General features: G+C 38.8%; 2 protein-coding genes across 6 annotated transcripts in view; both read left to right on the forward strand.

The window, feature by feature from the left end:
- The window catches only part of LOC117715309 (C-type lectin domain family 6 member A-like), a 21327-nt gene extending 19930 nt beyond the window's left edge, over positions 1-1397 (forward strand). For 4 of the 5 annotated variants that reach the window (XM_034512065.2, XM_034512063.2, XM_076940536.1 and 1 more), the window contains one exon: positions 869-1397. In XM_034512065.2, coding sequence (XP_034367956.1) covers positions 869-1013 — 145 coding nt within the window. In that variant the 3' untranslated portion in view covers positions 1014-1397. The other variant, XM_076940534.1, reaches the window with a different exon arrangement.
- A 32575-nt stretch (positions 1398-33972) lies between these two features.
- LOC117715345 (C-type lectin domain family 6 member A) lies at positions 33973-52605 on the forward strand. The gene is made up of 6 exons (XM_034512117.2): positions 33973-34160; positions 34648-34737; positions 36218-36319; positions 45340-45491; positions 49406-49521; positions 52044-52605. Exons 1-6 carry the CDS (start codon positions 34136-34138, stop codon positions 52186-52188), a joined length of 630 nt encoding a protein of 209 aa, XP_034368008.1. The 5' UTR covers positions 33973-34135; the 3' UTR covers positions 52189-52605.
- The last annotated feature ends 6050 nt before the right edge of the window (positions 52606-58655 follow it).

The following is a 58655-nucleotide window of genomic DNA, read 5'->3' on the forward strand; positions in this document are numbered from 1 at the left end:
ATTGTTCACAATCTACTTATTCAATGCAATCTCCATCAAAATTCCAATGAAATTCTTCACAGAGACAGAAAGAGCAATTCTCAAATTTATCTGGGATAGCAAAAATCCAAAAACAAAAACAAAACAAAAAAACAGGATAGCAAAAACCATTCTTAACAATAAAAGAACTTCTGGGGAAATCACCATCCTTGATCTCAAGTTATACTACAGAATAATAGTCATTAAATTAAAACCTCATGGTATTGGAACAAAGACAGGCAGGTAAATCAATGAAATAGAACTGAAGACTCAGAAATCAACCCGCACACCTGTGGCCACTTGATCTTTGAAAAAGAAACCTAAGCCACCCAGTTTTCAGAGAAGAAAACTGGGACTCTAAAATTTTAAATTATTTGTCTTTTTTTTTTATTAGATATTTTATTTACACTTCAGATGCCATCCCCTTTCCCCATTCCCCTAAATTATTTGTCTTGATGATAGAAATAAGCAGATTATCTAGAAATTTCAACTGGTTCTCTAGTTTCTAAAATAATTCTGTTGTATTATGGAAAAACTTTATTAAAACAAGAGACTTTTCAACATCTACATAAATGCAATAGGTTGACTGTCCCCTGATACCAAACCTAAGAATGAGGAAATAGTATCCTTTGGGATGTGTACTGGGAGTAAAGAGCTCAGAAAACACTGAGTGCTATGGGCGCTGTTTTCCAGGGAAATGTGAGACATGAGTGATAGAGAATACTTGATTTGTACATACTTGAATCTGATCTCCACAAATTTCAACCTCATCCTCAGGATTGCTTCCTCTTGCTTCCTTTTGTCAAGCACCATTGTAGGAAACACCCTGATGCTCTTTCTTCTCTTTCAGATTCTGGCATAAAGGTGAGCCCAGCAATGACTATGAAAAATGTGTTATAATAAATCATCGTAAGAGTATTGGATGGGGCTGGAATGATATTGATTGCAGTGATAAAGAAAACTCAGTTTGTCAGATGAAGAAAATATACTTATGAATCACATATCCTCCATGGCCTTGGAATTGCATTGTTATCCACCATTACACAGATATCTGGAAAGTTCTGCATGTAGAAGAGATGTCCAGAGAATCTAAATAGGAGCAAATGGTTATACTTATGAAAACTCTGGCCCACATATATACTTGTGTATTCATCTACTTACTCTATCATAACATGACCTATTTTTGACAACTTTTTATTTCTCAGAGACTATACTGATACCTTTTCAGGCATACATAGAGTATTTCTGCCAAGTCCCCAACATTCATTTACTCATGCCATTATATGATATGTTCTCTCAATCTATCTTTTTTCTGTTTTAATCCACCTTTGGCATTCTTGATATGAAATTGAGAAGTAAAATTATATATATTTAATTTACAGTGTCTACATTGATATATATTTACTGTGAAATAATTATTCAAAGCAGGTTAATAACACCTTCCACTACTTAACATCATTGCCTTTGTGTGTGTGAGTGTGTGTGTGTGTGTGTGTGTGTGTGTGTTTGTGTGTGTGTCTGTGTGTATGTTAAGAACAATTATGGTCTTTTAAAAATTTAGATACACTTGATAGTGCTATTGTCATTCTATTGTACCATGGATCTCAGTATTCACTTCTATTTTATCTGACAGTTTGTGCCCTTCATCAACAAGTCAGAGATCCCAGCACTCAGCATTTACAACCATATATTCCTTGCTCCAATTCCTGAGATAATTTGATAAGTTATTAAGTATGTAATTAGTGTAATATCTTAGAGATTATCTTTCCATTTAATCTCTCTAATGAGTTGCAGAAAGCACCGACCCCACTCACTAACATGCAGTGATTCATGTTTTGTGTGTTGTTTAATTGATGTTTAAGAACAATCCTGGATTACAGTTTAGACTTAGATAAATAAAGAAGGAAAAAATAAGGCCCAACTTGTTAATGTAGCTACAGTGATGATTAAAGAAAATGTGATTAATTAAAATGTGTTTCCAAGGGAATTAGAAACATTAATTTAAAAATTTTCAAAATGTTAAAAGTAGTGTTCCTTCCTTCAACTCTAGGAAAGTTCAAATGTAAATCATATATTCTAGAAAATAGTAAGGCATACTCAACATAAATGTCTTAGATTGAAGTTATTTTCCCAAGAGAGAATATGACACAAATATCAAAGTGACTCAACAATATATTATAAGAAGACATACTTCAAATTCAGGCTAGTGTCCTTGCTGGATATAGGTGCAATAATTTAAATAAATAAATAAATACCAGCAGTATGATTTTAGCAGACATTAAAAGGATTATACACTATGATCAGATGGGACTTATTAATAACAGGCACAATGAGTTGCACAGGAAAACCAGGCAATGCAATTAACCACATTAACAGGATGAAAAGAAGAAATATCTTGATAAATTATTAAATGTATCTAAGAAACTTAGCACACATTTATAAATGGAAATACTCTCAACAAAATAGGTTCCATCACAATGTACACCAACATTCAATGGACTATAGAGATAGCCTGGCTTCCAACTGGTAATATTCATGTTGTTAGTGACAGAAGAGCACATTACAAATGGATTTAGCCAAGCATGGTGGTGCACACCTTTAATCCTAACACATGGGAGGCAGAGGTAGGCAGATCTCTGTGAGTTTGAGGACAGCCTGGTTTATTTAGTGAGTCTGAGGCTTGCCAGGGCTATATACATAGTAAGACAGTATTTCAAAAAAACCAAACAACAATAACAATAATAGAAATAGTAATATATAAGTCTTTTACTAAGAAAGACTAGATTTTTTTTTAGAAGTGTGTTGTCTTAGTTAGGTTTTTACTGCTGTGAACAGACATCATGATCAAGGCAAGTCTTATAAAGACAACATTTAATCGGGATGGCTTACAGGTTCCGAGGTTCAGTCTATTATCAACAAGGTGGGTCCATGGCAGGGTACAGGCAGGCATGGTGCAGGAGAAGCTGAGAGTTCTATATCTTCTTCTGAAGGCTGCTAGGAGAAGACTGGCCTCTAGGCAGCTAGGATGAGGGTCTTAAAGCCCACACCCACAGTGAGACACTTCTACCAATGAGGCTACACCTACTCCAACAAGGCCACACAGTAGATGGAAAGAAATGATCAAAATTCGGGCCAATATTTATTAAATAAAAATGAAAAAAATACAAGTAAGCAATGATAGAAGTATTGACTCTTTCTAAAGATTAACACGATTGACAAATCTTTATCCAGATGAAATCAAGATTTAAGGCTTCCATTTTTAATAGTTACTTTTTAACTGATTCAAACTCCTTACTCATTGACTTGTTCTGAGTTTCCACTTATTTATAATCAAGTCTTTGAAATTATAATTTTTCCTCTCTTCCTTTCTTTCTTTCTTTCTTTCTTTCTTTCTTTCTTCCTTTCTTCTTCTGACTTGGCATTTCCATGTAATCCAGGCCAGGCTTGAAGATATTAAATAGCTAAGTATGACTTATAACTCTTGATTCACCTACCCTAATCTGCCACATGCTGGAATTGCAGGTATGTCCCATAGCACCCAGCGTTATGTTACATATATACAAATAACTAATTATTTATGGATTATTCAATTTAATATATATAGATAATATTTTCTACTATCCATTTACATATATAAATATACTGTATTTCATAAGTATAATAGCATTTCATTATGACTTTTGTATTTTATTTTATCTATTGTAACTTTTGTTCATAACTTTGACCATTGGCTCCTCTCTTTTCTCAATTTATTTAATTAAAAATATTTTCAAATTGTCTCCATTCTACCATGTAGGCTTGTTGCTTTCTAGCCTATAGGCCTGCCTGGCTCCTCCATCTTCCTTCCTCTGGATTTTCCTGGGAAACAGTAGATGGAAAGAGATGATCAAAATTAGGGCCAAAATTTATTAAATAAAAATGAAAAAAATACAAACAAGCAATGATAGAAGTATTGATTCTTTCTAAAGATTAACACGATTGAAAATCTTTATCCAAATTTGGGGTAGGGCGCATCCAAATTTGCAAAATTAAAGATGAGACATTACAATAGCCAATGAAGCCTTTCAGAGAGTCAATAAACTGTTAAATCCAAGAGGAACAGACAAATTTCTAGATGATTCTGACCTACCAAAGTTAAACCAAGATCAAGTAGACAACTTACAGGTTATCACAATCGATAAAACTGAAGTGGTAATTAAAAATTACTTACAGAGATTCTACAACCACCACTCTGTTAAACCAGCACAGTCTCTAAGTACATCCTAAATATTTGTCCTTCCATCCATACATAAGTGAAGTCCTCAACACTTATCAAGCACACGTCTCTTTGCATTCAATGACAATGTAAATTTGTGGAATCCAGTCCCCAAAGATATATCTTCAGCTCCTTCACCCAAGGCCCAGGAATCATTGTGGAAGAGGGGTTTTGTATAGATTGTAAGAGTGAGAGAAACGGAGAGTTTTCTGTGAGACTGTGTCTACTAGGAATTTCAGAAGCTACACTTAATAGTATTATCATCATGGATGCCTAAACATGAGCTGAGCAAGAACAGCAATAGAAATGCTCACACAAAAACTTACAAGCAACTGAGGAATACTGAGATCAATAGAAATAGTCTTCCCTAAGAAAGATCTATTGGTTATCCAACATCAAATTATCAACCCTCCAAAACATACATATAAATAACATTGTACAAACTGAGTAGGTTGTACTTAGTATTTAAATGTGTGTGTGTCATACACACATGTCATACAGATCCTAAGAGAACAACAACAACAAAATGCCAGTACAGGCTACTACACCCAGCAAAACTCACAATTACCATAGATGGAGAACCAAGGTATTCAAAGAAAAAACCAAATTTAAACAACAACTTTCCACTAATCCAGCACTATATATATAAAAGAAAAAAAGTCCAACACAAGGAGGGAAACTACACCCAAGAAAAAGCAAGAAATTAATCTTTTTACAACAAACTCAAAAGAAGAGAAACACACAAATATAATTCCACCTCTAACAACAAAAATAACAGGAACCAACAATCATTGGTCCCTAATATCTCTCAACATCAATGGACTCAATTCCCCAATAAAAAGACATAGGCTAAGAGACTGGATATGTAAACAGGATCCAGCATTTTACTGCATACAGGAAACACACCTCAGTGACCAAGACAGACATTATCTAAAATTAAAACGCTGGGAAAAAATGTACAAGCAAATAGTCCCAACAAACAAGCAGAAGTACCCATTCTAATATCCAATAAAATAAGCTTTCAATCAAATGTTATCAAAAAGATGGGGAAGGACACTACATACTCATCAAAAGAGAAATCCACCAAGATGAACTCTCAATTCTGAACATCTATGCCCCAAATGCAAGGGCAGCCACATTTGTAAAAGAAACATTACTGAAGCTCAAAGCACACATTTAACCTCACACAATACTAATAAGAGATATCAACACCCTAATCTCACCAATGCACAGGTCATGGAAACAGAAACTAAACAGAGTTACAGTAAAACTAATAGAAGTTATAAATCAATGAGTTTAACAGATATCTACCGAACATTTTACCCTAAAACAAAAGAATATAACTTCTCAGCACCTCGTGGTACATTATCAAAAACTGATCATATACTTGGACACAAAACAAACTCCAACAGATACAAGAACATTGAACTGATCCCATGTATTCTGTCCAACCATCACAGAATAAGGCTCGTTGTCAATAGTAACAAAAACCACAGAAAGACCACTTACAAGTGGAAGCTGAACAAGTATCTACTCAATGATAACTTAGTTACAGAAGAAATAAAGAAAAAAAATAAAGACATTTTAGAATTCAATGAAAATGAGGACACATCATATCCAAACTGATGGTACACAATGAAAGCATTTCTAAAAGGAAAACTCGTAGCTCTGAGTGCCTCCACTAAGAAAATGGAGAGAGCATACACCAGCAGCTTACCAGAACATCTGAAAGCTCTAGAACAAAAAGAAGCAAATACACCCAAGAGGAGTAGACAGCAGGAAATATTTAAACTCAAGGCTGAAATCAACCAACTAGAAACAAAAAGAACTATTCAAAGAATCAACAAAACTAGGAGTTGGTTCTTTGAGAAAATCAACAAGATAGATAAACCCTTAGCCAGACTAACCAGAGGGCGCAGAGTGATTATCTAAATTGACAAAATCAGGGATGAAAAGGGAGACATAACAACAGAAACTGAGGAAATTAAAAAAAAATCATCAAATTCTTTTACAAAAGTTTATACTCAGTAAAACTGGAAAATCTGGATGAAATGGATGATTTCCTAGACAGATACCAGGTACTGTAGTTAAATCAGGATTAGATAAACTATATAAACAGCCTCATAACCCCCAAGGAAATAGTAGTCTTTAGGAGTCTTCCAATCTTATAAAGCTCAGGGCCAGATGGGTCTACTGCAGAATTCTATCAGACCTTCAAAGAAGACCTAATACCAATACTTTTCAAACTATTCCATAAAATGGAAACAGAAGGAACACTACTCAATTTATTCTATGAAGCCACAATTACACTGATCTCATACCACAAAATGACCCAACAAAAAAGCACTACAGACCAATATCCCTTATGAATGGTGCAAAAATACTCAATAAGATTCTCTCAAACTGAATTCAAGAACACATCAAAATAATCATCCACCATGATAAAGTAGGCTTCATCCCAGGAATGCAAGGATGGTTCAATGTATGGAAATCCATCAATATAATCCACTACAAAATAAGCACAAAGAAAAAAAAAAAAACCCACATGATCATCTCATTAGATGCTGACAAAAACTTTGACAAAATATAATACCCATTCATGTTAAAAGTATTGGAAAGATAAGAAATTCAAGGCTCATATCTAAACATAGTGAAAGCAATGTACAACAAACCAGTAGCAAACATTAAACTAAATGGCGAGAAACTCAAAGCAATCCCATTTAAATCAGGGACAAGACAGGGATGCCCACTCTCTCCCTACCTATTCAATATAGCACTCAAAATTCTAGTTAGAGCAATAAGACAAAAAAGAGAACAAAGGATACAAATGGGGAATGAGGAAGTCAAGATATCACTATTTGCAGATGATATGATAATATATAAAAGCAATCCCTAAAATTCTATCAGAGAGCACCTACTGCTGAGAAACTTCAGCAAAGTGGCTGAATATAAAATTAATAAATCAGTAGACTTCCTCTACTCAAAGAATAAAATGGCTGAGAAAGAAATTAGGAAAATTACATCCTCCACATTAGTCACAAATAATACAAAATATCTTGGTATGACTCTAACCAAGCAAGTGAAAGATCTGTACAATAAGAACTTCAAATCCCTGAAGAATGAAATCAAAGAAGACCTCAGAAGATGGAAAGATTTCCCATACTCATGGATTGGCAGGATTAATATAGCAAAAATTGCCAACTTACTAAAAGCAATCTACAGATTCAATGCAATCCCCATCAAAATTCCAATTTAATTCTTCCCAGAGTTAGAAAGAGCAATTCTCAAATTCATTGAAGAGCAATAGAAATCTCTTTCTTCTTTTGGCTTCCTCCCATCTGCAAGGTGAGATTTTTAGGTTCATAGAGACAAACCTGGAGAACAATTACCAAGGGGGTGCAGTAGCCTTGAAAGGGGGGGGGTTAACACAGGAACCCTTAAGTGCCTTTGCACCAGAGGAGAGGAGGGGGGTTAACACATATTGATTTGGTTATGGTGATATCACAGGCACATGTACGATTGGGTTTCAAGGAAGGTCCTACAAGGCAAAAAGGTGAGGGGGTGGGTAGGGCACAGAGAAGAATGTATTGTGTTTTCCATATGGGGTAAGGATCCGTGGAGCTCATGAAGGGAAGTGTTAATGGGAACAACTGGCTAATAGTGGTAGGGAGAAAGAAGCAGAGGAAAAGCATTAGGGGGAGTTGGGTGGGTGGATGAGGGAAGGAGGTCAGCTGCACATTGGATATATTATAGCCAGGAGAGGATAGCTTAGAGTTCCTTCTAAGATAGATTTTTCCTGTTGACAAATATTAGCATGGGTAAAGACTGATTTGGAGGCAGGGACAAGCTCATGGGAGACATGCAGGTTGGCTATGGGATATTTGGCATAGCCATTAGGCTAGAGTTTGCCCATGACTCCTGTTCACCAACTTTCATCCCATGGATTGCTGATGGAAAGCCAAAAACGAGTTTTAAGGTTTGGGAGCATGGTACTGCTGTGGCTGGTGGATTTAATTCTGCAGCTCTGATATCTGCACCCTCCATATGTGGAGATGTCCTGGAGACATTCACCTGTGTTTCTGTATGGAGAGCAAAGGAAATGGCTGGGTGTAGTGGAGATGGGATCTGGGTGTTGGAGGATCTCAAACCTGGTCTGACATTCTTCAAGTGGGCAGTTCTGGGTTCCTATGATTTTGTTGCATCTGTTGTTGGCCTCCCTAGTGAAGAATCTCCAGTGATGTTTTGGAAAGGTTAGAGAGAGATTGGGCAGTAGCAGCATTAGTATGAAGAATGACAAAAACAGTCATGAGAATAGAGGAGAGGGAAACTTGTGGAGGGCACATGGCCTGGGTGGCAGTCACCAGGTCATGGATGTCCTTCTAAGAGAGTTTGTTGTTCCTTTGGGTGTGGTGCTTCCTCTGCCTCCTCCTCCTCCTCCTCCTCCTCCTCCTCCTCCTCCTCCTCCTCCTCCTCCTCCTCCTTCTTCTCCTCCTCTTGATCTGCCAGCAAGAGGCAGTCCACTTTCTTGGTTGGTGGGTCAGGTGTCATTCATTTCTGGCCAGAACTCAGATAGGCTTAGGTTGGTCCTGCGGGAAAATACAACCAAAACCCCTCCCAGTTATAAAGAGAAAGTCTGTTCCCATCTAGATACCATCCAAAGGATCATACCATTGTACTAGTGGGGGGGGGGGATATAATTTTGGTGTGCCAGTAGAGGTAGTAGGAGGTGTTTGGAGTTTTTGCAGACATTAAATATGTTTAGTGTAGTCAGAGCTATTAACTGTACATTAGGGGAATAGGTAGCTGTCTTTTGTTTTAGAAGTTGGGCTTTTAGGGGTTGATGTGTTTTTTCTACTTACTACTTCTTGGCTTTGGGGATTGTGGGAGATTTCCCTATGGTGGGCAATTTCCCACTATGTGCAGAAGGTTTTGAATTGAGAGCTATTAAAGGCAAGGTTATGATCAGTTTTTAATATGTTGAGGAATGCCCATGATGACAAATGTGGAAAGCATAATATGGTGAATTACCCTTTTTGAGTTTTCACTCATTTGGCCTGTAACCCATATAAAATGCAAGTACATATCTATGGTAACAAAGAAATATTTTTTGTCTACTAAATTGGGAAATATGGGTGACATCAATTTGCCATAAGGCATTGGATTTGAGGCCTCGGGGATTGGTGCCCATCATTTGTAAAGCTGGGGTAGTAATGAGGGATGCACAAGAGGAGCATGTTTTTATTATCCTTTGGAGTTGAGCGAGTGGAATGTGGAGGGAGCAGGCATGAAGCCCCTTTTCATTTTTGAGTGTGCATGAATGGAATTAGTCTGCCTGCTCAGTGGAGGCTATGAATGCTCATGTTGAGGCAGTTTGGTCAGAAAGAGCCTGGCAGGAGACTGTGAAATCTGACATGCTGGATGGAGATGGGGAAGCTCTTTCCTGTAAGAGGGTGGAAAGCTATATGTGTAGAGGGGAAATGGGTTGGCATCTAGTTTGGCAAAACACCTTAACAGTCAGGGGAGCAAAATGACAGCATATACATTGTCTGAAAAGAGGACAAAGGGATTTGACTTCTTTTGGGGCTAGATAGAAAACATACAATTCTTTTTATTGGAGGAAGTGATGGGATAGCTCTCTGAATCAGAAAATAGGTGGTTTATTCTCAGGAGAGTAGAATATTATTGCTGCATCTCCCCTCTTTCCTTCATAAGTAAATACTGAGGGCTTCTAACTATGGGCTTTTTTTGAAGATAGTTTAGGGGATAGTCATCGCAACAGAGGGAGGGCAGAGACCCATTTTTCTTCAGGGTAATGGTTGTTAGTGTGTCCTGGGAGTTCTATTAAGCTACTAGAAAAGTGGGAGTGATTATTTTTATTAGCTATTGAATATTGGAGAGGGAGAAGGGGGTGACAAGAATGTCAGTTTTTTTCCCTAAGGTTTGTAGGGCTTTGTTCCTGGCATTTTAAATCATATTAGCAAGTGCACCCTCCTCATTTAGAATTCAAGGTATGCCACCCATCAGGGTATCAAACCACTCCAGCACCTTGGTGTAGGGCTCCCAGAAGTGTAAGGGAGAAATTAAAGATAAGAAGCTGTATGCGCATTGTTGGGTAATACATAGCAAGGTCCATGTCTTTTAGGGCTGCATTGATGGAATTTAGAGCTTGGATTACTTCAGGGCACAGTGTTCTTGGGAGGAGGTGTTTTTTTCTCCTTTTAGGAGGTTAAAGAGAGGTTGAAGGCTGTTTGTGGGAAGAGGGAGCCAGGGTCAAAGCCAGTTAAGGTTACCCAAAAAGCTCTGGAGGGAAGTGAGAGTTCATTTTTGATCAAAGGAAAGGGTGAATTTGAGGGGGCATGTTGAGGTGAGGGAGATTTATGTTCCTAAAAACACAGGGCAAAATAAGTTGAATTTTATGAGAAGCTATTCTGAATGATAGGGCTGAGAGGGAAGGTAATTAGCTGGTCTTTAAGTTGAGAAGGGGTAGGTGGAAGAATTTCCATATATTAAAATGTCATCCATATAGTGATATATATATATATATATATATATATATATATATATATATATATATATATATATATATTCCTTTGTCTAAATCAGGTTTTAATGCAGTAGCCAGAGACTCCTGACAAATGATTGGACTATTAGCCATTCCTTGAAGTAGAACAGTCCACTCATATCTTGAGGCTGGACCAGAGTTGTTAATGGGGTGGGGGATGCTGGGGGTACTAAGAATGCAAAGCATTTGAAGTCTCAGGGGTGGGTAGGAATGGAAAAAAGCAGTCTTTTATGTCCATTTCTAATAGGGGGACATTGGCAAGGATGATTGAGATGTGGAGAGCTCCAGATACATATGGTTTTGTTAATTGTCCTCAAATCTTCTAGTAGTCTCCATCTCCTGAGGTCTTTTATATTATGAACACAGGGATGTTTCATGAACTGCAGGAGAGGTGGGTGTGTTATAGTAAAAGTTGTTCTTCCACCAGTTGTGTGAGAGCTTTAAACTTCTTTCTTGATAGAGGTCACCATGGAACCCAAGTAGCTTCGTTGTAGAGCCAGTCTGGCAGGAAGTATCAAATCTAACAGTGGTTCTTAGAACTGGGGGATGATTTAGAGAAAAGTTTTTCAGTGTTTAGGGTCTCCTTGGGTATAACTTTGTTTATAGGTATTGTCATCCATTTTGACGTGATCTCTTTCTGATTTGGTGGTAAGCCTCTAGGACTAGTAAGATATTTCTCCCTGGAAGATTGGTGACTACTTGTGCTGTCAGGGGACACATGAGACCAGTAGCTCCATCAGAGTCCTCCCACATGTGGGCCTGTTTGGTGATAAATGCATGAGAGGTACCCCCCTATGCATAGGAGCTGGAGCCCAGGGGTCAGTGGCCAGTTGTGTGGGATCTCTTGTCGTAAAATTGTCTTGCCTGCTCCAGTATCAATAAGGCACCTGTTATCTATTTTAATGGTTAATTTGGGATGGTAGCTTTTTGAAATGCTGGACACCATAAGGCTTCTGTGGGAGTAGCTATCTCTCTTACTGTCAGGACTGAGCACTGCCCCATCTTAAGTTTAAAGGCTCCAGTGACTTACTGGCCTTGTCATATATGGAGGTACATTTTCTCCAGTGGAAACCCTTTTGGCATAGGGGACAAATTGTCATAGGGGGCAGTAGGATCTTTTATGGGAAGAAAGCTTTGTGGGTATTCATTTTTCCAATGTCTCATCTATCCATATTTAAAGTAGAATTCTTCTGCTTTTATTGCTGCCACTAATATCTGAGCCATAGAGATGTAATCTGGTGTAATGTATACATATAGATGTAATCCTATATCCGGGGTTGCCACAATCCACTTCTGTTAGTACTCCTTCCAGAGACCCTGGCAGGTTAGTCTGGATTCAGAAGACATACCTTCCCAGAAGATGTTTTAAAGAAGATATCTGGGTGTGGGATTCTTTCTAGACTCATTCTAGTTCTGAGAATAAAATCAGATAGGGTTTTCTCCTGGCTTTTGATAGAGCATGGAGGAGGTAAATAGGTCATAAGCTCTAGGAGGAGAACCTACTACCAATAGTTTGTTAAGTTAAACTGATTCTTAATTACTTATTGATATACAAATAGATTATTGCAACTCTTAAGCAGCATCTGAGAAGCTGATATTTGCAGGAGATGATGATTAATGGACATCTACTGCTGGCCAAAGTACAGAAAACAAGAGATTGTGAAGTGCTTGTTCCAAAATAGTAGGTTTAATTCTTGGAGATGTTCTATGCCTCTGTTTTTCCCAAATAAATGACACACAGATTTTATATTTTTTAGCAAGCTGCAAGCACTATAGATGGGCAAATATTCATCTATTCTCACCTGGGTATCCTGATCTGGACTACTTCTAATGAACACATGTCCCATTGTTTCCCATCTGAGTCTTCCTTGGCTCAGTCTACTCTATGTGTTTCCTCAGGAATGCTCCATTCTGGACCTGCTCATGGCAAATCTCTCTGGTCTCTCTCTCTCTCTCTCTCTCTCTCTCTCTCTCTCTCTCTCTCTGCTTTGGACACCCTCTAGGATCAGAAGTTCTGCTTCCACTTTTCTTCTTCCCAGCTATTTGTTGGTCAGTCCTTTATTAACCAGTCAGAGGTGATAGAAAACTATTTTTCCACATTATGATAGGAGATGCTCCAATAATCATGGAAATGCCAGTGTCTGAACTGCAACCAGATCTCTGGGCAGAGAAATCAGCACCTGAATACACCGTGCAGAAAACCATCCCCAACACTAAGAGGGACATATGTATCACATCCCAACTTCCCAAATCTCATTGGGAAAGTGGATGTTAAGAATGTAAGAACAAGAGTCTTGGCTCCAAGATGACCAAAAAAGAAGAAACAACTGTCATGCTAAAAAGGGCCGCAGCCATGTGCAGCCAATTTGCTGCACGAACTGAGCCCGGTGCGTGCCCAAGAGTAAGGCCATTAAGAAGTTTGTCATTTGGAACATTGTAGAAGCCGCTGCTGTCAGGGACATATCTGAAGCAAGCATCTTCAAACGCTTACGTGCTTCCCAAGCTCTATGTCAAGTTGCATTACTGAGAGAGCTGTGCCATTCATAGCAAAGTCATTAGGAATCGATCTCGTGAGGCCCTGAAGGACAGAACACCCCCACCATGATTAGACCTGCTTGCGCTGCACCACGACCTCTACCAAAGCCCGTGTAAAGAGGTGCTTTCTTTAATAAGGGCAAAAGGAAAGATGCTTTGGGAAGAATAAAATAGAAATTTTATTTTAAAACAAAACAAAACAAAACAAAAGAATGTAAGAGTAAGAAGAAATGAGTCACTACAAGGAAGTACTGTATTCTGGACATGGAAAGGCAGCTGGACATAGAAGCTCAGTGCTTACCACACTGGAATGTAGCTCTTGGTAATTTGACCATCAACTGGCCCTACATCGAAGAATATTTAAGCAGTACAAATCAAATTTGATGGCTTTAAAACAATAAAAAAAGAGGATACAAAACTGGATGGATAGGGAAGTGAGAGTAGGTATGGGATGAGTTGGAGGAAGAAAGGAGTACATTGAAATATAAAATTATCAAAGAATAATTTAAAAAATTCTCAAAAATTCTTTCAAACTGAATTCAACAACACATCAAAAGGATTATCTACCATTAAGTCAGTTTTATTGCAGACATGCAAAGATGGTTCATCATATATAACAATAAATCATAGAAACAGGAAAAGGATGAAAGAAGCCACATGATCATCTTAGTGAGACCCTGTTTCAAAATGAAAAGAAAAGGAGGGTGTCACTTTAATATTTTTCAGATCCTATTTTAAATGTTAGCTTTTAAATGCTTTAATCTCCCTTGCTTTTCACCACCCACCAGAGGTTGTGGAAAAGAAAGGATATGGAGAAAGTGGACTTGTTTAGAAAGGTTCTTTGGAGCAACTCCCATCTGTGTTGTCTGCAAATTGGCAGTTCAGTTCACAGGTTAGTGGTGGCAGCTCAGTCCACTCGCAGACACTTCACAGATACACCAGCAGTCCAGTTCCATAGAGTCAGGATAGCAAACACGAGTCAGCAGTGGTGGCACTACCTAGCAGAGACAGCCAGGCCTCAGCCTCAGCAGTCGTCAACAGGAGGGACCCAGAATGGTGTCAGGAGAAGTTCTTGGCTGTGCTTCTTTCAAAGAAAAGATGAAGCAAAGATTAGCGAAGACACGCGACCCACAAGCATTGCAGAGCTAGCTCTATAAGCAGCGTTAGCTCAGTCCCCATCACTGCTCATCAAGTCCTTTTTATACCTGTATACATCACATGTCCTCCACAGGTCTTGCCCCAGCAAGTGTCCTGCTTCAGCATCTGTGTCTGTCTCAGCTGACATCACTCTGCCAATCAGCCTGAGTCTGCAGAAGTGAGAAGAAACTGTAGCACACCACTGAAGTTTTTTGGTGTATTTCTTCCTGTAGAGCCCCCAACAAATGCAGTTCAACTACACAATGCTAGGCAGGCCAATACATGCATATCCTCAGCAAAGGATACTTCATCACGTGTCCTTTCACGTGCTTACTTTAGCAGAACATCCTTTCTCCTGCGTCTGCTTCAGTAAAATGTCCCTTCACAAGTCTGCCTTAGTCTTTCACCTGTATCCATTTTTTAAACTTTTTAATCTTTTTATACAGTCCATTCTTTATCATTCTCCTGATACACCCACTGACTGTTCCACATTTCATACCCCCTCTTCCCCCATCCCTGTTTCCAAGAGGATGTCCCCAGCCCCTACCTCCACCCTACCATACCTCCCCACTCCCTGGGGCCTCAAGTCTCTTGAGGGTTAGGTGCATCTTCTCTCACTGAGTCAAGATCTGGCAGTCCTCTGCTGTATATGTGTTGGAGGCCTCATATCAGTTGGTGTATGCTGCCTGGTTGGTGACTCAATGTCTGAGCAATCTCAGGAGTCAAGGTTAGTTGAGACTGCTAGTCTTCCTATAAGGTCACCCTCCTCCTCAGCTTCTTCCAGCTCTTCCCAGGGGTCATCAGCTTCTGTTCATTAATTGGGTGTAAATATTTGCATCTGACTATTCAGCTGCTTGATAGGCCTTTAGGAGGGCTGTCATGCTAGGCTCCTGTTTGTAAGCACACCATAGGATCAATAATAGTGTCATGCCTTGGGGCATCCCCTTGAGATGTATTCAAATTTGGGCCTGTCACTGGACCTCCTTTTCCCTCAGGCTCTTCTCCATTTTTATCCCTGCAATTCTTTCAGACAGAAACAAGTCTGGGCCAGAGTTTTGACTGTGAGATGGCAACCTCATCCCTTAACTTGATGCCCTGTCTTTCTTTCTTTCTTTTTCTTTTTTTGTTAGATATTTTATTTACATTTCAGATGCCATCCCCTTTCCCCATTTCCCCTCCCTAGAAAACCCCTATCCCATGCCCCCTTTTCTTTTTTGCTTTTATACAATTTTTTAAAAAATGTTAATCAAAGGCTTTATAAGTTTGGTAATGCTCAATCAGAAGTGTAACCCAATACCCAGCACAGATATATCAACTATCTTTGACTGGTGGAGACACATAAACATCTGCCTCCATGACCTCCCTTTCTCTCTCTTTCTCTCTTTCATCACTTAGCTTCTCCTCTCCTTCATCGTCTCCTCTCCCTACTCCATCTCTTCCTCTTGGTACTCCTTCCCCCTTAGCTCCTCCTACATATCACCCTTCCTGTTAAAATAAAACCTTTCTCACAAAATACAATTAGAGCATAATTATTCCTATTTGTACCAGTAAGGTACAAGATAGTCCTAATACCCAGTCCATCATTTTGTTTACTAACCAAAACCTCTGTCATCTCTCCTAACTAAAACACTTAGTTTTGAACCTGGCTTTTTTCTTGACTTTAGAATGAATGTCAGCTGAAAACCATCCACTCAGATCTTTTCTCTCAAAGTAAATAGCTGGGATTGGCTATGAGACTATAGTTCTTCAACCCTGTCAGAAATCCAGAATGACTGAGTTAACTGAAATTATGGGAAGCACTAGGCATAGCTTCTAAAACTTAGCCAATTTATAGAGACCACTGAACACTTGGACAGCCCCTATACTACCGAATATTGGAGCATCAAATCTTCAGCCTTCTGGCCCAAAATCATCTGACAGACCTTAGTGATGCAGAATTATTGAGGGCTGATTACTCTGTCTAGGCAGATACAATAAGTCGACTATTCTGCAAGTGTGTCCTTTTCTGGACAGTAATTTGTCTGTAGATGGGACGAGGCAATTCTTGCCTGGTGGCTGTCTCACCACAACTGGATTTTTAATGACTGCTTCTATTTCTTTAAGGGTTATGTGACTGTTTAGATGGTTTATCAGCTCCTTGTTTAACTTTGGTGCCTGGTATCTATCTAGAAAATTGCCCATTTTATCCAGATTTTCCAATTTTGCCTTCGTTTTAGGATCTAACGATTTTTTAAAATTTCCTTTGTTTCTGTTGTTATGTCTCTTTTTTTTCATTCTGATTTTATTAATTTGAGTGCTGTCTCTGCGCCCTTTGGTTAGTCTGGCTAAGGGTTTGTCTATCTTGTTGATTTTCTCAAAGAATCAGCTCCTGGTTTTGTTGATAGTTTGTATAGTTCTTTCTGTTTCAACTTGGTTGATTTCAGCCCTGAGTTTGACTATTTCCTGCCGTCTACTCCTCTTGGGTATACTAGCTTCTTTTTGTTCTAATGCTTTCAGGTTTGCTGTCAAGTTGTTAATGTATGCTCTTTCCATTTTCTTTTTGTGGGCACTTAGAGCTATGATTTTTCCTCTTAGTATTGCTTTCATGGAGTCCCACAAGTTTTGATATGATGTGTCCTCATTTTCATTTAAATCTAAAAAGTCTTTAATTTCTTTCTTTAGTTCTTCCTTGACCAAGTTATCATTGAGTAGAGCACTGTTCAGTTTCCACGTGTATGTGGGCTTTTCTTTGTTTTTGTCCATGTCAAAGACGAGTCTTAGTCCATGGTGGTCTGATAGGGTACAAGGGATTATTTCAATCTTTTTATATCTGTTGAGGCCTGTTTTGTGATCACTTATATGGTCTATTTTGGAGAAGGTACCATGAGGTGCTGAGAAGAAGGTATACTTTTTGTTTTAGGATGAAATGTTCTATAGATGTCAGTTAAGTCCAATTGGTTCATAACTTCTGTTAGTTTCATTGTGTCTTGGTTTAGTTTCTGTTTCCACGATCTGTCCATAGCTGAGAGTGGGGTGTTGAAATCTCCCACTATTATTGTGTGAGGTGTGATGAATGCTTTAAGCTTTAGTAAAGTTTCTTTTATGTATGTGGGTGCCCTTGCATTTGGGGCATAGAATTCAGAATTGTGAGTTCCTCTTGGTACATTTTTCCTTTGATGAATATGAAGTGTCCTTCTTTATCTTTTTTGATTACTTTTGGTTGAAAAACAATTTTATTTGATATTAGAATCACTACTCCAGCTTGTTTCTTGGGACCATTTGCTTGGAATATTGTTTTCCAACTTTTTACTCTGAGGTAGTGTCTGTCTTTATCACAAAGGTGTGTTTCCTGTATGCAGAAAAATGTTGAGTCCTATTTATGTATCCAATCTGATAGTCTATGTCTTTTTATTGGAGAATTGAGTCCATTGATATTAAGAGATATTAAGGAAAAATGAATGTTGTTTCCTGTTATTTTTGTTATTGGCAGTGGAGATATGTTTGTATAGCTACCTTCATTTAGGGTTGTTGGAAGATTACTTTCTTGCTTTTTCTAGGTTGTAGTTTCCCTCCTTGTGTTGGGGTTTTCCACCAATTATCCTTTGAAGTGCTGGATTTGTGGTAAGATATTGCGTAAATTTGGATTTGTCATGGAATATTTTGGTTTCTCCATCAATATTGATTGACAGTTTTGCTGGGTATAGTAGTCTGGGCTGGCATTTGTGTTCTCTTTGGGTCTGTATGATATCAGTACAGAATCTTCTGAATTTTATAGTCTCTGGTGAGAAGTCTGGTGTAATTCTTATAGGTCTGCTTTATATGTTACTTTACCTTTTCCCCTTACTGCTTTTAGTATTTTTTCTTTGTTTTGTTTGATGTTTTGATTATTATGTGGTGGGAAGTATTTCTTTTCTGGTCTAAACTATTTGGAGTTCTGTAGGCTTCTTGTATATTTATGGACATCTCTTTCTTTAGGTTAGGGAAGTTTTCCTCTATAATTTTGTTGAGAATATTTACTGGTCCTTTAAGTTGGGAGTCTTCCCCCTCATGTATACCTCTTATCCTTAGGTTTGGCCTTCTCTTTGTTTCTTGGATTTCCTGTATGTTTTGGGTTACTAGCTTTTTGTATTTTGCATTTTCTTTGATAGTTGTGTCAATGTTTTCCATGGTATCTTCTGCACATGAGATTCTCTCTTCAATCTCTTGTATTCTGTTTGTGATACTTGTGTCTATGATCTTTTTTTAAGGTTTGTGTCTCCTGATCTTTTTTTAAGGTTTTCTATCTCCAGGGTAGTCTCCTTTGTGATTTCTTTATTGTTTCTACTTCTATTTTTAGTTCTTTGATGGTTTTGTTTAATTCCTTCTCCTGTTTGGTTGTGTTTTCCTGCAATTCCTTAAGGGATTTTTTGGTTTCCTCTTTAAGGGCTTCTGTCTACCAGTGTTCTCCTTAAGTTCTTTGAGAGTGTTATTTATGTCCTTCTTAAAGTGCTCTATCATTGTCATGAGAAGTGATTTTAATTCTGAATCCTGCTTTTCTGGTTTGATGGGGTGTTCAGGGCTTGCTATGATGGGGGGAACTGGGTTCTGATGATGCCATGTATCTTTGGATTCTGTTGCTTACATTCTTGTGCTTACCTTTTGCCATCTGGTTAACTTTAGTGCTGCCTGTACTCGCTGTCTCTGACTGAAACCTACCTTTCCAGTTATCTTGTTTGTGTCTGATCTCCTTGGGGTCCAAATGTCTCTTTGATCTTCTTCAGCTCCTCTAAGTACAGTGGTACCTCTAGGATGCCTCAGGATATGGTGCCTCCAAGGTAGCAGACCAGCTAGGTGTCTGCTGTTCTGGGTGCAGTGTCTCCCCTAGGATGTCTCAGGATAAGGCATCCACTGCTCTGAGTGCAGTGGTTCCTCTAAGATGTCTCTGGATATGTTGTCTGTTGTTCTAAGTTCAGTTGTTCCTCTGCCACTCTGGGTTCAGTGGTGCCTCTGCAGCTCTGGGTTCAGAGGACCCTCTATCACTCTGGATTCAGTGGACCCTCTCAGTTGTCTTGGGAGGAGTTCGGGGTCCACACAGAAGTGGACCAGGCGTGGGTCTGCACCAGGCCTCGGATCCGGGAGAGGGGCAGAAGGGGAGAACCACTCCGCAAAGGCCGGGCTTGGGTTTCTGCTGAAATCTGAGCACTCCCCACACTCAGCTATGGGCGTAGGGCAGTGTGTGGGTTTTCTTACTTACTGTTCTGGGTTCAGTGGACCCTCTATGATGTCTCGGGAGGAGTCTTGGGTCCACACAGGAGCAGACCAGGCACAGGTCTGCACCAGGCCTCGGATCCAGGAGAGGGGCCTGTCTTTCTACTGGAGGTATACTCTACAAGTTTTCTCTCCCCATTGTAGAGCATTTCATCTAGGGTCACTCTCTTTGAGTTGTGAGAGTCTCTTACCTCCCAGATCTCTGGTTCATTCTAGAGGGTCCTCCCACTTCCTACCATTCCAGGTTGCCTGTTTTCATTCTTTCTGCTGACCCTCAGGACTTCAGTCCTGTTCCCCACCTCAATACCTGATCATGTTCCCCTTTTGCCTTCCCTGTCACCTTTCCCACACAGGTCCCTCACTCCTTCTCCCCTAGCCCATGATTGCTTTCTTCTTCCTCCCAAGTGGGATTGAGGCAACCTCACTTCAGCCTTTCAGATTGTTAACCATCTTGAGTTCTGTCTCTTATATCCTGAATATTTTGGTTAATATCCATTTATTAGTGAGTACATACCATGCATGTACTTTTGGGTCTGAGTTGCCTCACTTAAGATAATATTTTCTAGTTCCATCCATTTGCCTGCAAAACTCAGGATGTCCTATTTATTAATAGTTGTGTAGTATTTTATTTTTTAAATGAAGCACATTCTCTGTATCCATTCTACTGTTGAGGGACATCTGGGTTGTTTCCAGCTTCTGGCTATTATAAATAAGGCTGCCATGAACATAGTGGAACACATGTGCTCCTGTAGCACTGTGGGGCAGCTTTTGGGTATATGCCCAAGAGTGGTATAGCTGGGTCTCCAGGTAGAACTATTTCTGATTCTCTGAGGAACCTCTGGATTGATTTCCAGAGTGATTGTCCCAGTTTGCAATCCCATCAGCAATGGAGGAGTGTTCCTCTTTCTCTACATTCTTCCCAACATGTGCTGTCACTTGAGGTTTTGATCTTAGTCATTGTGTAAGGTTTGGAATCTCTTGGTTGTTTTGATTTGCATTTCCCTGATCAATAAGAACTTTGAACATTTTTAAGTGGTTCTCAGCCATTCAAGATTCCTCAGTTGAGAATTCTGTTTAGTTCTATACCCCATTTTTTGATTGGGTTGTTTGGTTTCTTGGTGGTTAGCTTCTTGAGTTCTTTATATATTTTGGGTATTAGCCCTTTATCAGATGTGGGGTTAGGAAAGATTTTTCCCCCAATCTGTAGGTTGCCAATCTGTCCTATTGACTATGTTTTTTGTCTTACAGAAACTTTCTAATTTCATGAGGTCCCATTTATCAATTCTTGATCTTAGAGCCTGAGCCATTAGAGTTCTGTTTAGGAAATTTCCCCCTGTGCCAATGAGTTCAAGGCTCTTTTGCATTTTATCCTTCACATGTTTGTCCCAGCAAAACACCATTTAATCAACTTTCTAATGAGCCCTTAAGTTTCCACTTCAGGAGGGGTACTGGAGAGATGACCCAGAAGTTAGGAACACTTGCTGTTTTCCCAGAGGGCTTCAGTTTGGTTTCCAGCACCATCATAGTGGCTCACAACGATCTATACCTCTAGTACCAGTTGTTCTTATACCTCTTTCTGCCCTCTAACAGCACCAGGCATGCACGTGGCACACAGATATACATGTGGGCAAAACACTCATATGAATAAAAAATATTCAAAAGAATTAGAAAGGTGGTGAGCACTGGTATTCATTATCCTCTGCTTTCTGCTTTGTGGCTGCTGCCCCCAAGAGTTCTCCATGAAGATGGACTCTACCCTTGAAGTGTGGGCCAAACAACTATCTTATATAAGTTACATTTGTCAGGATATTTTATCACAGTAACAGAAAAAAAAAATGATAGTTTTCTCTGTTTAATCTTGTAGAGAAATTTAGTAACAAGGCATTTAACAAAGAGAACTGAGCCAGAAAATATTAGTTATTTAGAAAATTAGAAGCCCAGGGCCTTCTTTGCATCTAATGAGATGCTGAAATCAAATGATTTTTACCTTTGAGCTTATTTATGTGATGGATAACATCTATAGATTTACATATGTTGAACTATTCCTCCATGTCTGTAATGAAACTGAATTGATCATGATGAAATATCTTTTAGTATGACCTTGAAAGTGGTTCTCTATTTCCTTTTGATAATTTTGTATTTATATTCATCAGAGAGATTATCTTGTTTTGCTATTTCTTATGCCTTTCTTCAGTTTTTGTCTTAGGGTAATGTAAACTTCTAAAAAAATGGGACATGTTCCTTCCTTCTCTTTATTGTGGAACAATTTGTTGAGTATTGGTGTTAGTTCTTTGAACGTCTCAGAATTCTATGATAAATTCATTTAACTCCAGGCTTTTATTGTTGAGAGAGGTTTTTTTTATTATTATTATTACTGATTCAGTCTCAGTGTTTGTTATAAATTTGTCTAAATTATTAATTACTTCTTTGGGTCCACCACTTCTGCTGAAGTTTCTTACCTTGATTTAGTTGTGGTCCACATGCTGTCTTCAGCTTCTGCTCAAGCCACTTAGAGACATGGAACATCTTGAGTGTCTGTGGACCTAACTGTAAGTGTACTTTTAGGGCACTTTATTTTTATTTTTTTTTTTACCTACCACCCTCTTTATCCAAATTCCTTCTAACACTAGGTAGGCAAAATAGAAGGCTAGAGGAGAAAGGGGTCATCGATCTTTTTAGACTCCTTCCTGCTGATTTAAGGCATCATGTTCCTTGGGACAAGTCCAATCTTCATTGACAGGATATCTTCAACCAGCAACCAGCAAAAAACCAGCAATCCAGCAATCCTGCAAACAGCAAACACAGTAGCAGGAACCAGTAGCAGTGGCAGCAACAGGGGCAACAGCCATGGGAGAAGCAGCCACTGAACCTTCTTGAGTCTCTGGCAGTTTTATATCCTCTCAGAACTCCCCAAAATTCCAAACATAAACTATCTTCAGCTGGCAGAACCATGCCCCTGCCGGAGCATGAGAAACATAATAATTAGCTGCTGAGGACAACCTGAAACACTCTCATATCCCTAGGATCTCATATCCCACATCTAGGATTAAAACAAAATGTAATACATGTAATATAACTTTTTTTGTTTTATTTTTTTCCCTTCTTCCCTTCTCCTGCTCTCTCTAGCCCCGCTCACTCTGGTCCAAAGGTTTTTTTTTTTTTTTTTTTTTTTTTTTTTTACATTTATTATATGTAAGTACACTGTTTCTGTCTTCAGACACCCCATAAGAGGGCATCAGATCACATTATGGATGGTTGTGAGCCACCATGTGGTTTCTGAGATTTGAACTTATGACCTCCTGAAAAGCAATTTAACTAAAAAGCTCTTAACTGATGAGCCATCTCACCAGCCCCCATAACTGGGTGTTCTAAGAAACCAAAATTGTCACTACACCTAATCTGGAGTCAAATCCAGTTACCACCTTGCATTTGTACTTCCACTGAAGCCTCTGTCATGTATGTAGTTTGTGTCTTTTGATTGAGGGAATTGAGATTGCTAATATTCAGAGTTAATATTAAAAGTTATGTGTGGTGATTTAAATAGTTTTGACCCCAATACTCATGTGTTTGAATGCTTGATCCATGTGGAGTGGCAATATTAGAAGTGTGGCCTTGTTGGAGTAGATGTGGCCTTGTTGGAATCAGTGTATCATTGTGAAGATGGGCTTGAAGATCTCCTATGCTCAAGTTCTACTCAGTGTGATCTAGTCTCCTCCTGTGTGCCTCTGAACTGGACTAAATCTCTGAAACTGTAAGCCATCCTAAATTTAATGTTACTCAGGTAATAGTAGACGCTGGCGAGGATGCGGAGAAAGAGGAACACTCCTCCATTGTTGGTGGGATTGCAAGCTGGTACAACCACTCTGGAAATCATTCTAGCAGTTCCTCAGAAAATTGGACATAGCATTACTTGAGGACCCAACTATACCACTCCTGGGCATATACCCAGAAGATGCTCCAACATAAAACAAGGACATATACTCCACTATGTTTATAGAAGCCTTATTTATAATAGCCAGAAGCTAGAAAGAACCCAGATATCCTTCAACACAGGAATAGATAAAAAAAAATGTGGTACATTTATACAATGGAGTATTACTCAGCTATTAAAAATAATGAATTCAAGATATTCTTAGGTAAATAGATAGAACTAGAAAATATCATCCTGAGTGATGTAACCCAATCACAAAAGAACACACATGGTATTTACTCACTGATAAGTGGATATTAGCCCAAAAGCTTGAAATAGCCAAGATTCAACTCACAGACCACATGAAGCTCATGAAGAAGGAAGACCAAGTGTGGATGCCTCAGTTGTACTTAGAAGGAGTAACAAAATACTCAAGGGGGCAAATATGGAAACAAAGTGTGGGACAGAAACTGAAGGAGGGGCCATCTGAAGACCATTCCACCTGGGTATCCATCCCATGTGCAGTCACCAAAGGTAGAGGCTGATGTGGATGTCAGGAAGTGCATGGTGACAAGAGCCTGATATAGCTGTCTCCTTAGAGGTCTGCCAGAGTCTAATATAATCAGAGGAAGATGCTCACAGCTAACCATTGTTCTGATCAAGGGGTTCCCAATGGAGGAGTTAGAGAGAAGACTGAAGGAGCTGAAAGGGTTTGTGGCCCCATGAGGGAGCAATAATACCAACCAACCAGAGCTCTCCAGGGTCTAAACCACCAGCCTGGGAGCACAAAGGGGGAGACCCATGACTCCAGCTGTATATGTAAGGGAGGATGGCCTTGTTGGGCATAGGTGGGAGAGGAGATCTTTGGTCCCATGAAGGCTGAACACCGAGTGGGGGGGGGAATTCGAGGATCGGGAGGTAGGAGTGGGGGGTAGGTGGGGACACATTCTCATAAAGGAAGAAGGAGGGGGCTGAAATAGGGGGTTCCTGGGTGGTGGTGGGGATGGGGTAAAGGGATAAAATCTGAAATGTAAATATAATATCCAATAAAAAATAATGTTTCCTTTGTAAGAGTTGCCTTGTTAATGATATCACTTCACAGCAACAGAACCTTAAGATAGAAGTTGGTACTGGGAATAGGATATTGGAGTGAGAGGTCTGATCATGCTATTGTTTGTAGGAATATAGATTTTGAGATTTTGGATTAGTAAAGCAATGGAATGCTTTAAGTGGGCTTTAATGGGCCATACTAGTAGAAGAAGCATAAAAGACAGGAGTGCTGAGTGTGTTTTGAACTGGGGATGGGGCTTGACTGAAGAGTTTTCAGAGGACAAGAATTTTAGTATGTTGCCTAGATATTATTCTTGTGTCACTTTGGTGAAGAATGTGGCTGCTTTTTTTTCTTGCACAAAGAGTCTGCTGAGGCTAAGGAGAAGAGGTTTATATTCATTGCATTGGGAAAGGAAATCTCAAAACAGCCTAGTGCAAACTCTGTCCTGTGGTGCACTCTAATGAAGACAGCATTTTTCATATATGGACCAAGCTGCTCAAGAAAAAAAAATCTATAATGTTTGGTTCAGGGATTAAAGGAGCACAAGAAACTGGAAAAGAGACAAATCCTTTGTTCAATGAGATGAACAGATTAAAATAAGGGACTGGTCACCTCAGGTAAAGATCCCACTCAACTAAGCTTCCATCTTGTGAAAGGATATTGAAAGAGACATTGCCACCTATTCTAATTTACTACACATTTCTGGTTGCATGAAAGATAGTTATACCACATTATGTGTTATTATAATCTGATTATTGCTTTTATTTAAACATAAGGAAATATGGTATGTGTCAAGTTGACAAGGGATGGATTATAATGGCTATTCTGAGTTGTCAACACAACTATATCTAGAATGAACTACAATCTTGAAATGGACAGCACATCTGTGATCTAGATGTTGAGGAAGGAAGACAATATGCCTTTAATCCAGATCTTGAAGCTAGAAGACACAGGCTGTTAATCTGGATCTTGAGGTTGGATGACACATACTTTCGATCAATATCAACACAAACCTTTAATCCAGATCTTCAGGCATAATGGCCATGCTTATAAAGATCTGCTAAAAAAAAGTTTAGGTCCAGTCATAGTGATACTTGCCTTTAATCCCAGAATTTAGGAGACAGAGACATGAAGATCTCTGAGTTCAAGGCCAGTCTACAGAGCAAGTTCCAGGACTAACAATCTTAAGCAGTTAAGGAAACTATGAAAAACAAAAAGGAGTTGAAGATGTAATTGAATGAAGGATCCATGTTCTAGTCCCAGTGAGCAGTAGAATGTGGCAGTTTTGTCCCTGTTGCTCTGGCTTTAGACACAAGAAAGAGTTACTGGAACAATCAATGCTGGTTTGCTGGACACCCCACAAATAGTGATGATTAAGAAGAGGCCAGTATCATTGAGGTAATATATTCTGGGAGCAAAGAAGCTGTGTTCCAGAGATAGCCAAGGTAGTACCTCATGCTGGTAGTTGGGCTTGGTAATGTGTAAGAATCACCCTGATGGTAGTGGTTTTGAATGTATGAAGAGGTCATTTAGAACCCATTTAGAATGTATGAGGCTTGATACTGTGAGAGTCCAGAAAGGCCACTGGTGAAAGTGCAGCCTCAGTGGCAGTTGAAATTGATTCTTGGCACTGTGAAGAGAGCCTATGCTAATAATAGAGACTATTGGTGGAAGTACAGCCTAGTTTCAGCAGAGGACCCAGTGTATTAGAGACACAAGTATCATGGGATGATCACCAAGAACAGCAGCAACGGAATGGAATCTGCCAGAACCTAGAAGATAAACTGTGTGTGAGAGCAGAGCTAGAAAGTGACTCAAGTTTTTTGGAGAAACCCAAAAGATCATGTGTGAATTTAGATGTTTGAACAAGAAACTGTGAAGCTGAAGTTGCCTTAGAGACTCCAAGATATCAGAGATGTCAGAGCCATTGAATATCTACTGAGGAAAGCTGTTAACAGGGAGTGGAACCAGCCCTTGGACAGAAGTCTGTTGGCCCAGCCGTTTTTTTTTTGTCTGTGTTTGTCTACTATCTTCTCACTGTGCTTTCTTCCTTACATTTTGGAACAGTAATGTATATCCTGCATCATAATTTTGTTGGAGTATGTGATTTACCTTTTGATTTTGATTTTAGAGGAGATTACAGGTAAGTGTTACATGAATCTAAGAAGAGACTTTGAACTTTGAACTTTTAAACATTGTTGAGTCTGTGATAGAGTATGAGGATTTTTGAAGTTGGACTAAATACATTTTGCATTGTGTTATAGCTATAAGCCTAAGGGGACCAGAATGTAGAATGTGGTGGTTTGAATAGATTTGGTCCCCATAGACTCATGTGTTTGAATTCTTGGCCCATGGTACTATGGAGAATTAGGAGGTGTGGCCTTGCTCATACATAAAGAGTATTCAGTCTTTATGGAAGGAGTATGTCATTGTGAGGATGGGTTTTGAGGTTTCCTATACTCAAGTTCAACCTAGTGTGATCTAGTCTTCTCCTGTCTGTGGAAGACAGTTCCTTCTACTCCCTTCAGATCAAGATGTAGAAGTTTTGGCTAACCTAGCACCATGTCTGTTTGCACTGTGCCAACCTGTGTATGCTCTTTGGTTGGTGGTTCAGGTTCTGAGATTCCCCCAAGGGTCCAGGTTACTTGACTCTGTTCATCTTTCTGGAAAGTTTCTATTCCCTTCAGGGCTGTCCATCCTGGAGTACTCATTCTAATTTCATACAAAATAGATTTTCAACCAGAAGCAATCAAAGAGACAGGGAAGGACACTTCATACTCCTCAAAGGAAAAATCTACCAAGATGATCTCTTAATTCTGTGCAACTATGTCCCAAATACAAGGGCATCCAAATTTGTAAAAGAAACATTGCTAAAGCTTAAATCCAACATTGAATCCTACACATTCATAGTGGGAGAATTCTACACTCCACTCCCAGCAATTGATAGGTCATCCAAACAAAAACTAACTAGAGAAATAATGAAACTAACAGAGGTTATGAATCAAATGAGCCTAACAGACACATACAGAATATTTCACCCAAATGCAAAATTTCAGTACCTCATAGATCCTTCTTCAAAACTGACCATATAGGTGCTCAGTAAACAAGCCTCAACAAATATAAGAAAATTGAAATAATACCTTGTATCTTATCAGACAACCATGGATTAAAGCTTCAACAACAACAGAAACATCAGAAAGCCTACACACTCATAAAAATTGAGCAACTCTCTACCCAATGATCTTTGGGTCGGGGAAGAAGTATCACTTCATCCACTTTCCTCCATAACAATAAATATCTCAAGATCATATTTTAAGACCAGGGACTATCTCTCTTCTTTGGGACCCACCGTGGGAACCATGAAGGTCTTCAACTACAGAGACACAGTCTAATCTCTCACCGATGACCTCTCTACATTTCAGCCATGGAGACTCAGCCAAGTGAGTCACCGTGACCAAGAGCCTCATTCCCACAGGCGTAGCTAGACCGTCTCCCCCTACCCCCTTCGGCTGCAGGTTGATCCAGCCCGTACACCTCCAGTGTCTGTGTCCTTCTGTAGCCTCTCAGTGGCACCTGAGAAGGCCAGAAAACCAGTCAATTCCTGGCCACCTTGGCCTGAAGACCTCTAACTTAAGAGCTCGCCACCCCCCACCCCCAGGACCCCAGACCATGTTTCCTCACCCTGGAGCAGAGTCCTATGGCTTCTCACAGCCCAAAGTCTGCCCAGTGCTGGTGGCTTGGAGTGAACACAGTCACTTGCCTCTCTGACCCAAGACAGACGGGTGGCAGATGGGGTGGCAGACGGGATCCACAGTTCAACCCACAGGACCCACCCCCACGGGCACACTGCAACCCAACAAAGCCTGAGATTCACATTTGCTCCACAGCTACAGGGGAAGTTGGTTTAGCCCATGTATGCTTTTAGTTGGAGGTTCAGGCTCTGAGAACCCCTAAGGGTCTATGTTAGTTGACTCTGTTGGTCTTCCTATGGAGTTTTTTATCCCCTGTGGGGCCTTCATTCCTTCCCCCAATTCTTCCACAAGACTCTCTGAACTCATCCCAATGCTTGGCTTTGGGTTTCAGCTTCTGTTTCAATCAGCTTCTGAGTGAAGCATCTCAGGGTCCTTGTCTGCAAGTGTAACAATTTCTTTCATAAAGAAATTGGAGGATTCTCACACTAACCATTTAAAAGTACACCTGGAAACATCTGAACTATATTATTGTTTATATTTTTTTAACCAAGTTTATTATTTTAGTTGAAGTACTTACAATGTTCTAGTAGAGCTAGGTTGTGATAGAGTTGGAATTCAGAACTCAGAGCCTCAGTTCAGGAGCCCAGAGTACCTGGTGGATTGTCTGAATATTTGCTCAGAGTAGAATGTCAGCAGCAACCACAGCTGCTGGATAGGACCATTATGTAAATGACATAGTAGCAATGAATAACAGTGGTTTACTAGCTTCAATAAATGTGGGAAGATGAATGGTCAAGGAAAGTATGGTATATAGTAAGATTTTAGTTACTAAGAATGTGATTTGGAGGGATAACATACAGGTGACTATAGGGATTAGACAATTTTAGAGACAGTCAATATTGGAAAAGTTACGTGGAGGGTGTTCTAGTTAGGGTTACAATAGCTGTGATGAAAGACCAAAGCAAGTTGGGGAGAAAGGGGTTTATTTATCTTATACTTCTATATCACTGTTATTAATTTAAAAACCCAGTTCAGGATCAGGGAGGAATCTAAAGGCAGGAACTGATGCAGAGGCCATAGAGGGATAATCCTTACTGGCTTGCTCTCCCTGGGTTACTCAACCTGCTTTCTTATAGCACCCAGGACTGCCAGCTCCAGGGTGGCACCATTCATATTGGGCTTGGTGTCTTCCCATCAATTACTAATTAAGAAAACGATATCATTTGACTATAGCCTGTTCTTATGGAGCCATTTTCTCAGTTGAAGTTCTCTCCTCTCAGATGACTCTAGCTTGTGTCAAGTTGATGTAAAAATACCCAGAACAAGGGAGGAATATTAATAATGATAGGATCCACAGACTTTTAAGGCCTTGGAACACCATAGTTGAGAAGTAGTGATAATTATTGGGGGCAGAGGAAAAGAAGTCAGACTGAGGGAAAGAATATAAGTTGTGCATGGAAAGCATAGTAGAGAGTGCTCATTGGTAGACTTTGTAGAGAAACATACTAGCTACCCTAAGCATAACCATAAAATAAATTTTTTTTATGTATTTTTTCAGTATTTCTTCCTTTGTGAGATGGGCTTTGAAGGTTTCCATTCCTGTGATGATACATGCAGCGAACTCTGCACTGATGTGGGAAGTACACTTTGCAACTCAAGTTTAAACTCAGGAGGTCTGATTTTGGGTGGGGACTGCCCTGGTAGTTTAGAAGCTACCCTTTGGTGTTCTGCGCCCCTTTTCGAGTCCCCTTCACCCACGAAAGAGACACGTGAGGCAGTGTTCGGATAGTTACTACAACGAGGCTTTATTCTTTTATCAGCAGAAGCGGAAAGACCCCAAGCCCGGGAAAGGCACTGCTATATGTACCCTAGAGTGGTGTGTTCACTTCTGATTGGCTGTTCACTCATCACCCCCTATTACGCCCTGGGATGGGCAGTGACTTTGGCGCGCTTTTGCCTTTTGCACCTGCGCAGTTAGTTGTTTACTTGTGGGAGCACAGGATGCCCGAGCCATCTTGTAATGGTGAATGTTGTCACGCTCACCGTGGCTCCTAACACTTTGGAGTAATGTTGAGGAGTGGCCTCACAAGTTGAGAGGTGTGTTGCTTAGTTACATGCTTAGGCTATCTCTGGCTCCTTTCAATACTGTGTATGTGGTGGGAGCCATTGGCTGCAGAATTTATGGCAGGAGAGTCTAAAAGTCAGTGACTAGTGGTAACTGCAGAGCCCCACCAATCCCTACAAGCTGCTGTAACTTCTTCAGCTCCCTGGGTCACTGCCAGTTCTACATCCAGTCCTTGGTGTTCAGTCACCTCATCTTTCCAGTCTGGTGTGAATAAAGCATAGTGCTCCCCCATAGTCTTTACTGCTCTGTCTGGAGAAGCTTGGTGTGTCTGGGAAGTTCCCAGTCACTCTTGTTTTCTTCTCTGCAGTTATCTTTTTTGGCTCACCAAGTTCATTTAAAGTTCTAGTCTCTTCCAGGAAAAGAGATTACTGGGTATCCTTTTGATCATGTTTTTTTTTTTTTTTTCATTTCATTGATGAGACTTCCAATTTATCATCTTACCTAAGAGTCAGCATTGTTATTTTTTTCTACATTATATGTAAAATTTCATAATGCATTCATAGAAAAAATCTGTTAAGTCAAACTTTCATTGGAATATGAAATAAATTTCTGGTCCACAGGAACATAATTGTGGCGTATTTTCAACTTACCAACACTTTAGCTATACTGCTTTAATCATCTGATAAAGATTAAGAACAATCCATCAAAGTCACCAAGTCAAACAGATCTACTGGTTGCAATGTCAGGCCAGTTTTTTCTAGGCTAACACTCATGTAAAGAACAGCTTTCAGGACAAATTTGGTATCACAATCCACGGGAAGGCATCATGAATTGAAGGTTCAAGACATACATAGTGTGACTTAATTAATAAATAGTTATCAGATGCTTCAATCTCTTTAGTCTCTTTCCTTTGGAAATTCTTAGTATTTTGATACTATCTCAGGAACTGAGCAGAGTCCCAAGCATAGTTTATAGGATTTCTACTTAGCTAAGTTCAATAAGGAGCATTCTTTTAAAAAAAATAATAAAAGAGGTTCAGTCAAAACGAAATAACATCCCCTTTGTCTGTGTATCCAAGTACACCCCAGGGTTCTAGTTTAATCCTTAGTGGTTATTATATTCTGTTAGTGAAATTTTGTACTTTTTTCTTGAATAGAGTCAGATATTTTACATCTGTCTACACATCTGATTGAAGCTCCCCACAACTCTGCTCATGCTGTAATTTTCAGTTTTTCCTCCCAACTTTCTTTCTTCTGTTTAATGTTATGTTTAATGTTATGGTTTATCTCAGGATATTCTTCAGTTGGACTTTGTTCTATCTCTTCAGCATTGTTTATTTACAAAGCATGCCAGGATAACCTGGGGACTGAAGGGAGCAGAGAGTAGAGTGCAGGGTCTAATAGTTCACATGAAAATCAGTTAGGGAAGTGGATGCTGGAGATGGGTAAGGAGGAGCATATACTGGAGATAGGTAAGAAAGCAGAGAACAGTTTGCTTCTGGACATCTTAGGGGAATGTTTTCATTTCCTGGAAAGTCAGTCAACTCAACACTATAGTTTGTGTTTCTTCATCCCCTAGGGGAACTGGAAACAGATGGTAATGCCCTGATGCTAATAACCACTTCCCCCTTTTCCTTTTATGACATAATACATCTCAAAAATGATGGAAAATGTTTGGGTATTTTTAAAATTACTAAATCTATTCCATTATTATCTATAACCATGACTATGCTATTACTGGCAGACCTTCATTGAGACTAATTTATGTTTGACGTTCCCTGCATGTTAGTAATTGCTTATTGGTGAGTGAACTCAATCTTCAGCTCTTCTCCCTTTCTGAGGGAGTGGGAGTATGGGTTTCAACTGTCTGATCATATGTTTGCTCACATTTTGAAACAACTATGGGGACTGACAGGAATCACCTCATTCATATAAGCCCTACTTAAAATGAAATTGTTATATATGAGAAAAGCTGTTTCTTTTATATTTATTGCCCTGGAACTATTTCTGGAATTTAAAGAATCTCCAAAAATTTTCTCAGAATATGTCCTATGATTAAAAGATATTTTTAAAGTTCTGTGCTAAGAACTGAGGATAGGGGCCATATGTGTTTATGTTCTGTATCCCAGTGTCATAAATGTCCCACTGGAGACCGCTTCCTTGTTAAGGACAGTAGAGGGAAGATTCCAGAGAATGTGTGTGAAGAGGAAGAGATATCGGACTCTACAGGGGCTTACCTCTAACTGTATACCACTTTTCAACTCTCCTAACCTAATGAGAGAACTTGTAAAATGTCACCAACCAACTTTTACCCAATATCAGTCAGATTTTTTCATATTGGACCAACAAGGTCAGTCTGGTTCCTTGGTACCTGGGAATAATTTCCAGCCTAAGGATGATAACTCCTGCTAGAGGAGCAGGCTTCAATCAAATGACAAGTCAGGGATTACATAAAAATAGTCCACAAATCAATGTGTTTGTTTCAAGGAACACAAAGGGAGATCATGTGAAAATCAGGGGAAGGAATATATGGATATATAGGCAAAAATAGGTTGAAGAAAATTAATTGAGCACACAGCATTAGAAATGAACAAAACATACACTCATGAATGAAATTCTGTGGATGGTTACTGAGATCAATCCCTTCCATGATAACAATAGAAAAAGTCCAGGGTGTTCTCAAGTCATCAGCACTGAAGAGAGGGACTTATTTGCTCCAACAGAGTCTCTACACCTACAGTTGAGAGGGAACTGTAGAGTCAAGACATGGTAATCTGAATACACTAGTCAGTATGGTCTAAGGAAATGTTACACCTAAAAAGCCTAGATACCATGAGTCTTATTTGCATATTTACCTACAGTCATCCATGTGATTGCCTATGTGTTGTCAAAATGACAGAGCAGTTATTTGCCTTAGTTAGAGCTTGTGTGATAAGAAGGACATCAAAATGGAGTTAGTATTTTCAAAATGTAGTCACGATAATCATAATTAAAATGTCAGCTTGCTTCCATTCCAAAGAGCCATAATACAGCAAAATGTGCACCACAATACCCTTTCCATCTCACAATGCCACTTCTGAATAGTGCTCACATGTCTTGTTTTAATGTATGTATGTATGTATGTGTGTGTGTGTGTGTGTGTATGTATGTATGTATGTATGTATGTATGTATGTATGTATGTGCATGTGTACATATGTGTGAAGGAGTAAGGACTGCTAGATATCCAACCCAGGACAAAAAGCTAACCATTCAGCCATTCAGACTTATTGATTAGTAGAATCCTGTTTGATACATGAGTTAAGTCTTGTATCAACTAAATAACCCACAGAATGTGTTATAAAGAACATTTAATGTAAATATAGTTTACAGATACATTTCTTTTGAGGTGGGAGAGATTTCCACATTAGGAACCAAACAAGTGATGAAAACACTCTGGTCAGAGTTTTAAGAACAAATTTAGGTATGTTTCTTAATTTCCTCTTTCCCATGTCTTTAACTTACTGGAGAGCAGTGCAGACTCTTACTTCTGGGTTTGCAGCACTGGCCACCTCTGTGGCATTTAACTCAAGTGTGTGCAGAAGTTGACTCTAACTCTGGCTTTTGTGACAGAAGCCAGGTCCCAGAGTCATATTTTGGAGAGACAGATGCAAGAAGCCCTTGACCTTCTGAATATACACCTCAATAATGGAGCAGGAAAGACAACCCCAAGGTGAGATCTGAATTTCTGTCTCAGTCAGAGGAGACAATAAGAGTGCATGTTGTGATGAGAAACTACCTGGGCAAGTGGGCAGGCTGAAGTGATGAAGCAGACCAAGACTGCAGACCCCCAGAGATTTGTCGGAAGTATAATAAATATCTCACAGCCAGAAACCCTCAAAACAACAAGAAACCAAATATTGAAGAAGGTGTGAAATGATAGTACATGAGTGGAAAAATCCGACACCTAACAAGAAAGTATAAGGTCATGGAAATTGCAGGTGCCTGAGCGTGAAATGTTTCTAGATTTGTGTGTGTGTGTGTGTGTGTGTGTGTGTGTGTGTGTGTACTTCAGAACTGACTTGGTCATTTATTCTAGGGCTTTGACAGCTTTTTCCCTACTATTTTAACTATTTAACTATTCTGAGCAGTTTGTCTGGTTGTTAATTGCTCTAAGCTTTTTGGTCCTGTGGTGAGTACATCTGCTTACTATCTGACAGGGAAGGCAGTCTGCTGGACCCTGAAACTCTGGTCAGTTGCTGTGATTTCCATGTTACTCTTGAGCACCTGTTTCATTTCAAGCTGTATAGGTAAGTTCTTCACTGACTGGTGTCTCTTCTGGGCAGTCTGGTCTCTTCCACAGAGACTCCCAGGGACCATTTTGTTTTGTTTTGGTTTTTCAAGACAGAGTTTTTATGTGTAACAAGCCCTGACTGTCCTGAAATTCTCTCCAGAAATCAAGATGACCCTGAACTCACAGAGATCCTCCTGCCTCTGTGTCTCAAGTGCTGGAATTAAAGGCATGTACTGGGGTTGTTATTTTAATCCCATCATATGGTCTGACTTTACATGCAATACCTTATTTTTCTTGACTTTTCTTCCTTCTTGTTTTCCTTTTTCCCCAATTTTTGACTAATGAGATATCTAAGGTTTCTCTACCAGTTTTTGTAGCTCAAGTTATTTATAACCGTTGTCTGTGACAGTGCCTTCCAGCATTGGGCTCACCAGCAATCAAAGTCTTTGCTCACATCTCTCTATTGAGAGTGCAAGTCCAATTGATTTCATAATATTGGCAGCTTAGAGTCTTTGATTCATATGGGATTTTCTTTCTCAATACAAGAGAAAAAGTCACCAAATGAGACAGTGATGATTGAGGAAATAAAATATCACTGCCTTGTTTCATCTACTCAGAAAGCCATGTGTGAAGTCTATTGTGTGAGAAGTTTTGATGATGTTCTTTGCAGTCTGCATTGTGCTTCTCCATTTGCTGTGAGGATAATCACAGTAATTGTTGCACAGACCAGGAAATAGTGGGAGTGACTTCATGTCAGCCAACTGCTCTGTGATGAGACAAACTTATTCATCTTCTCACTGAAGCAGCATCTGCTCAAATTGGCACAGTCAAACCTAAGAGAGGAGGTTGTGGTTATTAAAGTAGTTATTTCACTGGTTAAGAAGAAACAGATGGTCAAGACCCAAAACATGAACTACAAATAGTTGCTCAGAATAGTGAAGAAGATCTGTTTTTGGTAACATTGTTTAATGTACACAGTCATGAAAAATGCTAACTAAAAATAATTTTTATTTATTCTTTGAAACTTTCTCACTCATATACAATGTACCTTGATGATACCTTTCCCACTTAAAAGTCTCCAGATGTTTAAAGTACTCCTACCTACAATCAGGAATGGTTAGGATATGTAAACATACTCATGGTTCTTGCCTTAAAGTTGTTTAAACAAAGGAGGCTGGACATTGGTGAGGCAACAGATATCTATACAGGACTTGCGGAAGTTCTCTGATGCAGGGGTTTGTAATTAATTTAGTTTGTAATTAACATAGAATATTAAATCTTTATTCCAGAAAAGACAGCTGATATTATAGTGGGGGAGATGAAAAACAAATGAGGAGATGTGCAAACAAGTAATTTAATGAATATAGAGGATCAATAATTTAGTCTGGTCTTCAGTGGGTTTGCCTGGAGACATGGGAGGGAGAAGCCTGGCCCAGGTAGAGGACATGAGACTCAAGGAAAGGCTAGGTCACAGTTATTCTCTTTTTTCCTCACAGTGACTTACCAGTTTATGATGAACAAGCCCAGTAGAAGACTGTCTGAACTTCACACATACCATTCCAGTCTCACCTGCTTCAGTGAAGGGACTATGGTGTCAGGTAAAGATTTGCAATATTTCGCTAGACTTGGGGGAGTGTTGTTATTAGGGTTGAATTTAAGATATATTTATTATAGTGTGGTTGTATATATGAGAAAGAGGAGAGAAAAAGGGGACAGAGAGAGAGAGAGAGAGAGAGAGAGAGAGAGAGAGAGAGAGAGAGAGAGAGAGGATTCTCTATACTTATGGGCTCAGCTAATGTGCTAATGTTCTGGACATTTCCATGAAACAATTCAATTCAATTCCCAGGCAACACTATCAACACACAACACATAGCATGTAAGGTAAACCCTGGAAGTCATTCATAAAAAGATTCTCATGAATTTTATATTCATTATGTAAAATTCTCTTTGGCATTTAAGTTCCTCAATGAACACCATACATCTCCATTCCAAGTACCAGCTTTATTACTGGAACAACTGACTCAGGCTGAGCCTGCTCTTGTCATAAGAGCATAAATGGCAAATTCATGTATAGAGAGTCAACTTGAGCATCATATCTACTTCACCTCTGAGTGATGATAGGCACTTGTCTTTAGTTTTCATTATGGATTTAATGTTTAACACATAGCAATGCCAACTAGATATCTGTCAGAGTTTTGATCCAAGAACTGGCTTACTCACAGTGCCACTTTTATTGTTATTATTACTATTATTTATTTTATTTATTTACATCCTTGTGGAAAGAGAAATAGATGTAAAGACAGAGCAAAAGCCCCTCATACATCTAGGTGTTGTTGGGACTTTTTCCTTTTAGTCATTGGTTAGGATATATTGCACGAAAACACAAAAGTTGCCCTGACCATGCTTTTCTCAGCACATTGGTTTCTTTGTGTCAAACAACTGTAGGGATGATTCTTTCCCAAGAAAAACATAATTCCACGAGGATAGTCTTTCTTCTATTTTCTGGAGACATTTATTCAATAACTGTTTATATATCTATTTTGAGACATGGTTTCAACCAGGAAGGACTCCTTAGAAAGTCTGAACTAGCTTGTACAGTCCTTTTGGTTCAGCCTCCTGTGTGCTGAGATTACAACAGATATAGAGTACTTCACAAGGCTACAACTGCAGTTTTAAAGAAAAATTGGCACTTGGCCTTCAGGAGGCTCTGAAATGAGACAGAAGTGGATTATAAATACATTAACTTTGTATCCATACATAAACACGTTTCCTAAGTGTACCTGCCTTAAAATCATGGCCAAGCAGGGTATTTGGCATAATTAATTCTATTCTTAGATGTTTACATGATGAAATTATTTATCTAATACCATATAAGAAATATAATAACAGACATTTAACAATGTGGGGCTGTAGTGCCCACATATGGGTGTGGGTCTTGTTGGGCTGAGTTGTGGTTCATGAGTGTCTGCTGCCCCAGGCAGCTGGAACGGGGCTCAGGGAGCAGAAGCGCACAGGAATTTGACTGAGTTCACTCCATGCTGCTGGGCAGACATCAGGCTATGAGAAGCCCCTGAGCTCCACTTTGGGAGTGGGGAGATCTCTTGGGGGCACAGCTCTTGAATTGGGAGTCTCTGGACTGTGGCGGCTGGCCAGAGACCAGCTGGTCTCAGCCTTTGGGCATCTAGGTGCCACTGGGAGGCCACAGAGGGACTGACACAGGGCACATACGGGCTGGATCCGCCCACAGCCCAAAGAGGCAAGGGAGAGAAGCTCTGGAGGCACGCAGCGGGTGGATGAGATTCTTGGTCAAGGAGTCTCGCTTGGCTTGGTCATGGCTTACTTGGCTAGCTAGCTTGCTTGAGTTGGCAGACCTCCATGGCTAGTATACAGAGAGGTCATTGGCGGGACCCAGGAGCAAGGTCAAACTCCTACTGTCCCTTTAGGGTATCCATGGTTTTAGGCCTGCGCTCTACCAGGTACCCAGCTTCCTCTCACAGCCCAGTGCCCCACATACTCTTTTGAATTAATAAAATAAAAAGAAAAGAAAAACTTTCAGTAAAAGTATTCATATTTTGTCATTCATGTTGATGCATTAAATTTTATAATTCCAGCACTTAGGAAGTAGAGGCAGGAAAATTTGTACAGCTATAAATTTAGTTTGGTCTATCTAGACAGTTGTAGGGGTAAATAATGAGATTCTGTCTCAAAGGAAAAAAATTATATGGATGTAATAGTCTTTGCTGGCATCTGTGGTCCCTTAGAGTTTGTAGAACATCTGTCTAGGCCCTTCTGGGTTTTACAGTCTTCAGAGAGAAGTCAGGCATTATTCTAATAGGTCTACCTTTATATGTTACTCAGTCTTTTTCTCTTGTAGCTTTTCATATTCTTTTTTTGTTCTGCATGTTTAGCGCTTTGATTATTGTGTGTTGTGGGGAATATCTTTTGTGACCCAGTCTATTTGGTGTCCTGTATGCTTCTTGTACCTTGATAGCCAAGTCATCTCCTTCTTTAGGTTGGAAATATTTTCTCTAAGAATTTTGTTGAAAATATTTTTCTATTTTTAAAAAATTTTTATTGGATATTTTATTTATTTACAACACAGATGTCATCCCCTTTTCTCATTTTTTTCTCCCTAGAACCCCCTATCCCACCCCCCTCCTTTATGCTTTTATATGATTATAATTACATGCACGTATTAAGGTCAGTTCTTGGTGGAGGGTCTAGCAATACAATAGATGCAAATAGTCAAGTAACAAGCAAGACAATAAACACAAATAATCAAAGAAAAGCAAGGCATTAAACTCAATTACCTGAACATTCCTGTGATCACTGTTTCTAAGGGCTTATCAAGATGACCAAAGTATCTGAGCCTACTTCCCGGTCCTAGCCCAAAGTCATTTTCATGTCTGAAGCCTACTTCCTTGTTCTAGCCTAAAATTTAGAATCCTGTCTGGAATTACTTCTTTTTTCCAGCCTAAGATTTAGATTCCTACCTGAAATTACTTCTTTGTTCGAGCCTAATGTCTGATTCCTGACTGAAGCCTATTTCCTTATCCTTGGCCAATGTCATATTCCTGCCAAGCAGCCCATTTCCTTGTCCTTGGCCCATGTCAGATTCTTGCCAAGCAGCCCCAATGGCTCTCTGCCTCTCCCCCTTTTTTATTTCACTAACAAGACTGAGCCCGTCTTAGGTTATTCTGCCAAGAATGTCTTCCTTACCCATCATGGAATATTCATTATCCAAAGCAATGCACTTATGTCTTAGGTTGGTAAGGCTCTGTGCAGAATCTTACCCATCTTTGGCTTGTCAGCCTGTTAATTTAATAACTCTGTCTAGGGTTTCATTTTCAGGTTCAAGCCATGTACTTCAGCTACCAACATTTTGATGTGTTAAAGAAAAGCTTTAACATGATGGGCAGGAATAAAAGTATTCCCAGGACAAAAAGAGCTAACATGTTAGGAGCTATGTATGCCATTCTTGAAGCTTGACCAAAATAGAAATACTGACCTCAGGCCATGGGTAATTTTATCTGCAGTATCTACTGAATCAGTGCTCAGCAAAGCAGCAATCTTGAAATTCATAAGCTTGTTAAAACTTCCAGAGAGGTGTTAGAATTATGCCAAATACACTGAAAGTGTCTTTAAACTTTTTCCTAATTATAATGACTACCACTCTAAATTTTAGAACTAACATGAATCCAATGGTATTTAGCATGACACTCAAGATGGCTCCTTACCCTTAAATTCTGAACCTCCTTCCAATAATTTGAATAGGATAAAGAGCATCAATCAGTTCTCCCAAATGCCTATCTAAATCCTCTTGTATATTCAACACATTAGTAACACTTTTCTTAAATGATTAACGAAAGTAGCTGTCTTAACTTCTTGTGTCACAGCAATTGGAGAAGCAGTGGTGCTAGCAATTAATGTAATTAAAGCTGTTATACCAGCAATAATTAAGCCTACTACCCTCTTGCTTCAGCTTAAAGCCTGACTCATTTCTTCCAGTACTTACAAGCTATTTTTAGAATACCAGGGTTCTATGATACTCAGAGCACTAAAAACAAAAGCTGGTTGATAGACCTCCATAACTGACATGCTGGATTTCAAAAAACAAACACAATAAGAAGGTGTACAATCAATACAAATTACATTAAATACTGTAGAAGAAACAAAAGGTATTTTAATTTGACAATTAAAAGAGTCTTAGCACATGTGCTAACACCTGTTTAAAATCCAGATCCTGCCTCAACTTTATCTCTTGCTAACATAACATCATAGAAAAGTGCAGCTAATTTCCATATATGTCTCTGAAAATATCTAGAACCAAACTTCCAAATGAAGACTGTTATTTCCAATATTGGATTTATTTCTAGACCAGTCCATGATTGAGTCTGAATAACTGGTCACATTTAAGAACAATATAAGAGGCATTATAACTTCTCTTTTTGATTCTCTGTTCCACAAAGTCTAAGAACTTGAGATAAGGCAGCTTATTGCATCAGGGGTATAGGGAAGTAATGGTGGGTCGGGAACATATATCCAATACAGCTTCCCAGTCATTCATTGTCAGGGTGCTCACACAGCTCACAGGTCAGTGTCATTCTTTGTCCTGGCATCAGCATGTCTCACCCATTGCTCTGGTGGCCATCATGCTCCCTCATCATCCTGCAGATAAAACACAAACATACCCTCTTCTCCATATTTAATACCTGACCCTTTGGTTAGTCTGGCTAAGTGTTGATGTATCTCGTTGATTTTCTCAAAGAACCAGCTCCTGGTTTGTTTGATTCTTTGTATAGTTCTTTTTTGTTTCTACTTGGTTGATTTCAGCCCTGAATTTGTTGAAGGACATCTGGGTTCTTTCCAGCTTCTGGCTATTATAAATAAGGCTGGTATGAACATAGTGGAGCATTTTTCTGGGTATGCTCAGGATTGGTATCATGGTATCTTCCAATTTTGTTGAGTATAGTCTTTTGTAGTAAGATCTGATAATTTTTAAAATTTCTCCAGTTTCTGTTGTTATGTCTCCCTTTTCATTTCTGATTTTATTAATTTGGATACTATCTCTGTGCCCTCTGGTTAGTCTGGCTAAGTGTTTATGTATTTCGTTGATTTTCTCAAAGAACCAGCTCCTGGTTTGTTTGATTCTTTGTATAGTTTCTACTTGGTTGATTTCAGCCCTGAATTTGATTATTTCCTGCTTCCTACTCCTCTTGGGTACATTTGCTTCTTTTTATTCTAGAGCTTTCAAGTGTGTTGTCAAGCTCCTAGTGTGTGCTCTCTCCAGTTTCCTTTTGTAGGCACTTAGAGGTATGAGTTTTCCTCTTAGCACTGCTTTCATTGTGTCCCATAAGTTTTGGTATGACAAGCCTTTATTTTCATTAAATTCTAAAGTCTTTAATTTCTTTATTTTTTCCTTGACCAAGTCATCATTTTGTAGAGCGTTGTTCAGTTTACACATGTATGTGTATAATAATATCATTATTGAAGACAAGCCTTAGTCCATGGTGATCTGATAGGATGCATGGGATTATTTCAGTTTTCTTGTATCTGTTGAGGCTTGTTTTGTGGCCAATTATATGGTCAATTTTGGAGAAGGTACCATGGGGCGCTGAGAAGGTGTGTTTTGTTTTTGGATGAAATTTTCTATAAATATCTGCTACATCCATTTGTTTTTATAACTTCTCTTAGTTTTACTGTGGCTCTGTTTATTTTCTGTTTCCATCAACTGTCCATTTCTGAGAGTGGTATGTTGAAGTCTCCCACTATTATTGTGTGAGGTGCAATGTGTGCTTTGTGCTTTAGTAAAGTTTCTTGTATGAGTGTGGGTTTCCTTGCATTTGGTGCATAGATGTTCAGAATTGAGATTTCATCTTGGTTGATTCTTCCTTTGATGAGTATGAAGTATCCATTCTTATCTCTCTTGATAACTTCTAGTTAAAAGTCGATTTTATTAGTTATTAGAATGGCTACCCCAGCTTGTTTCTTGGGTCTGTTTTCTTGGAAAATTGTTTTCCAGCCCTTTCCTTTGAGGTAGTGTCTGTCTTTGTCACTGAGGTGTATTTCCTGTATGCAGCAAAATACTGGGTTCCGTTTACGTATCCAGTCCATTAGTCTATGTTTTTTTTTTTTTTTTTTTAATTAGGGAATTGAATCCATTGATGTTAAGAGCTATTAAGAAGTGATTGTTGCTTCCTGTTATTTTTGTTATTAGAGGTGCAGTTATGTTTGTGTGGCTATCTTCTTTTGCGTTTTTTGGAAGATTGCTTTCTTGCCTTTTCTAAGGTATAATTTCCTTCCTTGTGTTGGTGTTTCCCTTCTATTATCCTTTTTAGGTCTGGATTTGTGGAAAGATACTGTATAAATTTAGTTTTGTCATGGAATATCTTGGTTTCTCCATCTATGTTAATTGAAAGTTTTACTGGGTATATTACCCTAGGCTGGCATCTGTGTTCTCTTAGGGTCTGTATGAAATATGTCCGGGATCTTCTGGCTTTCGTAGTCTCTGGTTGAGAAATCTGGTGTAATTCTGATAGGTCTCCTTTCATAAGTTACTTGACCTTTTCCCCTTACTGCTTGTAATATTCTTTCTGTGTTTTGTGTATTTGATGTTTTGATTATTATGTGGTGGGGGGATTTCTTTTCTGATCTAGTCTACTTGCAGTTCTGTAGGCTTCTTGTATGTTCACAGGCACCTCTTTCTTTAGGTTAGGGAAGTTTTCTTCTGTAATTTTGTTAAAGATATTTACTGGCCCTTTAAATTGGGAATCTTCACTCTCATCTATACCTATTATCCTTAGGTATGGTCTTCTCATTGTGTCCTGGATTTCTTGGATGTTTTGGGTTAGAAGATTTTTGCATTTTGCATTTTCTTTGATAGTTGTGTCAATGTTTTCCACGGTATCTTCTGCACCTGAGATTCTCTCTTCTATCTCTTGTATTCTGTTGGTGATCTTTCCATCCATGACTCCTGATCTTTTTCCTAGGTTTTCTATCTCCAGGTAGTCTCCCTTTGTGATTTCTTTACTGTTTCTACTTCCATTTTATGTCCTGAATTATTTTGTTCAATTCCTTCACCTATTTGGTTTTGTTTTCTTATAATTCTTTAAGGGTTTTTTTTGTGTGTGTGTTTCCTCTTTAAGGGCTTCTACCTGTTTACCTGTGTTCTCTATTATTTCTTTGAGGGAATTATTTATGCCCTCTTAAAGTCTTCTGTCATCATCATGAGAAGTGATTTTAAATTTGACTCTTGCTTTCCTGGTGATATGGGGTATTCAGGACTTGCTATGGTAGGAGAATTAGGTTCTGATGATGCCAAATAACCTTGGTTTCTGTTCCTTATGTTCTTGCACTTGCCTTTCTCCTTCTGGTTATTTCTAGTGCTACCTTCACCCACTGTCTCTGACTAGAGCCTGTCTGTTCTGTTATCTTGGCTGTGTCAGAACTCCTCAGAGTTCAGCTGTCTCTGTGATCCTGTGATCCTGAGACCCTGGTTGTGATAGTTCCTGGGAGTCAGGATGCTTCTGGGCTTCTGAAATCTTGGTGTGCCCAAGCTCCTGAGATCCTGTGATCCTATTATCCTATGTTCCTATGTGTTAAAGCTCCTGGGAGTCTGTTGGTGAAAGATCACCAACAGAATACAAGAGATAGAAGAGAGAATCTCAGGTGCAGAAGATACCATGGAAAACCTCCTCTGGGTTTTGGGGGATTGGATGCAGAGTCTTAGGGCTGCTCCAGGCACAGGTACAGATCAGAAGGGTCCCCGTGCCACTGGCCTTGAGGGAGTTCCTGGGTCCCCGTGGGTCCTGAATTACTCTTTGTTTGAGGGCAGGGCTGCAGCCTACTCACATTCTTGTGCTTGTTAGAGTTCCTGGGAGTCCAGCAGTCTCTGGGTTTTGGGGGATCCGGTGCAGAGCTGAAGCCTTAGGCCTGTTGAAAATACTTTCTGTGAATTTATAATTGGTTTTCTTTTCCGTCCTCTATTCTTATAGATTTAGTCTGTTTTTTTCCCCCCGAGATTTCCTAGATGTTTTGTGCCTGGATTTTTTTTGTTTGTTTGTTTAATATTTTCTTTGACTGCGGTATCCCTTTCTTCTATCTTGTCTTCAGTGCCTGAGCTTCTCTTTTTTAATTTCTTATGCTTTGTTGTTGGTAAGGCTTACCTCTGAGGTCTTGTTTAACTTCCCAAATTATACATTTCCAATTTTATATCTATGTTTTACTTAGTGATTATATTTTTACTTTTATGTCATAAATTGTTTTCATTATTCTATTTCACCATGTGTACTTCCACAGACTTCTAACTAAAGGATAATTTTGTCAATGTTTTTTGGTCTCATATTGTTTTATTGGAACACTAAAAAAATCATACTGATCTTTTGCTTGTATATTATAGTTTCCTATTTTTTGTTTTTTGCTTTGTTTCTCTCTGTGTCAGTTGTGTGGTTTTTTTCTATCTTAAATTGCGTCCTTTAAAAAATATTTGTCTGTTTGTTTTCTGAAGTAAGAGAGAAAGAAGATATAGAATTGGATATGCAGAGTCATGGGAAGGATCTTGACAGGGATGGGGGAGAAGAAATAATAATCAGAATATATTTTGTAAAACATTTTCAATTAAAAAATAAAAGCAAAAAATAAAAATAGTTCATAAAGACCACAAAGATGTCCATTTTGATCACAGTTAAATAATGACTGTGAAGGACACTTTCTCTTCTCCAGTCCATTCCTACTCAGGAAGAGTGTTTAAAAGTTGCGATACTTGAGTTAGAGCATAAGCTACACTATACATTCTTAATTATCAATAAATGATGGCTACAATTTTTGAATGTTTGCTATCCTTAAAAATTAATAAAGAAGTAACATTTATGGAGCAATTATTCTAAGTACTGTTTCTAATGCTTCAGAGATAGTATGTGATTAAACAACCCAGGAGGCCAGCACTGCTTTCAATACTAGTTCCTTGGCCCCAAAATATTTATTCTAAAAACAGTAATGCTGTAATTATAATGAGAAAACATCTTTGGCAAGCATTCTCAGATCCCTGGAGTCACCTAGAACATGTCTCCTTAATCTTATTTGTCTCATCTCATGGTCACACTTCTTGTTCATGTCACAGAAAAAATGTGGGGATGCTGCCCAAATCACTGGAAGTCATTTGGCTCCAGCTGCTACCTCATTTCTACCAAGGAGAACTTCTGGAGCATCAGTGAGCAGAACTGCATTCAGATGGGGGCTCACTTGGTGGTGATCAATACTGAAGCTGAGCAGGTAGTGCTTTCTCCTTTTTCATTAGCCCTTTAATCATAGGAAAATGTAGCTAAATTTACTAAATATGGTCATTAACAGTTAGTAGCTATTAGTATGCTCATCCCATTCTAGAAAAGGCTTCTAGAACTTTTACACCTTACAAGATTGGAGTTCTCTGCTCCTTGAACAGACTACTCATTTTCTAATCCATAAGGTTCTGGAAATTGATCCACTACTTCCTTTTTTAAAAATGAGTTTGATTATTTTAGATTCTTCATGTAAGTGGAATCAGTTTATTATTATTTATTATTATTACTATTGTATGTGTGTGTACGCTTGTGCATGTATGTTTGTCTAGCTGATTTTATTCAGCATGATGTTCTCAAGATTCATTCATGTCATGACATATGACAATTGTTTCAATTTTAAATCTGAAATACTTCATTGTATGTATATTTCACATTTTATCTTTGTTTCATATGAATTTTTAGTTATCTTAAGATGTGACTAACAGAAAAATGTACATATTTCCAGTGTACAATGTAATTATTTGCTATATGTATACATTGTGAATTGAGTACTACTGTGAAATTAATGCTCAAACCCATTACAATGTGTGTGTGTGTGATGAGATACAATGTGTATGTATGTGTATGAGGAGATACAATGTGTATGTATGTGTGTGACGAGATACAATGTGTATGTATGTGTGTGACAGGATACCTAAATTACCACCTTCTCTCCATTCAGGAGTGGTTACCATATAGATTGCTTCCATTTCATGGCTTTTGTGAATAGGGTAGTGAATATGGTTGTGTAAATTTCTTCTTTACATCTTACTGTTTACAAAAGTATTTCACAATTTTGTTCATATATAATGCTCTTTGATCAGTTTCCATCATTATTTCTTATCCCCTTCCTTTCCTGATGAACTCCTACTCTTTCCAAATTTTCCTTTTTATCCTTTTTTTGTGATGCCACTCATATTTCAATAACACTATGAGCATAAGTATGCAGTTACTTACTTGAGTGAGGGCAATACCCAGTGGCCAAACCTCTGACAAATATGACTCTACCAGCAACTGTTAACTGTCCATAGTTCCTTAGGGAGGAATGAGGTCTTACTATCCCCTCCCACATCCATGATGGGCTGTTGATGCTCCAAGTCTTGTGCATAGTCTTTTACAGGTAGTCATTGCTGCTGTGAGTTTCAATTCTTGTATCCTTTCTCCTCTGTGATGCTTAATGAGCTTGGGGTGGGATGATATAAATGTCCCATTGAAGGGCATTAACCTGTTATGAGTCTGCAAAAGTATCATTCACTGTTAATAGAAGCTTTTTCTGAAGCCTCTGTGGTCTTCCTGACCAATATCTTATAAGGAAGTATCTTAGACAAAATACAGTTTTTTTCTAATGATTTATTTATTTAATGCATATTAGTATTTCACCTACATGTATGTCTCTGTGAGGTTGTTGGATCCTGTGGAAGGAACAGAAGTTACAGACAGTTGTGAGCTGCCATGTGGATACTTGGGATCTGGTCTTCTGGAAGAGCAGCTAGTGCTCTTAACCACTAAGCAATTTCTCTAGCCCTTCTTTTAATTTAATAACTGCTGGAGAAGCTATGTTCATGGAGGTTAATTCCCTTCAAACTCTTATTTTTAAAATTGTATTTTTAACTGGCATACAAAGCTGTAGGTTTCAGTATGACTTTTTCACACATACTTAGTTTAGTTTCAACCTCCCCCATCCATTTATCTCTCTCATCACCCACCACACTTCCACTCAAACTTTTGCAAATTCCCATCTACATTTACTCCCTTCACTTTCCTAGCACCTTGGTTCTCCTATCCCTCTTCTTGTAAGGCATTATCACCCTTCTCCATCAATGGTCCCTTTCTGGTTTCCTGGACTTTACAGATACTCTACATTAAACACATAAATCTAAGAATTCCAAGATAAGCTCCACAAAAATAGGACATGTGGCTGTTGCCTTTCTGGGCCTAGATTAACTAGTAACTTTCCACCACTCCATTAGTTTACCTGAAAATTTCATAATTTCATTTTCTTTACAATTCTATAGTACACACGGGTCACATTTTCACTGTCCAATTTTTAGTTGGAGGACATCTAGGATGATCCCATTTCCTAGCTACTGTGCAATAGAGTTGCAATGAAGGTGGATGAGTAAATAGCTCTGTAATAGAATCCTTTGAGTATGTACCCAGAAATGACATAGTTGAGTCATGTGGCATTTCTACTTTTAGTGATCTGAGAAACCGTCACACTCATTCCCATAGTGGTCACACCAGTTTATTCTCCCACCAACAGAAATAAATATTTATCTTTCCCTATCCTTGTCAATGTTTGATGTCATTTGTCTTCTTGGTAAAGCTACTCTAATTGGGCTGATTCTGGATCCAAAACTAGTTTTAATATGCATTTTCCCAATGAAAAATGATAATGAACACTATAACCTGATAATCTCATATATGAGGGTACTGTATTCACAACATTTGCATCCTTTCCTGTCCCTGATATCTTCTGTTGAACGTCTTTTAATTTTCTTCTTGGTCACTTGTATAATTTCTTCAGAAAAATGTCAGCTCAACATTTCTCTCCCACTTTTTAATTATACTATTTCTTTTGCTCTTGTTGACTTATAGGCATTCTTTATTTATTTTGGATATTATTCCTTTATAGATATATGTACTGTATATTGCCTTTTTACTTGATTTTTTCTTTTGTTGTGAAAAAAGCATTTTGGTTTAATATATTTCTTTGTCTATTTTTATTTTGTTTTTTTTTTTTTTTGTATCATGTCCAAGGATACATTGATAATTCCAGTGCAATAAAGTTTTTACCTTGGGTTTTTTCCCAAGAGCTTATAATTTTGCCCCATTCATTTAGGATTTTGAAGCACTTTGAATTAACTTATGTGTGAAGTATAAGTGAAGGGACCAATTTTATTTTTTCCCATAGCATTCATCCCCAGCTTATTTGTTAGAGAGTTTGTCCTTTTTCCATCACAAGATGTTGGCACTTGATCAGAGATTGTTTGGCTAAACATATGCATTGATTTACACATCTTCAGGAAAATAGGATGTCTCTCCACTTACTGTGTGTTCTTTGATTTCCTTAACCATTGTCTTCTAGCTTTCAGAATATATTGTTTTCATTCCTAAGTGGGTTGCCTGTCCTCTGGGTAACCCACTTAAGAATGAAAACAATATATTTTATTCTTTTTGATGTTATGTAAAGAGTTAACCTTTTACTTGCTTTTCAGATTGTTGTTGTTAGTGTAAAGAAATGGTGTTGATATTTTGTATGTTGATTTTGTATCCTGTGACCTTGTTGAAATTCATTGATATATCTCCTGTCAAAGGCCTGAAACACAGGAACATCTGAAGGCTTTCTTTACACAAGGCAGGAAGCAAGATAAGATGAGCTGCTCTTTCCTTTGCCTTGTGTTCTATTCAGGTCCTTAAATGTTTAGATAATGTCTACCCACATTGGTGAGTATAAGCTATCTTATTGAGATCACAGATACTGTAACCAATCATATCCGCAAACATATTACAGATATACTTAGAAATGTTGTTTTAATCTGGGCATTTCTTGGCCCTGCCAAGTAGAGACATAGACTATATCTTAACATTTAAACACATAACATTTTAAAAGAGATTAAAAGTATAAAAATGGCCTAATAGAACTGGAGATCCTTTTAATTGGTGAAGAATGAATGATGAAGGTATGAGCGAGGGCCTTCTGCCCTTGCAACAACTTTGTTATTTTTCATTCCTGTGCTTTTGGTTCCAATGGCCTTTCCTTTCACTTCTGCTTTTTTCTATTCCAATGGCCATGAAGGCTGTAAAGAACGCACACTCTGTTCAATATGAAAACTGCAAGTTGTTAACTCCCTTTTCTCCATACAGAATTTCATCACCCAACAGCTGGATGAATCATTTACTTACTTCCTGGGTCTTTCTGATCCACAAGGTAATGGCAAGTGGCAATGGATCGATAATACTCCTTCCAGTCAAAACGTCAGGTGAGTGCAGTCCTAGGTTAACGAACCATTGGGATTATTTACATTGAAAATGTAGAGAAAATTTGCCAGCTGTGACTACTATAATCAATGACTGTAATTAAGTTCTCATTGAATGTATGCATAATCTAAAGTTTTATGAAATTTCTTGTTTAGATACTCACTTTACATAAAAAGTATTAAATAATAACTTCCTCAAGATCCATAGGTCAAATAAGATAAGAAAGCTCATTTAGCTCAGGGTCTGCCTGACTCTAAGGATGGTGTTCTCAGCCACTAGATTATGTTTTCTGGCTTTAAACACAAGTAGAGACTTAATTTATTAATCTCCAATAAATGCAATTTAAAATAACAAGATCAGAGGTACAATTATTATATCAGAATAATTACATAAAAATACATTTTGCTGTTTTTAAACACATTTATTATTACCTTATTTTACCTCATGTAATCTAGTGAGTTACTTTGAAACCTTTACTAAATTTGTTTCTAGTTTATTATCATTTCCATTTTTATACATGAAGAATTTAAAATACATTAGATTTCTTAATCAGGGTCAAAGTGAATTAGAAGTTAAATAGATATTTTATTTACTTTTCTTTTTTCCCTTACATTAAACATAGTTTTTTCCCTCATACAATATAACTTGAATACAATTTCCCCTCCCTCTACTCCCCTCAATTCTTCTATATTTCCTCTCTCATCCATATCGACTACTTTTCCAGCTCTTATTAGGAAAGAATAGGTTTCTAGGAGATAACAACAAAATGCAACAAAATAAAATATGAGAAAAAATGAAAACTATCACATTGAAGTTGAACAAGCAAAGCCAACAGAAAAATAAAATAGCCTCAATAGAAGGCTCAAGAACCAGAGACCTACTTGTTACACATTCATAAATAAATCCCATAAAGTGCTACTATAACTCAAAGCTATAACTCTGAGTATAATTCAAAGCTATAGTACATATGCAAAGGACTTAGTGAATGAAGACCAGTGTAGGCCCTGTGCATGCTGCTTCAGTCTCTGTGAGTTTATATGAGTTTTGCTCACGTTAATGTAGAGGGCTTTCTTTGTTCTTGTGGTGTCCTTTGTCTCTCTGTTTCCCTCATTCCTTTTGCCTTCTCTTTCCAATGGGGTTCCCTGAGCTCTGAGGGGAGGAATTTGGTAGCCACATCTCCTTTAGAGCTGTGTGGTCTTTCTCTCTGTATAATGTCTTGTTGTGTGTCTCTTCCCACCTCCACAGGTGGAAGTCTCTCTGATGATGGCAGAATGTCATTAGGTGTTGTGTTGTAGTGTGTGCATGGGACCTGTTGGGTTGATGTGTGTGTCCCACTTGTGTCTCACCATGTGACTAGGGCCTCTTGTGGGAACAGAGGCATGGAAATTTGACTGTATTAGCTCCATGCTGGCGCTAAGCAGACATCGGGCTATGTGAAGCCATGGGACTCTTCTTTGGATTGGAGAGCACAGTCTGAGGTCCCTAAAGGAGCCAGAGCTCTTGGCTTGGGGGTCCCTTGAATGAAGTAGAGGCATATAGGCTAGATTGGCCCACAGCTGAAGAGAAGAGGGGGAGGAATGAGCTCCAGTGACTTGCTTGGCTGGGTCACAGCTGCCTTGGCTTGGTAGCTGGGTGTCTCCGTGTCTGGAAATGCAGAGAGTTCTTCTGGGGGAGATTAGACAGTGGCTCAATAGACGAAGGCTTACTTCACTGCTCCCTATAGCGGATTTCAAAGAAGAGTAGTCCATGGTCTTAAGATATTTATTGTCATGGCAGAAAATAGATGAGATCTATACCCCAGTATTTTCAGGGCAGGCCTGAGGTTAAATACCTTTTGCAAGGAGGAGGGTCTGGGAAGGGATGTTTAATTGGCTATGCCCCTCTGGCCTTTAGGTATCTCATTAATATGGAGATCTGTCTTGAGGCTCTGTGGCCTTCTATCTGTGGAGGGGCTAGTGGGCATTGTGCTATGTGCCTGAAAGGCATGGATCCATGGAAGTCTGTGACCTTGTGTCAGGAGCCTGGAGTCTGTGACAGTGGCAAAGGCATGCCGTTCCTTAGGATCACCTGGGGTCTCTGGCACTTTTTATCCAGTACTCAACCTTTCAAGGTCCTACAATTTGGAATCATTTTGTTGTTACACATTTATGTTTTAGACCACTAGTCTCTTCAGAGGAGACAGATACGTCACATTCAGGGTTAGGAAGCTGATGTAAAGAGGCAACCTCTATAAATGTCAGAAGAAAAAAAAAACTTTTACTAACTTACATCCATGATGAGGGATCTGTGAAGAAGAGACAGTAAATATCAGATGAAGGGGAAAGGACAAAGTACACCACACCAGAAAAAAGCATGCAAAACTGCCCATATTTGGCACTTTAGAAGTAGGTTGTGGTAGAAAGGGGAGGGAATGTTGGAATGTTCTCTTATCCTCAGCTCTGTTCTGTTCAACATTATACTCCACCTTTCAAGTGACTGACATGCACTCACGACAGCAGTTATTTCTGCCTTTTGTCTCCTGTAGGTTCTGGCACCCCCAAGAGCCCAATCTTCCAGAGGAGCGGTGTGCTTCAATAGTTTACTGGACTCCTTTGAAATGGGGCTGGAATAATGTTTTCTGTGATAATAAATACTATTCAATATGTGAAATGAGGAAGATTTACATATGAGCACGTTTATTCATTAATATCTTTAAAGTTCAGACCCACCAAGAAACCATAACTTCTTGGCATGTCCACTTGACTGTAGCCATTCTTTTCCTAGCTACTCCTCTTTACTCATGATGGAATGAGTTCTTTCTCCTTCTGATGGTTAGAGCTTTGTCAACTTGACAAGAAAGAGTCACCTGGGCAGTAGAATCCTCAGCTAAGGAATTGCTTCCATCAGCTTGACCAGTCAGCAAGTCTGTGGGGCATTTTCTTGATTAATGACTGTTGTAAGAGGGTCCAGGGAGTAAGCAAAGCGGCAAAAGCCATGAAAAACAAGCCAGAGAGCATCATCCCTCCATCTGCCCTCAGGGTTCTGCCCCAGAGTCTTGCCCTGACTTCTTTCTATGATGAACTGCTGTTACTTGAAAATATAAGATAAATAAACAGTTTTGTCCAAGTTGCATCTGGTCAGTGGTTTTGTTGTTGTTGTTTTGTTTTTTGTTTTTTAAAGCAACTGAGAAGCAAACTAGGATGCCCTCTTTATTCTGTTCTTGTACTGTTTGAGTTGTTAGAAGATTTACAATAGAGTATTGTTTGAAAACCACTTCATTTTCAAAATGCAAAATCCCCTGATGAAGGTTGTGGCTATGGCTAGAAACATGATCATCCAGGGACCTGACAAAAACTCAAATCTGCAGTCTTGGTGACTTACTCCCATGGCTGACACCTTGGTACTGATGATTATCAGTCAGTCCCTTACATAGAGAAATCTCCACAAGGTGATTTATGTGAGCTCCGAACATAGGAGCCACCTTCCACCTAAGAGAGTGACCTAAAAATCTAAAGCTTCAGTTTTTCATAAGGCAGCTTCAAAATTCACAGCCAACTTCTACTTCACACATCTGAAAGAGATAAATCCCCAACGTGTGAATAACAAAGACTGAGAATCTGTGGGGGACCTTCTTGGGACCTGGTTATCCCAGTTCCCCTTTTAAGAAACAAAACAGGTATAAGAAGAGGGGAGATAATTAAAAATTCTTTGCTAGAAAATGTTTCAACCACTAATTAATGACACAGTACTAGTAAAAAGAATGTATAAACTGTCACAATGAATTAGGAAAAGACAAAAATGAATAAAATATTTGGACAAACCTCCCATAGGGGAATAATTACACACACTCAGCAAACATTATTTTATAGAAATGTTTGCTTTCACTTGTAATTTGAGAACTGCACATAAAGATCAGACCATGCACACCTGCTTAGGAAAGTCTACGAATGGGCCTTTTCTTATGTAAACATCACCAAACTCTAAGTTTATCATGTGTGCACACCAAAAGTTAAAAGTGTTTCTTGGGGAAATTTTAGGGAGACTTTCTAGGATGCAAATACTAGTCATATCTGGTAGAGAGAAAAGTTAAGGCATGGTGAGCACAGTTCTGTGTAATGGTCATGTTAGGATTGAAGAGTGGATATGCAGGCTGTCAGAGCACATGAACTTATGACAGAAAAAATATAATTTCTTTCTAGGGTCATGATGCTCATGCATCAAACGTCAAATGGAATAAAATAAAACTATCAAAAGAATAGTATATACTGAATTTGAAATCACAAATATGTGAGATATGGTGTGCATGTAATAGAGATAGGACACAAACATATCTACAGCTATTGCCTGATAAGCTTTCTTCAAGAGAGGCTGTAAAAATGAATATTTTCTAATTCCTTCCCTATCACTTACATGACTTTTCCCCCATGTGTTCCCTTCTCCCTACCCTGCCAAGTCCACTTAGTGCCACCTGTATTTGCGTGGGTGTGTCGCCATCTACTGGAGCATGGGTAGCCTCACAGGGGCTAATGGGCTCTCCTCTTCCAGTAGCTATTGCTGCTAGCAGCTTGTTGGGAGATTTATTTAATTGCTAATACAACCTCATTGGTTTGGATGGATCTGTTTAAACTTTTAAAAATCTCTCCTTGGTTTAACTTTTGTGCATTACATGCACTAACCAGTCATTTCATTTAGATTTCTTAATTTGGTGGAACAAAGGTTTTGGAGGGCTGTCCTTAGAAGCCTCTGGATTTCACTGCTATCTGCTGTGCTGTATTCCTTTTCCTCTCAAAATTTATGAATATGTGTCTTCTCTCTCTCTCTCTCTCTCTCTCTCTCTCTCTCTCTCTCTCTTTTCATTAATTTGGCTAAATGTTAATCTTGGTAATATTTTTAAAAATCAAGTCTTTGGTTTTTTTTTTTAATTTCATTAATTTCTGCACTGAAGTTGATTATCCTTGTCTACTGTTTGGGGACTATTGTTTGTTCTTGTTTTATACCAAAAGGAAATATATAATTGAAGACTAACTCAATAACATAAAAATGGGTCTGCCTGCCAACTCCCCTTAAATTCAACCTAACAGCCATAGACTGCACCCCTGCCCTGAGTCCCATATTCTGGCCCACAACTTTGGCAGGAGACATACTTTCCTGTAGTCCACACAGTACTAGGAACCCCAGAGACCAAGCAGGTACTCAGAACACCAGTGGCCACATGAGTACTTGGAACTATAGAGGCAACATAGGCATCCAAACCCCAGAGGTCACACAGGCTAAAAAAACCCTCCTCAGCTGAGGCACCCTACTGGACCTGAAGATTCAATGACTCAATAATCACCAGTACCCCCAGGCCACTCAGGACAGACGACCAGAAAAAAAATTCAAAAGCAAACAAACAAAAAACCAAAAAAAAAAAAAAAAAACCAGAAATCAATAGGAAAAAATCTCCCCCAAACTTCAAACAAAAAACAAAACACAACAAGAACACCCATCCAAAAAAACCCCACCCATCTAACAAAGATAAACTCAGAAATTAGCACTTAACCTATAGTAACCCCTAACACAAATGACTAGAGGACAGCATAAGGACAGAATTAACACCAACTAAGGCAATATGGCATCACCAGAGCCGAGCCATCTACTACAACAAGGCCTAGATATTCCAACACAGCTGAATCACAAGAAAATGACCTTAAGTCCAATCTTATGAAGATGATAGAGGCCTTTAAAGAGGAAATTAATAAGCTCTTTAAAGAAATATAGGAAAAAACAAACAGGTGAAGGAAATGAGTAAAACTGTTCAAGACCTAAAAATAGAAACAACAACAACAACAACAACAACAACAACAACACACACACACACACACACACACACACACACACACACAAACTGGGGGAATCCTGGAGATGGAAAATGTAGGTAAATGAACAGAAACCACTGACACAAGCATATCATCACCAACAAAATACAAAAGATAGAAAAGAGAATCTCAGTTGTAGAATATACAGTAGAAATGTTAAATCTAAAAAGTTCCTGAAACAAAATATTCATGAAATTGGGGTAATTATGGAAAAAAATCAAACCTAAGAATAATAGGAATAGAAGAATATTCCCAGCTCAGAGGCACAGTAAATATTTTCAGTGAAATCACAGAAAATTCCCTTAACATAAAGAAAGATGCTGCTAAAGACAGAAGAAGCTTATAGAACACCAAATAGATTGAACCAGAAAAGAAAGTCCCCCCATCCCCTCTGGCACATAATAATCAAAACACTAAATGGACAGAACTAAGGAAGAATATTAAAAGCTTCAAAGGAAAAAAGTCCAGTAACATATAAAGGCAGACCTGTCTGAATTACATCCCACTCCACAATAGACTCTAAAAGCCTAGAGTCTTGCAGACTCTAAAAGAACACTGATACCAGCCCAAATGACTATACCCAGAAGAATTTTCAATCACCATAGATGTAGAAAACAACAGCTTCCAAGACAAAACAAAATTTAAACACTGTCTATGAATAAACCCAGCTCTACATAAGATACTAGAAGGAATATTCCAACCAAAAGAGGTTAACTACACTTAGGAAAACACAGGAAATAAATAATTCCACACCAGCAACACCAAAAGAAAGGAAGCATACATATACACACAGACATACAGACACACACACACACACACACACACACACAGAGAGAGAGAGAGAGAGAGAGAGAGAGAGAGAGAGAGAGAGAGAGAGAATCACTCACACACTACCATCAACATAAAAATAACAGAAATTAATAATCATTGGACATTAATAAATATCTCTCAAAATCAATGAACTAAATTCCCTAATAACTACCCTACTATGCAGTTCATTCTATCCACAGATACCAAACCCCAACACTATTGCTGATGCCAATATGTGCTCACAGGCAGGAGCCTGGTATGGCTATCCTCCGAGAGGATAGCAGCTGACTAAGACAGGTACTTACAGCCAACCATTGTACTGAGATTGGGGACCCCTATGGAAGAGTTAAGAGAAGGACTGAAGGAGCTGAAGGGGATGACAACCCCATAGGAAGAACAACAATATCAACTAACCCAGACCCCTCACAGTTCCCAGAGACTAAGCCACCAACCAAAGAGCAAACATGGCCTGGTCTGTGCCCCTACCCTCCTCTACATATGTAGCAGAGGACTGACTGCCTTGTCTGGCTTCAGCAGGAAAGGATGTGCTTAATCTTGTAGCAACTTAATGCCCCAGGGAAGGGGGATATTAATGGGTGAGGTGGGAATGGATGGGTGGGCACCTTCTAAGAAGCAAAGGGGAGGGGGGTGGGATGAAGAACTTATGGGTGGGGGACCAGGAAAGAGGGAAATATTTGGAATGTAAATAAATACAATAATTAAAAAGAAAAAACTAGATGTCAACAAACCAAATAATCCAATTAAAAATGGGGTACAGAGCTAAATAGAGAATTCTCAACAGAGAAATCTTTAATGACTAAGAAGAACTTAAAGACATGTTGAACATCCTTAGACACCAAGGAAATGCAAATCAAATGACTCTGAGATTCCATTAGTTACTAAGAGTAAACTTATGGTATTTGCAGGTAGATAAGTATTTCATGCTTATTCTCATATACAGAAGCTGGACTTTTCAAAAGGGATGAAAACACAAATGTACTATTTCGGGGAAAGGGGAGTGAACAGTGGATTGGTTAGAAGAGAAGGCAATGGGGGAGGAATAGAGATAGCAGATTATATTATGTAACTGATACTTTTCCTGGTACTGTCAAAAAGAGATCCACCTTACAGATCTTTGACTGTGGCTCACATTTTAATGTGATGGATGTTAAAATATATGTAAACAAAAATACCATAAACAAACACAAGGAAACTCTGAGAGAGCAAAGTTCTCTTTCCTGGGTATATGTACAGAGAACAGATACAGAGAGTTGAATTGGAGAAAGTTGGCATTGAATGGGTCAGCACCATAATGACAGACTTAGCCTTCAAACACATTAGGAGGTTAACTATGGGATAACAGAGCTGAGCTGAGCTTGGAGAGGATTTTGTCCAGGGATTTGAAAACCATTGACCTTTGTGCCCTAAGTTCTCTATGTCTCACTAGCTCTCCAGACACCTTCCTCTTTGCTGGTGACTCATTAAAGTCACACTGGAAAATTAACCATGTGTTTCATAACCTGCCCTAAACTGCAGTCTTGCTGAAAAAGTACCATCTTGCCATAAGCAGTCAAACTTCCTGCTGCGTCTGCCTGCTCATCTTGAGCTCCGTTCTGAGTCCCTCATCTGTAAACCTACTGCTCCACTTGGAGATCTAAAGCATTTCACACTGAGTGTCTTCAGACAGCACTCTAGATTTTACCAGCAAAGCTGCCTCTTACAATGGTCCCTAGGACAGTAAATAAGAAACACACATATGAATCTAAGAATCATTAGAGTTTTTCATAGTTTTATTTAAATACATGTACTTAATTTTAAAATTAAAATATAACTATTTAATTTCCCCCCTCCATTTCCCTCCCTTCCACCCATTCCATGTATTCCCCTTCTCTCAAATTCATGGCTTCATCTTTTTTGGCCATTGTCAACTAATATATATAATTTATATATATTATATATATTTATATAATATATTATATATATGCATACACATATGCATACACAAACATAAACATATAGCCATGTTACTAATATAATATATGTATATAATAGTATACATAATACATACATATATATACATATATAATATATTATGTATATAAATAGATATATAAGTACAGCTTGTGGAGTCTGTGTGGTGTTGCTTGTAGGTATGTGATTTCAGAAATGATCACTTGGAATTGGATAATCAATTTGAGGGTTCATCCCTGGGAGAGACTAATTCTCTTGGCAGTTGTTTAGTTGCTGTTAGCTCTTTGTCTAGGGAATCTAGCACCTATTTGATAGCATATCTATTGGTGTTGTCACTGTTCTGACCCTGTTTAGGAAGCTGTATTATTGAGGTCCATGGGTGCAGCTTCCCTGTAATTCTAGGACACATGATCTCCTAGCAGGTTTTCTGGTCTAGCAGTTCTTACAGTTTTTCTAGTTCCCTGAGCCTTTGGTACAGGATTTATCTTGTAAATATATCTATTGGGTATGAGAACATC

Source organism: Arvicanthis niloticus, chromosome 9 (genome assembly GCF_011762505.2).
Source record: "Arvicanthis niloticus isolate mArvNil1 chromosome 9, mArvNil1.pat.X, whole genome shotgun sequence".
Taxonomy (NCBI): domain Eukaryota; kingdom Metazoa; phylum Chordata; class Mammalia; order Rodentia; family Muridae; genus Arvicanthis; species Arvicanthis niloticus.

What these genes read in the sequence shown, in the direction of transcription:
- LOC117715345 (XM_034512117.2), top strand. Translation starts at nt 34,136, where the DNA reads ATGGAGCAGGAAAGACAACCCCAAG. An exon ending in GCAGGAAAGACAACCCCAAG is followed by an intron (nt 34,161 to 34,647) that starts GTGAGATCTGAA and finishes ACTATCTGACAG; the next exon opens with GGAAGGCAGTCTGCTGGACC. An exon ending in TTTCATTTCAAGCTGTATAG is followed by an intron (nt 34,738 to 36,217) that starts GTAAGTTCTTCA and finishes TTTTCCTCACAG; the next exon opens with TGACTTACCAGTTTATGATG.